Consider the following 72,089-nt stretch of genomic DNA (forward strand, 5'->3'; position numbering starts at 1 on the left):
GGAGAGTGATGAACAAAAGGAGGAAGAATGGATTAGCTACCCATGCCAACCTTCTAATGAGAGTAACTCTTTATCTCTTACACTATTTGATTGTCCTCCATACTTACCAAAGGAGGATGAATGTTATGTTCCTGTGGATTCTCTTGAAATATTCCCTGTGAGTAAAATTTGTGAGAATAATTATGCTACTGTTATCTATGATAATCCATGCTATTTTGATAAACCTTATGATAATGCTTTGTTTGTGCCTGATGTCGAAATGCATGGTACTAAAGAGTTTTTCTTGGCAAATGTTTATGATAAATCTCTAGATGATGGTCCTATGTTACTTGATAATAGTGTTGCGGACAGAAACCCACCGGCGGGCAGCGACTGGCAACACAGTAGAGCCGGGAACAACTAGGGCTGCGGCTGGCCCCAGTCCCTCAGAGCGACGGCCCGCAAAGCCTCCTGGTCACACGTCCGATGCTATCGCAAGGGCGTGCCACCTGACCTATACCTGGCCAGGAAGGTGTTGGATGATGCCTCGCTTAGTTTCCTCGCATGGCATACACGTAAACGTTAAATACGAGCCTCGGTCGGCTCTCGGTTATCTCCGTGAATCGGCTCAAGGAGCCGATCCACCCATGATTCGTACAAGGTGTCCGAATATATGGTGGTCCTGCTTGATCAAGATAAAGTTAATGCGATCTACGACGATTTAGGGTTTTCACCGCATAATCGGATCATCCTACTCACGATTGGGCCTCGCGCTCGTGTACGGTGATCGTAAGCCGATCCTAGACAGGGCCTAAAAACCAACACGAGGTTGATCCCCGGAACATCCTGTCTAGGGCTAGCAAACTACACCCTACACGCCGCTGGATCCTCCAACCCTTTGTAAGGCCTAACTATTGCGGATGTTAAACTAATCCTTGACGAACAAGGAGCAACCGTAACGGATCGGATCTACTAAACTATGATCAAACGGGGGCCGCCCCTACACCTAAGATAGGTGTAAGGGCGGCTAGATGTACAAGGGTTGCACTACGACAAGCATATGATACAAAGAACAATGCTAACCCTAACACATCTAAGATAACTACGTTGCTCGCCATCAAAAAGGCTTCAAGCACGAGCAACGCATGAACAACGTGGGTAGGCTTGTATCGCCTAGATCGCAAGATGCGATCTAGGCAGCATGGTGCTTACCTGGAGAAACCCTCGAGACGAAGGAGTTGGCGATGCGCCGAGATTTGTTTGTGTTGAACGTTGGTTGTTGTTTATTTCATAAACCCTAGATACATATTTATAGTCCAAGGGACTTTCTAATTCAGGCGTGCACCTAACCGTGCACGGGTAAAACTCTATCTCCTAACCGACACGTAATCTAATATGTTACAGATACATGGGAAAACTAGCCCAAATTTTGCATGTAAGGCCGATTCACATATTCCTTCTATATATATATTCTTCAAGCCCATCTTGATCACGGCCCACATCTGACTCGGTCAAATTCTGGTGATAACACATGCCCCCCTGGTTTTGGAAATGACATTTCCAAAATCATTACGCTTTTCTTTCGTTGGGTCATGTCGTGGCAGAAGCGTAAACCGCCGCTGAATCCTCATCATGATGCCTTGCCCCTTCCACTTCTCCACGTGGCCGCAAAATTTTCCTGTTGGGTATCATCTCCTCGGAAACTGTTGTGGCATTGAATCTCCCTCATATCCCTTTTATTTAACCGTTCTAAACAGCTTGCTCCTCCTTCGCCCTCCTCGCGTTAGCACCCAAAAACCCTCCAGTGCCACCATGTCTTCCTCCTCCTCCTCCTCCGAGCTTTCCTACGGGTCCTCCTCCTCCCGCGAGACGCCGCCGGACATCCGTGCCCCAGAAGAATGGGACGAGGAAAGCCACGCCTCCTCCATCTGGTCCGAGGACGACAAGTCCTTGACCAGCGGGGATGAAGATCTTCGGTCCTCGCCGACGGGGAACTGGAGTCGGAGAGCGAGGACGACCGGTTCCCCTGGGACGGCTGCCCCACCTCTGAAGAAGAGGAAGAGGAAGACAACGACGACGACTCCCTCGAGGGCTACCCGCCGGCGAAACGCCTCCGCATGTGGTGGGACGACGACAGCAGCGACGATGAAGACGGGGATGAAGCTCCCGTAGAGGGCTACGGGAGTAGCGACGAGGAGCCCATCGGCAGCAGTGCCGATGAGAGTTCTGAGGATGACGACGAGGGAAGCGATGGCCCATAGATTAGGATCTACTAGTGTAGGCCTAGCAGTAGTAGATTGGTCAATAGACCCTTCTTTTGTTCTTCCTTCTTTGAGCAATCGGCTCTTTCTTTGTAAGAAATCCTATTTATGAATGAAGAAGTTTCCCCAATTTGACTTTGCCGATTTCTTTTAAACCGATTCTCAATGAGCCGATGGCAACGCATCGGTCTCTCATAATCCGCCCTCCCTTTTTTCGACCACAGGGTGACTGCAATCTTGGTCAAAACTCAGAAAACCGATGTCAGCGCATCAAGTCTTCATGAACTATCCTTCATCCTTTCGAACAATGAATTTGAGTTCCGCCAGATCACCACCCTTGACGAAAATCGCGGCGCAGGACTAGCCGATGGCCACCCAATCGGCTTCCAAAAACAGAGCATCCACCAGGCCAGCTGCCCCCCAAGTCTCAGTCAAGGCAAGAATAGCAGTGTGCTAACCAAATGCGTCACCATCGGTTGCCAAGCCATGATGCAGAGTGATGTCTACGGGAGCTTCTATTCTTGTAGACAGTGTTGGGCCTCCAAGAGCAGAGGTTTGTAGAACAGCAGCAAGTTTCCCTTAAGTGGATACCCAAGGTTTATCGAACTCAGGGAGGAAGAGGTCAAAGATATCCCTCTCATGCAACCCCGCAACCACAAAGCAAGAAGTCTCTTGTGTCCCCAACACACCTAATAGGTGCACTAGTTCGGCGAAGAGATAGTGAAATACGGGTGGTATAAATAAGTATGAGCAGTAGCAACGGTGCCGTAAAAGTGCTTGGCGTGTAGTTGATGGTGGTGGTATTGCAAGCAGTAGTAACACAAAAAACAAGTAAGTAACTCAAGCAGTAGTAACGCAAGTAGTAGTAGTAACTCAGACAGCATTTAGGAACAAGGCCTAGGGAATAGACTTTCACTAGTGGACACTCTCAACATTGATCACATAACAGAACGGATAAATGCATACTCTACACTTTTGTTGGATGATGAACACATTGCGTAGGATTACACGAACCCTCAATGCCGGAGTTAACAAGCTCCACAATAATGCTCATGTTTTAGTAACCTTAAGTGTAAGATAGATCAACAGACTAAACCAAGTACTAGCATAGCATGCACACTCGTCACCTTCATGCGTATGTAGGAGGAATAGATCACATCAATATTATCATAGCAATAGTTAACTCCATAATCTACAAGAGATCATGATCATAGCATAAACCAAGTACTAACACGGTGCACGCACTCGTCACCTTTGCACACATGCAGGAGGAATAAACTACTTTAATAACACATTGCTAGAGTAGCACATAGATAGTAGTGATACAAACATGCTGCAATCATAAAGAGATATAAATAATCACCTCACTATGCCATTCAATGAGTAAGTATTCTGTGAAATATGGCCTAAGAGACCCACACGGTGCACACACTCGTCACCTTTACACACGTGGGACGCAGGAGTCTCCGGAGATCACATAAGTAAAACTCACTTGACTAGCATAATGACATCTAGATTACAAGCATCATCATATGAATCTCAATCGTGTAAGGCAGCTCATGAGATTATTGTATTGAACTACATAGGAGAGAGATGAACCACATAGCTACCGGTACAGCCCCGAGCCTCGATGGAGAACTACTCCCTCCTCATGGGAGCAGCAGCGGTGATGAAGATGGCGGTGGAGATGGCAGCGGTGTCGATGGAGAAGCCTTCCGGGGCACTTCCCCGCTCCGGCAGGGTGCCGGAACAGAGATCCTGTCCCCCGCATCTTGGCTTCGCGATGGCGGCGGCTCGGCAGGTTTCGTGGGTTTCGTCAATTGGTATCGGGTTTTCTGATCCAGGGGCTTTTTATAGGCGGAGAGGCGGCGCAGGAAGGTCGAAGGGGGGCCCACACCCTAGGGGGGCGCGCCCCCCCCTTGCCGCGCCGGGGTGTGGTGTGGGGCCCCTGTGGCTCCCTCCGATTCTTCCCGGGTGTTCTGGATGCTTCCGATGAAAATAGGAACTTTGGCGTTGATTTCGTCCGATTCCGAGAATATTTCGTTACTAGGATTTCGAAACCAAAAACAGCAGTAAAACAAGAATCGGCACTTCGGCATCTTGTTAATAGGTTAGTTCCAGAAAATGCACGAATATGACATAAAGTGTGCATAAAACATGTAGATAACATCAATAATGTGGCATGGAACACAAGAAATTATCGATACGTTGGAGACGTATCACAGAGCCAGCAGAGAACCTTCAGGGTGAGCTGCCCCCCGAGCTTCTTCAGTTCACTTCTTTGTCTTTGCTGGTCAGATTGGCTCCTTTCCTTTAGCGGATCTGATGCAATCTATCCTTGACCTGATCTGCACGTCCAGGCTGCTCTTGGCATCCCATTGAATTTCGGCTTTATATCCTTAAGTCGATGTCTGCTGCATCGGCTGTGCCTAAAAAATTTTGAATTTTTCGGCCGATTTATGTATCGGCCCCCATACTTCAATACCCATCATCAAAGGATATCTTAGGCTGCTGGGCATTTGCAGGACGCTTCTATTGAATATCCTCGTGTTTTATCCAACTAGGTGCCCCCCCGAGCCGATTCTGTCAAGAGAATTGATGGTATCGGCTCTTTAGGTATTCCCTATTGGATCAAATGTTGAACCCAAGCAGAATGGAAGGTGAGGATAATTCTGGCCGATAGCTGGAATCGGCCTCCACGTTGCTTGCTCGATGAAGGTTTTGTAATGTTCCTCCATAAACTTTTGGGGCCGATCACAAGGATCAGCCTCGCCACGTCTGCTCATTGATTTGCTTTTGCTACTCGGTCAGGCCGGTGGATAAAACCAGCCCAATCTCTGACCTTATCATGTTGGTGCGCTTGCTGTCGTCCACCCCGAGTGCATCGTGTAATCGTGGAGCACTAAGCTTCGTCGGGAGGACGAGCACCATGTTTGTGCCAGCCGATGTCTCATCATCGGCTTTCCTTTGCTTGGGGCGCCACTCTTTTCTTTGTGGCCGACCTTCTTCGTCCAGGGTTCGCTGAATTTTGGCGGCCAGATCAGGCCGTGCCTTCCTCAACGTGTGCAGGTATAATCTTTCGGCTTCCTCCAACCCACGCGGACGCTGAACCCTTCGTTTCGGGAACGGCTGAGCCCATCGGGGCACCACCTTGGCCGATGATACTTGTCTTCTTCATCATCGTCCTCTAGTTCCTCGAGATCTTCTACCCGAGCGGACTCAGCATGCTCTGTTCCGAGGCGGGAGAGGCCCTAGACGTTTGAACACGGACACGTTAGCCGCATCCTTCTTCTTCCGTTTGCATTCGGCGCGTTGCCGATTGTTGGCAATCGGCTCATTCCTGAATCCCAGCAGTTGTCCGAAGAAGGGGCAGTCCCAGTGCCTATCCACGTCGTCTTGCTCCCTTGACTTTTCCTTGGCGTGGCGCTCGTATCGCTCCTCTTCGTGATCATGCCGACGACGTCTCCTGTCGTCCCTAGCCAGACGATCTTCTTCATCATCGTCGTTGCATCGCCGGTGTTGGTCATACTGACTCACATACTTGTTGAGGAGGTGATCAGAGAGAGGTCGCTGATATCTTATGTTCTTCACTTCTCCCTCTGTGACGTAGCGCTTGCCGTCTTGACGGAGCCGATCGCGTGGAGCGGCTTCCTCTGTGCCTTTGCTATGAGAGCAGCTGCCCTCATCTCCGTCCTTACCAGGGTGGTGCCCAAACCCTACCATGTTGATATTGCACGAGAGATCTGGCTGGCACCCTCCATGGTAAGTATACTCCACCATGTTCACGGCGGGGAAGGGGTGTGTGTCGACCTTCATGGCGTACTGGTTGAAAATTAACCGTCCATTTTCTATCGCCATTTGGATCTGCTGCCGCCACACCCTGCAGTCGTTGGTGGTGTGGGTGAACGTGTTATGCCACTTGCAGTATGGCTTTCCGTTCAGCTCCTGCACCGTGGGGATCTTGTGGCTTCGGGTACCTTTATATGCTTCTCCGTGAGTAAGAGATCAAAATCTGCTCAGCTTTGGTCACGTCGAAGTCGAACCCTTTTGGAGGGCCTTGTGGCTTCACCCATTTGCAGGACACGGGGCCTGCCGCTCGAGTCCATTCAGCCACTGCTACCTCTCGATCTCCCGCAGCACCTTCATCCTCGTCTGCCTCAACCAGGGCTACCGCACGCTTGAATTTGTCCTGGTAAACATCTGGGTGGCGCCGTTCATATGCTGACAGCTTCTGCACCATGTGCGCCAATGAAGGGTAGTCTGCTTGGGAGGCCACGTCCTTAATCGATGATGAGAGACCCACCACCGCCAACTCGATCGCTTCGTTTTCACTTACATGAACCGAAAAGCATCGGTTCCTAATGGTCCCGAAGCGCTGGATGCATCTCGACACCGTCTCCCCGCGCTTCGTCGTACTTGTGCTAGATCGGCAATGCCAACCTCGGAAGCCTCCGAGTGATACTGCTCATGGAACCGCTCTTCCAACTGCTTCCAAGTCCGAGATGGAGTTCGGTGGCAGCGATGTGTACCACCCGAAAGCCGATCCCGTGAGGGACTCGTGCGAAGAACCTCACACGCAACTCGTCCGATGCCGAGATCGTGCCCAGCTGTGCCAAATATCGGCTCACATGCTCGATGGAGCTGGAACCATCCGATCCACTAAACTTTGTGAAGTCCGGGAGCCGATATTTGGGTGGTAGCGGGATCAGTTCGTAATCGTTGGGGTACGGCTTGGTGTAGCCGAACGTCTTCCTTTTCAGCATCATGCCGAACCGATCTTTCGAATTGTACAAATCTGATCCGCGGTGATGGCTGAAGGTGTCGAACCCTGAAGATTCGCCGGGGTGGCATACTTAACCAGCCATGCTTGCTTTTCCAGTTCTGAGCCAACTGCAGGAGCTGGGCTCTGGAGGTTTGTCGGAGCGGCGTACTTAGCTAACCACGTTTGCTTCTCAAGATCGGCTCCCGACGTTCCTCCTGCTGTTCCAGAGGCCCCTGCTGTTGCAACCTGGTTCGAAAGTGCCCAGGTATTGCATTCTGGTACGTATGCGCACGCGTATCCGTGCGGGATCTCCTTGGGTGCCTCAGGTAGGAATTGGTAGTCACTAGGATCACCACCAATCTTGTAGACGACGTATGCCGATGAGTTCGGCACTTCCGGTGCTGCCCATGCGAACGGCAGCGGAGGATGGGACTGGAGTGGCATCTCTCCTTTGTAAGTCCCCAGAGCTGGTCCCGACGGAGAATACCGATGGCTCATGATTCCTGGACCACGCGCAGAGCGACACGCTCCAAAGTGTTTACCAGGCTCTCAGAGTGGCGGTGCAGCGAATGAGCCACCATGTAGTTGATCTCCTGACGCAGCGACCTGGTGCGTTCTTCTGACGGGGCGGACAGGTCCACTCCATCGAGTGCGCCTTCAGGTGAGAACCCCTTCCACCTGACGCCATGGGAGCGGGTTCTGTGGAAAGAGCCGATGAGTTCGGCTTCGAGGACTGCCTTGATTTCGTCATGCTTCTTCTTGAGCTCGTCAGTCAGATCCTCGTACTTGACCGGAGTGCTTTCCGCCATCTAGGATGTAGATGGCGATGCGGTGGATGTCGAAGATTGTCCCACCGGGCGTGCCGCGAATGTGTTGCGGTCAGAAACCCACCGGCGGGCAGCGACCGGCAACACAAGTAGAGCCGGGAACAACTAGGGCTGCGGCTGGCCCCGGTCCCTCGGAGCGACGGCCCGCAAAGCCTCCCTGGTCACACGTCCGATGCTATCGCAAGGGCGTGCCACCTGACCTATACCCGGCCAGGAAGGTGTTGGATGATGCCTCGCTTAGTTTCCTGCATGGCATACACGTAAACGTTAAATACGAGCCTCGATCGGCTCTCGAGGTTATCTCGTGAATCGGCTCAAGGAGCCGATCCACCCATGATTCGTACAAGGTGTCCGAATATATGGTGGTCCTGCTTGATCAAGATAAAGTTAATGCGATCTACGACGATTTAGGGTTTTCACCGCATAATCGGATCATCCTACTCACGATTGGGCCTCGCGCTCGTGTACGGTGATCGTAAGCCGATCCTAGACAGGGCCTAAAAACCAACACGAGGTTGATCCCCGAACATCCTGTCTAGGGCTAGCAAACTACACCCTACACGCCGCTGGATCCTCCAACCCTTTGTAAGGCCTAACTATTGCGGATGTTAAACTAATCCTTGACGAACAAGGAGCAACCGTAACGGATCGGATCTACTAAACTATGATCAAGCGGGGTGCCGCCCCTACACCTAAGATAGGTGTAAGGGCGGCTAGATGTACAAGGGTTGCACTACGACAGACATATGATACAAAGAACAATGCTAACCCTAACACATCTAAGATAACTACGTTGCTCGCCATCAAAAAGGCTTCAGCACGAGCAACGCATGAACAACGTGGGTAGGCTTGTGCTGCCTAGATCGCAAGATGCGATCTAGGCAAGCATGGTGCTTACCGGAGAAACCCTCAAGACGAAGGAGTTGGCGATGCGCCGAGATTTGTTTGTGTTGAACGTTGGTTGTTGTTTATTTCATAAACCCTAGATACATATTTATAGTCCAAGGGACTTTCTAATTCGAGCGTGCACCTAACCGTGCACGGGTAAAACTCTATCTCCTAACCGACACGTAATCTAATATGTTACAGATACATGGGCAAACTAGCCCAAATTTTGCATGTAAGGCCGATTCACATATTCCTTCTATATATATATTCTTCAAGCCCATCTTGATCACGGCCCACCTCTGACTCGGTCAAATTCTGGTGATAACAAATAGTAATTGTACTACTAATGAAAATGGGATTGGAGAGATCTTTACTTTATCTAGGAGTCCCATATCTTTTGAGATTGATCAATCATCTTGTTATATTATTGATAAAAGTGGTTTAGAAAGTTTTGATCCTATTATTTTTGAGCTTGATAAAAATTATGTGTTTGTGGATCATGAAAAACATGCTTTATGTGATAGTTATATTGTTGAGTTTATTCATGAAGCTACTGAAAATTATTATGAGAGAGGAAAATATGGTTGTAGAAATTTGCATGGTACTAAAACACCTCTCTATATGCTGAAACTTTTGAAGTTACTCTTGTTTTATCTTCTTATGTTTGTCACTTTGTTCTTCATGAATTTATTTGTGTACAAGATTCCTATGCATAGGAAGTGGGTTAGACTTAAATCTGTTCCGAATTTGCTTTTTGATGCTCCCTTTTGCTTCATTCTCTATTTTCATGTGAGCATCATTAAAATTACTGAGCTCATCTTAATGGCTATAAAGAAAGCACTTCTTGGGAGATAACCCATGTTTTTATTTTGCTACTGTTTTGTTGTGTCTTGGAAGTTGTTACTACTGTAGCAACCTCTCCTTATCTTTATTTTATTGCATTGTTGTGCCAAGTAAAGTCTCTAATATAAAGTTGATACTAGATTTGGATTTCTGCGCAGAAATAGATTTTTAGCTTTCACGAATTTGAGTAAATCTCTCTGTAGGAGACTCTAAAAATTCTGCCAATTTTCATGCGTGTTCCTCAGATATGTACGCAACTTTCATTAGTTTTGAGTTTTCTGATTTGAGCAACGGAAGTACCTCTAAAAAATTCGTGTTTACTGGCCGTTCTGTTTTGACAGATTCTGTCTCTGTTTTTTGCATTGTCTCTTGTGGACTTTAAGCAAGGCTTTCTAGACATGGAGAGCTGTACTAATGTTTTATTGAGTTCTTGCAATGTGTCACTACAGGACTAAAGTGGATTAAAGTTTGTTGAGTACTAACCCCTCTAATGAAGTTTATGAGAAGTTTGGTGTGAAGGAAGTTTTCAAGGGTCAAAAGAGGAGGATGATATATGATCAAGAAGAGTGAAAAGTCTAAGCTTGGGGATGCCCCCGTGGTTCATCCCTGCATATTTCAAGAAGACTCAAGCGTCTAAGCTTGGGGATGCCCAAGGCATCCCCTTCTTCATCAACAACTTATCAGGTCACCTCTAGTGAAACTATATATTTATTCGGCCACATCTTATGTGCTTTACTTGGAGCGTCTATGTGTTTTTATTTTTGTTTTTGTTTAAATAAATTCGGATCCTAGCAATCCTTGTGTGGGAGAGAGACACGCTCCGCTTTTTCATATGAACACTGGTGTTCTTCGTTTTACTTTTAATTTTCATGACAAAAGTTGGAAGTTATTGCACTTATTGTTATTTGATTGAAAACAGAAAATGCCTCATATTGTTTTGAATAATTTGATACTTGGCAATTGTTTTGAGCTCTCAAGTAGATCATGTTTAAGCTCATGCACCATGTAGTTTAAACCTATTAGTGGAGAACTACCGTAGAGCTTGTTGAAATTTGGTTTGCATGATTGGTCTCTCTAAGGTCTAGATATTTTCTGGTAAAAGTGTTTGAGCAACAAGGAAGACAGTGTAGAGTTTTATAATGCTTGCAATATGTTCTTATGTAAGTTCTGTTGTACCGGTTCATACTTGTGTTTGCTTCAAACAACATTGCTAGCCAAAGCCTTGTACTGAGAGGGAATGCTTCTCGTGCATCCAAAACCTTGAGCCAAACCTATGCCATTTGTGTCCACCATAACTACCTACTATGTGGTATTTTTCTGCCATTCCAAGTAAATACTTCATGTGCTACCTTTAAACAATTCAAAACTTTATTACTCCTTATTTGTGTCAATTTTTTATAGCTCATGAGGAAGTATGTGGTGTTTTATCTTTCAACCTTGTCATTTACTCTTGATAGACTCTCACCAATGGACTAGTGGCTCATCCGCTTATCCAATAATTTTGCAAAAAGAGCTGGCAGCGGGGTTCCCAACCCCAATTAATCAACCTTCACTAATAATTCTCTTCACATGTTTTGCCCTGATTCATCAGTAAGCAACTTAATTTTGCAAATAGACAATCCTTCATGGTATGTGAATGTTGGAAGGCACCCGAGGATTCGGTTAGCCATGGCTTGTGTAAGCAAAAGGTTGGGAGGAGTGTCAACCATAAATAAAACTAAAGTACATGTGTAAACAAAAGAGAAGAGGGATGATCTACCTTGCTGGTAGAGATAACGTCCTTCATGGGAGCCGCTCTTGAAAGTCTGGTTGATGAGGTAGTTAGAGTGCCCACTACCATTCGTTGACAACAACAAACACCTCTCAAAACTTTATTTGCATGCTCTCTATATGATTTCAAAACTTAAAAAGCTCTAGCACATGATTTAATCCCTGCTTCCTCTCGCGAAGGGCCTTTCTTTTACTTTATGTTGAGTCAGTTTACCTACTCCTTTCTATCTTAGAAGCAAACACTTGTGTCAACTGTGCATTGATTCTTACATACTTGCTTATTTGCATTTATCATATTACTTTGTGTTGACAATTATCCATGAGATATGTATGTTGAAAAAGTTGAAAGCAATTGCTGAAACTTAATCATCCTTTGTGTTGCTTCAATGACTTTTACTTTGAATTTATTGCTTTATGAGTTAACTCTTATGCAAGACTTTTTGATGCTTGTCTTGAAAGTACTATTCATGAAAAGTTTTACTATATGTTATCTATTTGTTAGCAAACTATAGATCATTGCCTTGAGTCACTGCATTCATCTCATATGCTTTACAAAAGTATGATCAAGATTATGTAAGTAGCATGTCACTACAGAAATTATTCTTTTTATCGTTTACCTACTCGAGGGCGAGTAGGAACTAAGCTTGGGGATGCTTGATACGTCTCCAACGTATCTATAATTTCTGATGTTCCATGCTAGTTTTATGACAATACCTACATGTTTTGCTCGCACTTTATAATGATTTCATGCATTTTCCGGAACTAACCTATTAACAAGATGCCGAAGTGCCAGTTCCTGTTTTCTGTTGTTTTTGGTTCCAGAAAGGCTGTTCGGGCAATATTCTCGGAATTCGACGAAACGAAGATCAAATATCTTATTTTTCCCGGAAGGTTCCAGAACACTGAAGGAGAGTCGGAGGCGGGCCAGGGGGCCACCACACCACACCTGGGCGCGCCACCAGGTGGGGAGGGCGCCCTGGTGCCCCTCCTGCGCCACCTCTTCGCCTATATAAGCCCTTGCGACCTAAAAACGTGATACCAATTGACGAAACTCCAGAAAGACTCAAGGGGCGCCGCCGCCATCGCGAAACTCCAATTCGGGGGACAAAATCTCTGTTCCGGCACGCCGCCGGGACGGGGAAGTGCCCCCGGAAGCCATCTCCATCGACGCCACCGCCTCCATCATGCTCCGTGAGTAGTTCCCCCATGGACTACGGGTTCTAGCTGTAGCTAGTTGGTACTCTCTCTCCCATGTACTTCAATACAATGATCTCATGAGTTGCCTTACATGATTGAGATTCATCTGATGTAATCGGTGTTGTGTTTGTTGGGATCCGATGGATTGTTACTATAAAGTTTATGAAGTTATTGTTGCTGCAATCTTGTTGTGTTTAATGCTTGTCACTAGGGCCCGAGTGGCATGATCTTAGATTTAAGCTCTATACTTATTGCTTAGATTGTATCTACAAGTTGTTTGCACATGTCTATGTCCGGAACCCGAGGCCCCGTGAGTGACAGAGAATCGGGATAACCGGAGGGGAAGGCTTAGATATGAGGATCACATGTTTTCACGGAGTGTTAATGCTTTGCTCCGGTGCTCTATTAAAAGGAGTACCTTAATTTCCAGTAGATTCCCTAGAGGCCCGGCTGCCACCGGCTGGTAGGACAAAAGATGTTATGCAAGTTTCTCATTGCGAGCATGTATGACTATATATGAAAAACATGCCTACATGATTAATAATCTTGATGATTCTGTCTTAATGCTATTTCAATCCTATCAATTGCCCAACTATAATTTGTTCACCCAACACTTGTCACTTGTTATTGGAGAGTTACCACTAGTGTAGATAGCTGGGAACCCCGGTCCATCTCTCATCATCATATACTCGTTCCTATATGACATTGGAAGTAGTATCAACTATTTTCTGGGTGCCATTGCCTCCGTATTACTTGCTATCGCTGCCGTGTTACTCGTTACTATTGCTCTCATATTACTCGCTGCTTTCACATCACCCTCGTTACTAGTGTTTTTCCAGGTGCAGCTGAATTGACAACTCAGTTGTTAAGGCTTATAAGTATTCTTTACCTCCCCTTGTGTCGAATCAATAAATTTGGGTTTTACTTCCCTCGAAGACTGTTGTGATCCCCTATACTTGTGGGTTACCATAACCCCGGTCCATCTTTCATCATCAAATATTCACTCGGTCCTATATGTCATTGGAAGTAGTATCAACTATTTTCTGGTGCCATTACCTCTGTGTTACTGCTACTGCTGATGTGTTACTGTTACTATTGCTCTCATATTACTGCTACTTTCACATCACCCCTGTTACTAGTGCTTTTCCAGGTGCAGCTGAATTGACAACTCAGTTGTTAAGGCTTATAAGTATTCTTCGTCTCCCCTTGTGTCGAATCAATAAATTTGGTTTTACTTCCCTCGAAGACTGTTGCGATCCCCTATACTTATGGGTTATCAGACCCGATCGTCACAGACTGCCTATAACAGAGAACTTTCTTGATGGCGCACACTAAGAGAGAACACTTTGTTGTATTAAGTTCATGGATCATCTTATTTATTCTACTGTCGTGAACTCAACGCTAGCAACTAACAAGATTTGACTTAGGTGTCTACATCAAATGTATTAGGTGACGTGATATGGGTGATTCATTTACGCAACTAGACCTCCATCGTGTGCTCTGGCATGGTGCCCACTTCGTGGCGGCCCTAGTTGATCGACCATCATGGACTCATGGTGATGGGATATCACTACAACTTAGCAACAACAAGTAGAAAGCTACTTAACACCATGAAGATGGCAAGTTACAAGCCCAGATTGCAACACAAACCTAGATGCTTCTAGCTACTTTTATCTTAGTGCAAATTTTATGTGTCTGTTAGAGCTTTGAGGATAGAACATTTCATACCTAAGAACTTACAACCACAACATCGATTAGATAATTATCTCTATTACACCCCTATCGAGGCCGTCGGTTGCAAATGCCACACCACTAAGGTAAGAGAGACGGACACCTCCAAGCCGCATACATGGTACAAGTCATGCATGTGTAAAGTGCGGAAGTAGTCTCACGTTAGCGTACACGTAAGGTCGGTCGGGGAAGCTTCATCAAACCATGCCGCAATATAAACAAGTGCAAGTGATAGGGTAACAATTACGGAATCGATGCCCACATGCCACTCATGTGTTCTAACCATACAAGTATACGACACATAGAGCGGCTCTGATACCACTATAGGGATTCATAGCATAAAACAAAAGATTCTAACTAAATGAAAACCCTAAATTCCCAAGATCTATCTACTAGTAATGTTGTAGTGGAGAAGGTTTCGGCAACATACCATTGTAGACCGAAAGCGGTTAACGTTCCGCTAGAACGTGGATGATGTAGTCATACCCGGCGCCGACCTCAGGGTCGTGTGGAAGTCCTCTTGTACGATGTCGAGTGCCATAAGTGCAGCACTATGTAGTTTCGCACACGTACGGAGATCAACGAAGCTCCCGTATCTGATCAAGTGAAGTTGCGGAAGTAGATTATTTTGATCCGGATCCCAACAATGCTCCGCATACTAGGTAGTGTTGTCTCCCTCCATGCGCATCTCTACGAGGAACCCCGCGGAGAGAAAAACTAGAGAGAGAATTTTCTATTTAATTGTGTATTTTCCTCCCTCCACTTGGCCACTATATATAGGGGAAGGGGAGACTAAGGGGCTTGGCTTGGCAAGGTGGGACAAAAGGAGAGGGAGATAGGTGCGCCGACCGGCCCCCCATGGGCCCCGCGCAGCCCCTACACACCTTGGCTCGGCTGGCCCCCCTTTGGCCCATGGGGTGGCCGGCCACCCTCCCTTAATGGGCTCCCCTTCCGGGAGGGGCCCATTAATGGTAGAGAGAATTATTAAATTAAATAAATCATATTTTATATATTCATTCATTTCATTAACACATAAAACATATTATTTAATTAATGATGATCTGAGACACCTCTCGAACCACTCGGAAAACCATTCATATACTCCTGGAACCCTTTTCTGGCATTCTGTGTATTGCCGATGAATCCAAAACTATCTTTCGTTTTGATAAACCCTTAAGCGTGTTACCCTATGGTTCGAGAACAACACAGACATTACGGAGACAACTCTCCGGTCAATGATCATCAGTGTGTTCTCGAGAACAACAATGACCCCTGTGTATTCTACGAAGATGTGATCGTTGTTTGAACCATTACGCTATGTCATATTCCTTCTGTTACTTTGATACGGTCACTAGTCTGAGATATGATCGTCGGTATCATCATACCTTGTTCGATCTCGTTATTGACAAGGACATTCAACTCGTTCCGTGTGATTCCATCCCCATGACCTAGTCATATGTTACGCAGCTTCATGGCTGTAATCTCACTGAGTGGGCCCAGAGTATCTATCCCGCTCTCGATACATACGCCTCGCCCTATCCCTTTGGAATGCTTGAGAACACCTTTATGATCACCCTTTCACGTTGTAACGTTTGATGCAATCAAAGCAGCCTCCAGTGATAGCGATTAAATATGATCTCACGGTCTAAAGATTAGGTCACTACACTTTCACAAATATTGCAATAGTGAACTTTATGACTTGATCGTGTTACAATACTTATATGTTGGGTATGTCCATCGTATCATTCACCCAGTGATATGACTCCATTGTCAAGGACGTGTGTGTCCATGATCGAGAAACCTCGATCAACGATTGACCTCAATGAACTAGTTTGCGAATGCTTACTAGGGACCCTGGTAATACCACACGTGTATCAACGTTTCCTATTAATACAGCTATAGCATGATAAGAAACTATTATGAACTAGTGAGATATAATAATAAATACATCTTATTATCCTCTGGGGCATAACTCGGAATCTAATCTACAAGAGCCAAGATCCAATATACAAGATGAAAGTAGCTAGATTGATATTTAGATCTACATACCCTTGTAGATCACTAAGCGCAAGCATTTATAATGTGGTCAATGTAGTCATACTTCCTTCACAATCCAATCTGATAAGGGATGCAAGCCTGCAACGAATGGCGCCTCTGAGTTATTCACACATGCAGCACACACCATCTCCTTCTTGATCCAGCAAGCGTAGATGGAGAAGTAGATGGGATCAGAACCAGCAGGACAACAATATGTTTGTGGTATATGGTGGAGGGAAATTCATGCAGGGCTTCCCCAAGCTGCATCAGAGGAGGAGGAGGAGGAGGGAGGGAGGGTGTTATTTTGTGATCCAAATTCATATACTAAAGGGAGGCTAACTTCTGACGAGCGGAGCGAGGCCCGTCGCCGGAGGCTTGGGCCGAAGCGTAGCGTAGTCAGAAGTTAGCCCATATGTCGTGCCCTACGTGGACGCTCGCGGGGTGCGGGGGCGGCAGCCCCCGCGGTACGGATCGTTGCCACCGCCTATTTATATTCCCCGTAAGCCGCCGCTAGGGTGATCATCGCATCATTGTACACCCACGGCGTTTGTAAACACCACCGAAATAGTGAAGTTTTGTCGGGCCGGCGCCCGTGGTTTTTCCCTTGTGTGTTGCAAGGGTTTTCCACGTTAAAATCTCGTGTCCCCTGCAGTGTTTTACTTTTCGTTCTTCGTTTATTGTGCATCTCAATTATAACAAGTGGTATCGGAGCCCGTGTTCTTTGGATCTAGGGTTTACGAGATGTCGTCACCGAAGTTCGATCTACCGCAGCTCGGACTACACCACGAGATTTGCTTTGTGGCAAGTGAAGATGAGGGCGATTCTCGCCCAATCTTCAGATCCGGATGAAGCGATCGATGCTTTCGGCGAGAAAGCGAAGGATACCTGGACCGATGCGGAGAAGCGGAAAGACCGTAAGGCTTTATCGTTGATTCAACTCCATCTCGTCCAATAATATTCTGCAGGAAGTGCTGCAGGAGAAAACCACCGCCGAGTTATGGGTCAAACTAGAGGAGATCTCGTTTGTCCAAGGATCTCACGGGCAGATTGCACGTGAAGATGAAGCTGTTCTCGCATAAGTTGCAAGAGGGAGGTTCGGTAATGAATCACCTATCTTCCCGGAAAGAGATTGTTTCGATTTGCAGTCTATAGAAGTTAAGTATGAGGATGAGGATTTAGGTCTTCTTCTTTTATGCTCGCTGCCTAATTCTTTCAGTAATTTTCGTGACACCATATTATTGAGCCGCGACAAACTAACTCTCGCGGAAGTTTATGATGCTCTCCAACAAAAGGAGAAAATGAAATCTATGGTGCAGGCTGAAAGTTTGTCCTCCAAGGCGGAGGCGTTAGAGGTCCGTGGCAGGACTGAGCAGCCGAGATAACTACTACCACAACAACAGAGATAAGAGCAAGGGCGATAGAGGTCGCTCAAAGTCCAAAGGACGTGACAAGTTCTGCGGTATTGTAAGAAATCTAGCCACAATATTGATGATTGTTGGAAGCTGCAGAACAAGGAGAAAAGGAACGGAACTTACCAACCGAAAAATAATGATGGTAATGGTAAGGCTGCCGTTGTCACCGGTAAGGGTGAGGCTGCTGTTGTTGCCGGTAGTGATAGTTCGATGGAGATTGCTTAGCTGTTTTGGCTGCATGTGTTTCACGTGATGATGAATGGATTCTTGATACTGCATGTTCGTTTCATATTTGCTGTAACAAAGATTGGTTCAGTTCTTATGAGTCTGTGCAGAGTGGAGATTTTGTGCGTGTGGGGAATGACAACCAGTGCAACATTGTTGGCATTGGTTCTGTTCAGATCAAGACCCATGATGGGATGACACGCACGTTGACAGGAGTGAAACACATACCCTCCATGGCGAGGAATTTGATCTCTTTGAGTACCCTTGATTGTGACGGGTACAAGTACAAAGGTGGGAACAAACTTTTGAAGGTATCATCAGGTTCTCTCATTATTATGATTGGTGATATGAATTCTGCGAAATTATATGTCCTTAGAGGTAGCACTTTGCCCGGTATTGCCGCTGCCGTTAGTTCTCGATGAAACTAGTAAGACTAACCTTTGGCACAAGCGTCTTGGACATATGAGTGAGCTTGGCATGGCAGAATTGGCAAAGAGAGAGCTAATTGATGGCTGCGATTTAGGTAATCTTGAGTTCTCGTGAGCACCGCATCTTTGGTAAGCATAAAAGAGTAAAATTTAATGCTTCCGTTCATACCACCAAAGGCATTTTAGATTATGTACACGCTGATGTTTGGGGTCCGTCCCGTAGAACTTCTAATGGTGGTGCTAATTACATGCTTACAATTATTGATGATTACTCAAGAAAAGTGTGGCCATATTTCCTGAAACATAAATCTGATGTTTTTAATGCTTTTAAGAAGTGGAAAGTTATGGTAGAAACCCAAACTGAAAAGAAGGTTAAGATACTCCGTACCGACAATGGTATGGAATTTTGTTCAAATGAATTTGATGAGTTTTGCAGCAATGATGGGATGGTAAGACATCATACCATTCCGTACACCCCTCAACAGAATGGCGTGGCCGAACGCATGAACAGTGACCATTATTTCGAGGGCTCGCTGCATGTTGTCTAATGCAAAGATGCATAGAGGTTTTTGGGCTGAAGCAGCCTCCACCGCATGTTATCTCATCAACAGGTCACCTTCTGTTCCACTTGATAAGAAAACTCCAATTGAGGTATGGTCCGGTTCGCCTGCCGATTATTCAGATTTGAGAGTTTTCGGTTGCATCGCTTACGCTCATGTTGATAATGGAAAGTTGGAGCCAAGGGCTGTTAAGTGCATCTTCCTTGGTTATGGTTCAGGAGTTAAGGCATATAGATTATGGAATCCTGAAACTAAGAAAATTGTGTTGAGCAGGAATGTCGTTTTTAATGAGGCGGTTATGTTTAATGATAGTCCGTCTACCGATATTTCGATGCTATTGATTCTCCCGATGTTTCGATGATGAGCAGCACAGAATTGGCGTGCAGGTGGAGCACGCAAAGGAGAATGAAAATGTGTTTCCCGAAACCAACAATGATGATAATGATGTTCCACCTTCACCACCTTTTGTTCAGCGACAAGGACGGTCTATTGCTGCTGACCGCCCTAAGAGAAATATTACACCTCCTACCCGATTAATTCAAGAATGTGATATTGTTGTTTATGCTTTGAGTTGTGCTGAACAGGTGGAGCATGATATTGAACCAGCTACATATACCGAAGCCATTGCTTCGGTTGATAAAGAGAAGTGGGTAGGTGCGATGCAAGAAGAGATGCAATCGCTTGAGAAGAATGGCACATGGGATGTTGTGCACTTGCCTAAACAAAAGAAGGCTGTCCGCCGCAAGTGGATATTCAAAAGAAAGGAAGGTTTGTCTCCTAATGAGCCTCCACGGTTTAAGGCAAGGTTAGTAGCAAAAGGTTTCAGCCAAATTCCAGGTGTTGATTATAATGATGTATTCTCCCCGGTTGTGAAGCATAGTTCTATTCGTGCTTTCTTTGGTATTGTTGCTATGCATGATCTTGAGCTTGAGCAGCTAGATGTAAAGACTGCTTTTCCGCATGGTGAGTTGGAGGAGGATATATATATGGACCAACCTCGAAGGTTATGTTGTGCCCGGTAAGGAGGATCTTGTTTGCAAATTAAAGCGGTCCCTTTATGGTCTGAAACAGTCGCCACGACAATGGTATAAAAGGTTTGATTCATTTATGCTTACACATGGTTTTGAGAGATCTCAGTATGATAGTTGTGTGTATATCAAGTTTGTTAATGGATCACCTATTTATTTGCTGCTATATGTTGATGATATGTTGATTGCTGCCAAGAGCATGAAAGAGATCACTACTTTAAAGAATCAATTAAGTAGTGAGTTTGAGATGAAGGATCTTGGTCCTGCTAAGAAAATACTAGGCATGGAAATCAAAAGGGACAGAAAGTCTAGTTTGTTGTTTCTTAGTCGGAAAAGTACATTGAGAAAGTTCTTCATCGTTTTAATATGCATGATGCAAAGTCGAGTTACTACTCCTATTGCTTCTCATTTCAAGTTGTCGACTTTGCAATGTCCTAGCTCTAAAGATGATATTGAGTACATGTCTCGAGTTCCCTATTCTAGTGCCGTTGGTTCCTTGATGTATGCCATGGTTTGTTCACGTCCCGATCTATCATATGCTATGAGTTTGGTCAGTCGATACATGGCTAATCCCGGTAAAGAACATTGGAAAGCTGTTCAGTGGATTTTCGGTACCTTCGCGGCACATCAAAAGCTTGCTTGAGGTTTGGCAGGATTGGTGAGGGGCTCGCCGGATATGTGGATTCAGATTATGCTGGCGATTTGGATCGGAGAAGGTCCCTCACAGGTTATGTGTTTACTCGTTGGTGGATGTGCTCGTTAGCTGGAAGGCTACTTTGCGAGATGCCGTTGCACAATCTACTACCGAGGCTGAGTACATGGCTATTGCTGAGGCAGGTAAAGAGGCTGTTTGGCTGAAAGGGTTATATGCTGAGCTTTGTGGAGATAATTCTTGCATTAAGTTGTTCAGATGACAATCAAAGTGCTATTTATCTTACTAAAGATCAGATGTTCCATGATAGGACAAAGCACATTGATATTAAGTACCACGCAATCAGAGATGTGGTTGCAAAAGGTAAAGTGAAGGTATGCAAGATTAGTACTCATGATAATCCTGCTGATATGATGACTAAGCTCTGTCCTCGTGTCCAAGTTTGAGCTTTGCTCAAGCTTGGTTGGTATAACTGTTTAGCCCAAGTGGCTATTGGCGCCAGCAAGTGTTTTCTTTGTTGATTCAGGTGATTGTTGAAGTTCATGCTACAAGGAATTTGTCTCAAGGTGGAGTTTGTTATTTTGTGATCCAAATTCATATACTAAAGGGAGGCTAACTTCGACGAGCGGAGCGAGGCCCGTCGCCGGAGGCTTGGGCCGAAGCGTAGCGTAGTCGAGTTAGCCCATATGTCGTGCCCTACAGGGACGCCCGCGGGGGTGCGGGGGCGGCAGCCCCCGCGGTACGGATCGTTGCCACCGCCTATTTATATTCCCCGTAAGCCGCCGCTAGGGTTATCATCGCATCATTGTACACCCACGGCGTTTGTAAACACCACCGAAATAGTGAAGTTTTGTCGGGCCGGCGCCCGTGGTTTTTCCCTTGTGTGTTGCAAGGGTTTTCCACGTTAAAATCTCGTGTCCCCTGCAGTGTTTTACTTTTCGTTCTTCGTTTATTGTGCATCTCAATTATAACAGAGGGAGAGTGGGAGGGCGGCTAGGGTTCGATATGTTGCGCCCCAGCCCTCCCCTACCTCTTATATAGGTGTGGGGGCTGCCTTGGCCCCTCTTCCAGGCCCTAGGGTCGGCCAAAAAAAGGGAAAGGGGGAGAGTCCAACCCTAACATGATTGCCCCTTAATTAGGGTTTTCTCTTGGGCTTGTCAGTTGGGCCGTTGAGGGCTTGTGCACCCGGCCCATGCAGGACAGGCAAATCCCTCTTGGTTTCTTGCATGCCTCCCAAGAGTGTGTGTTGTAGGGATTCGTAGCAGAAAATAACTATATATGAATATTCCATAGCTAAAAATTAATAAGATACAATAACAGAAAACTCCAAACTTTTTTCGATATATGAATAAGATACAATACCGGAAAACTCCAAACTTTTTCCGAAACCCTAAAAATGACTTCCCATATATGAATCTCATTCTCTGGACTATTCCGAAGCTACTCAAGATTTTTTAGATCCCATCCGAGACTCCGAACAATCTTCAGAATCACAAATATGTAATATCCTAGAACTACCTAGCGATCTTGAGCATTAAGTGTGTGACCCTACGGGTTCAGGAATATGTGGTCATGATCGAGACCACTTCGATGATCAATAATCAACTGTGGGACCTGGATGGCCATGATTATTCCCACACATTCCATGAAGATCTTTATCGGATGAACCATGATGTCAAGGATTCAAACAATCTCATATTCCATTCCCTTTGTTTCGCGATATTTTACTTGCCCGAGATTCGATCATCGGTATCACGAAACCTAGTTCAATCTTGTGCACAACAAGTACTCTTTACTCATATCGTAACACATCATTCACTTGTGGCTAACTCATTAGTCACGTGCTTGCAAGAGATATAGATTGTGTGTTACCTGAGCGAGCCATGAGTATATCTATATGTTACGTGGATGGACAAATTCTACTCTTCATACATACCACCTAAATTACTTTCTGAGATACCCAAAGACACCTTTATGATCACCCAATTATGAAGTGTCATTTGATGCCCTCAACATATTCTTCCGCCACTAGAGAGTAGCATAATCTCATGGTCTAATAATTGGTACATTTGATATTAGAAAGCTACATCAATTTAAACATTGACATGATCTAATTGCTTTGCCTAGTTAGGTCTTGTCCGTAATGTCATTCTCCTAATGACATGATCCCGTTGTTAATTGACAACACAAATTTATGGTTGGGAAACCTTTACCATCGTTAGAGCATCTCTAACAGAGCCCGTATAAACGCGAACTGAAAACCTGGAGTTCGGTTCACCGAACTCGTGTTTACGGGTCGGTGTTTTACAGTTTTGGTTTACGGGCTCTGTTCTGCGACAGCGGCTTCCGTACCCATAAAGGCAGGGTTTATCACAAAATTGGCATATGATCAAACTATCAAGTGCAAACAACTCATGCATAGTTTATAGTTATACATCAAATGACACAATCATAGCAAATAGTTCATAGTTCATGGCAGAAAGTTGCTCATTCTCCTCACCATCTCCTCTCACTGTCGGCATCAAACGGAGGTAGGACCGCCGTGAACATCATCGCCACCACCTCCATGTGTCACCGATCCACCACCACTTGCCTCTTCACGAGCTATTCTTTGTCTCTCCATGATATCCGCTGAGGCCTCCTTCCACCACTCCATTTGTTGATCATTCATGTCCTTTGTGTTTATCATCATGATCTCCCTCTCTTCGACCAATAGTTGCTTCATTGCTTTGGTCTTCTTCACGTTGATCCTCATCTCCTCCAACTTGGCCTTGTTCCTTGCTTCCTCTCGGCTGGCTTCAACCTTGGCAAGACTCACCTCTTTCTTCTTCTCGATGATGACAAGCTTTGTCTCCAAATTCTTGGCCGCAATCACCTCCTTGGACTTCATCATTTGATCAAACTTGTCCCTCAACAATGTTGCCTCCCCCACGATCTTGAGCCTCTCTTTGGCCTTCTTGTTTCCATCCGGCTTGTCATTGTTCCGGCCCTCCTTCTCATCCTCGGTATCGTCCAGCGCAACCATTGCAGCTTTCTTGGGTGCTGTTTCTTTGTCCCTCGGTTTCCACATGGGAAGGTGTTGAAGCACATCAAAGCAATGTCGCATCGTGAAGCTCTTGCCCTTGTTGCCGGCCATGTCTCTATACCTCGCATCGGCAATACGGTCCTACATTTGCAAAATAAATATGAAATCGTCAAGGTGTGGTCACCAAACCAAACACAAATTATGCAAACATAAAAAGCAAGTAAATTCACTCACATATTCGTCTACAGTTGCGCCGCTAGAAGGATTCGACACCACTTGATTCATTGATGCCGCCCATCGGCTGCATGCCAATTTGATCGCGTCCCAACGTCCTTGGAGGGATCGGTACGTGCGATCGACAAGATGGCGAACGTGCGGCATCATTTTATGGAATTTGTCCTCGATGCGTTACCAGTAGCGCTTCTCGGTTTGATCGGTGCCGGAGAATGCATCCATCCCCACGACGGCCCAAGCTCGACACAACATCGCGTCTTCGATTTCCGTGTAATTGTTTGCCCTTCTTTTATTCTTCTTTTCATCGGCCTCGACCTCAACCACACCTTTGTCGCCTTCATCTTCTTCCCCATCGTCCCCTTCTTCCCCTTCATCTGCGTCGTCCTCCCCATCTCCGCCCATCCCAACATCGAACGGAGCGAGTGGGGTAATGTTAACCTCGTCCAACATCTCCATGTACGAGGCGTTGTCGTTCCTAACAGTACGCGGCCTCAATTTCTGCTCACAAGTAAAAACGAGATGGAGTTGTAATTTTTACCTTGTTGACTCGTCGTCGAGCACGTCATGGGCGTCGTTCACGTTGGCTACCGGCGGCGGCGACAGCGTTGACGGGGATGGGAACGGAGGCGGGGCGCCATGGCTCGTCGTCATCTTTGATTGCATTTCCTTCGGCGTCGAATTCTTTGGTCTAGCGCGGGATACCTTCAGCGTCGTCGGCTTCGCTGTGTCCTCCCCTTTGGTGACAGCCGGGACATCACCGCTGGCTGCCGCGGCACCGGTTTGCGGGACCACATGCATTCCCGCGCGCCACCGCTTGAGGACGCTCGTCGACGAGACCATGGTCGCGGCGTCGGCGGGGGTGGCAGGCGTGGTTGTTGTAGCGGGAGCTCCGGCCACCGCGGGAGAGGGTGGCGGGTCCTGCGAGCTAGCTCCGGCGGCTGGCGGGGTCGATTCGAGACTCATACCGGCGAGATCGGGCGACGGCGCCGCAGAGGACGGTGAGGGCGTGCAGATCGGCGGTGGCGGCAGTTGGGAGGTGAAACTTTCGTCGCGCGCAAACTAGGGGTTCATTCGGGCTGTGTTCGGTTCGCTCGTTCGGCCCCTACAAATACAGGCCGAGTAGGAGTTTTGGTCTCGGCCCAAAAACTTTTTTTTAGTTCTGACTACTTTACGGTCGTTGCTCTGCGCCGATTTGCGAACCGAACCATTAAAATTGCGGTTATTTTTCGGTTTTGCCCAGTTTACCTAGAGATGCTCTTAACCAACGGACTAGTCTTGTAGAGACTTACTAGTGACACAAGTATTAACGTTTCCGAATAATACAATTCTAGCATGGAGTATAAACATTTGTCATGAATAATGAAATATGATAATAACCTTATTATTGTTGCCTTTAGGGCATATTTCCAACACCTTTTATCAGGATTTCGTGTTGTGACAAGATATTCCACTTAATAGCTGCCAGTAATCCTCTAGGCTTGATCCAAAGGATGTTAAAAAGTCTTCAAACAAACTCGGTTTGATGTGATGTCTTATTTGGATACTATGTGCCTTTTGGAATCATATACGGATATACCAAGTGATATATGTCCAATGATTTGGCTTATACATTGCTCCAACTCCTAGTCCTTGTTGTTCTTGATCTTGTTGAGCTTCTGGATGTTGGATAACCACCTTCTTGTGGTATGCCTGCTCCTCATACCTGTTTCTTAAGTAACCATAATTTCCAGAATGGTCTAAGGGTGTATGTGCTCTTCTGGTTGATATTGGTTGTTTCTACGAGATTCTAATGATGAACGAGTGTTCTTGGTGATGAACTACTGTAAACGTGATGGAATGGTGCTCCTGGTCGATGGTTTGGTCTGCTTGTGTTAAGCTGATGTGTACTACAAGAAAACCTCTTTTATTTGTGGTCTTGGGGATGTGCTTGGTCGACAGGTATGCCATGCAATTCCATGAGTGTGTTGGTTGCTTGTTTGGTGAAAGTTTCCACCTTCGTTCACCTCCCCTTGTGGATGTGCTCGGCTGAGAAAATATCTCAAGGGTTTAACCTTTATTTTTTACCACTGCCATTTGGCATTTCCACTAATTGGTATTTTTTATGCAGGTTACAAGATTGAGAAGAAGATGATTATGATCAAGATTTAGATTAGGCTTTTTATTTTATTTTTCTCTTCTTCTAAACTTGTAAGTTTATTTTCATATTATTTTATTATTTCCTTTTTGTAAAGACATTGTATTATTGTCTTAATATAAATAAAGAGTTATTTTCCTTATTGAGTAATGTCTTCAATTTTTATTTATTTGTGTTGTATTCAATTTCACTTTCAAGTTCAGGTTCCAATTCCAATTCAAATGTGTGATGAACTATTAAAATCTAAGTTTGAATTTGAATTCAAATTATTTGCCCAAATTCATGCCATCAACAAAGATCATGTTCAAAATCTATAACAACTAGATGATGACCTAAACCTAGTCATCAATCAAAAGAGATATTGAGCACCGTTAATGACGAAGCACATGAGCATTCCTCGATACTACTACAGGGTAGCCAAAACCGTGACTCCCCTCCGCCACCTTCACAAGCGCCGCACGGCCTTTCCGGTGGCAGCCTGTAGGGGTGACACGAGTAGGAGAGGTTGGCGGTGAGAGCTAGGGTTTCTCTCCCTTAGTCGCCTAGAGGAGGCAACGTGAGGGATAGGAGGTGGACCAGCTATAGATTCATGTACATGTAGCTCAAGTACTCGATCTTTCCTATGCATACTTGCAATTCATTTCCTTCAATTTTAAAGACCAAACCTTGTGTCTCCTTTAAAATAAAAAAAAATCTATTCAACAAATGTTCAATTTCTTATCCTTTGGTGTGATGCATATATTCCTCTTCGACACTATGGAAAGACATAGCGCAACACTCACGTGAGAAAACATCATGGTGCGGACTGGTTCAACACGTTCACATTCACCTACCCCCCCCCCCCCCCTCATAAATGGTAGTTTCCTTTACTGCCATTCTCTCCCTCTCTTCGCTACCTTCGCCGCTCAGCCGCCGACGCCTTTTCTCTCTCCCTCATCTGGCGGCCGCACAAATCAAGATTGTGCGCTCGCACGTTCACACCATTGAGGTAAAAATAGTGTGACTCCCCTTGATTTGTTGTTGTTTCGCGCTGGGATTTGGGGGTCGTGGGGCTAGAATTGAACGAGATCTGGTGGCGGTGGCACTTCCATTAGAGGGGTTGATGCTTGCATGTTAGCAGCTATTTGAGATTGGGGTAAGGATGCATGATCTAGTGTTGTTGCTTGTTTGTAATAGGAGAGGAGGTCCACCCTATATATTATGGCATGATCCGCGGGGAGGGGGTGTTGGCGATGGTCCGAATCCAATAGAGAAGGTGTGAACCATCAAAGGAATTGTTGCACCTCCGAGCAGAGAGGTTGTTGGTAAATTCTAGGGCTAGTCCAATTGGTAATTCATCCTTTGGTAGTCAGTAGCAACACAGACCCATATCTTTCTAAATATTCCAATGGTACCTATTGGGATCCGGGGAGGGGTTAAGTCTCCAATTGTGCTTCCTATACCATATGAGATCGGGAGAGATGGGAAGAAGGAGTAGATGGCTTTCGGGAAAATATGAAGTTGTGAAAAAAAATGTGAAAATTGTGTAGTTATTTTAGCCTTAAGTTGGCTAGATGTTGCGTTTGGATGCGCCTCCACATCACCGCCACGTTTATGTTAGACATGGCGTAGCAACGCTCAAGGCTTGTGACTTGTGAAGGAGAACGCTGGTTGTGTAGCAGTCCAAGTGTTCACCTATGTATCGTCGTAGGGAGGGATAACGTGGAAGGTCAATGAGGATTATGTGTTGTAGTCATGGGTTGCTTTGCTATCGTCGATCCACAAACAGAATCAAGGGGACGGAAGGACACTGGTAGCGCACCTTCCATGCCATTAGTTGCACGAAGTAATGGCGGCAGCATGGTGCCTCCAATCAAGAGAGTGCTTAACCAAGAGGAACTGGGCTTACCTTAGCAGACTTAACCACAAGAAACTAGGCTTACCTTAGCAGAGCAACTATTCGAGGCAGAAGAGCCCACACAGCCAACGAAGTAGTCCAGTCCAATCACAGTCACGGACCTGGTTCACCAGAAGACGCCCAAGTCATTCTCCAGAGTAGCAGCCCTGTTACATTGGGCCAATGGTATCGATGGTCGTAACACGGTGAAAATCGCCTTGACGCAAGCAGCCAGCATGAAGGAAAGATCCATAACATCCATACACATGATCTGATTGCTCACGACCACAAATCGCTGAGGAAGGGCCTAAGTAGCTCAGTTTTACTGTTTCTAATGACATCCTACAACGTTTACATCAATTCAAATGAAACAAGGAGGGTGTTTTCCGGAACTTTTGACAACACATCCGCATTGCTTTCATTTACGTAGATCAAGGAGACAAGAACTTGGACGTTTCACGCCCAAAATTTCGGCGCAAAATTTCCCATGTTCATTTTATAAAGTTGTCCTAGCTATATATTATCAATTCAATCAGAAGAAAGTCCAATTTTAGTCACTCAACTACTGTCGAAGTCTATATTGTCCCTCAATTCTATACCAAATAACCATGGTCGCTCCAGTGTCAACACTGTCTAGGTCTCTTGCTCAATCGAGATGATTTTCATGAATATAATAAAAATAAAATCAGGGAACATAGGCGATTGTGCATGGAACACAAACATTATTTTGGTGAGCACTAACAGTGGCAGCACATGCTAATCGTGAAGCAAAAGATTTGTTGTGCCTTGTTGCCTACTCAAAAATTCCTTCAACATAGCAATTATCTTAGACAAGAAGTAATTATTTGGAATCTTCGTTTCCTTTCCAGGTTTAGTATTATGCTGACGTACTGCTTCTCCATTTTGGACAGGAAACCCTTGAATTTTGATGATTCTGGTTGAGTGAGGTACTACAGTACTACTCGGTGAGCCAGCAACTCGGGAAGAATACAGTGATGCGGCCGACCATGAAAACGAAGCGCCGCTGCCCCACGGTAGCAACCTCTGACGATGCCACGGATCAATACTCCACCTTATGGACGACGTCCCTGCCTGGAGACCTGCTTCTCCTGGTAGCATGGCATGTCCTGGCCGGCGACTTCCTGGACTACGTCCGCTTCCGCGCCGTCTGCAGAATGTGGCGCGACGGCACCATGTGCCCACGCGGCCGCGGTGTCGTTGACCCACGCTTCCACCCGCGACGCTGGATAATGTTTCCAGAGGGTCACGGCCTCCACCCTGGCCACAACAAGCTCCGCAACCACGTTCGCTTCCTCAACCTCGACACAGGAACCTTCGTCCGTGTCAAGCTTCCGCTCTTTAGAGACCACTGCATCCTCGACTCCGTGGATGGCCTCCTCCTCCTCCAGCGCGACCAGGACGCCGTCGTTCGCCTCCTCCACCCTTTCACCGGCGACCTGGCTGACCTTCCCCCGCTCTCCGATCTCCACACGCAGCTGCGGAGGTACAAGTACAACTTCCAGACCGAGGGTGAAAGGTGGTTCTTCCTCACGCTTGGCATGTTTGCCGTCGTCTCTTGTGATGCCAATACTGGAACCATCACCCTCATGATTCTCTTCTATCGTGTGAAGAGGCTGGCCTTTGCTACCACCCAGGACACGCAATGGACCGTGCCGAGTTGGGAAGTCCCACCATATGCTGCACCCCTTGCGTTTCATGGCAAGATTTACATGGTGCAGTATCCGACGTATGATGGTTCACTGGTTTTCCAGATCGACCCGCCCCCACAGGCCGGTTCACCACCACCGCCACCGAAGCTGGTCGCCAAGTGCCCCAAGGATAAACTTTATGATGGTCACAGTCTGGTAGAATGTGACTCGGAGATACTGCTCGTTGGCCATACCGACAATTCCCGGTCGCATATTTTGATCTACAAACTCAAGGACATCATGTTGGACAGGTTTGTCCCTGTAACGAGCATTGGAGATCGTGCCCTCTTCCTCATAGATACAAATCTGAGTGTCTCCACCAAGGCAATGCCTATGGTCATGGCTGAAACCATTGTCTACAAAGATCCAAGAATGCGCAACTATGCGCAATACCACCTCGGTACTGGCACTCGGTCTCCAGCAGTCGATGAATGTGGCATCCGCGGCTATGACCCGGGTCCTCGTAGCCTCATCCAGCATATCATTACCTGCTGCATTCGCAGTGCATGGTATGTAGGTCTATCTATGACCGTATTCTCATGTTATAAGTATTTTTCAATGTATCTCGTTTACTGGCCAAGCTAATATGTTCTCATTGTGCCCTTTAGGAATAAAGGGGTCATGTATTCTTTTAAGGAAGCGGATAGGGACACATGGCTCATTTGGAAGGTCAAGAGGAAGTTTCGCCATTGGGTAATTGCTCACAATCAATCTTCTTGTTTTCATACTCTCAGTTGTGCCTCTGCCCTCTGATAAACTCCCCCAACTGATAGAAAACTCAACAGTCATACGCCTCCCTTTTTTTGGATATATCTAGTACACCAGTTCTGAGCTGGCATTTATCGAAATCCTTTATATCCTCCTACGCAACCAAGCAGCAGTTTATCCACTTCTTTGTAGGGGAATTAATGGCTTGGATTGTAATTTGACTAGTAACATACTTCTAATTAGCAGATGAGAATTACTTGTCACAATGTTAGTTGCAATCATGTGCGAGCATTTTTTTTGGTACGCTTTGGAAGTTGTGGTATTGCCCGGACGTAAATTGTCCAGTAGGCGCTTTCCAGAACTTGGGCAGAGGATAATTTTTTGTAAGCTGTCCTGGTAGGGGCCATGTAGTTTGCTTGTTTTTTTACCGAACAAGCTAAGTGATTAGGCTTGAAGAAACAGGGTAATTGATAGTTCGATACTATGCTAGTAAAAACAGGGTAACATACTCTTTGGAAGTTGTTCTACTGCTGGCACGTTCATTGCTCAGTAGGCGCTTTCCAGAACTTGCAAATTTATTCTAATCTGCCCTTATAGAGATCATGTACGAGTAGTTTCTTTCAGCAGAACAAGCTAAATGATTATGCTAGAAGTAACAGGGTAATTGATACTATGCTTGTAAAAACAGATTCCTACTGGAGTAAAAATGTTGCAGATTTAGCTGCTGAGTAACTTGCACGTCTAGATACCTCTTTGCCCATGTGGTTTCCATTATTGTATTTGTATTTGGCAATACTGGTGTAATTAGTATAAATCATCTGTCTGACATCTCCTTTTGTCCCATTACTGTAGTCATAAACGCCTCTAAGAAGCCGGTGGATGGATCTTCTCAGCCTAACCAGGATGCATGAAGAAGAGTGGAGAGATCACCAAATATCAAAATATATTGCCATATCTTGTTGCTATAAATTATTCTCTTAGATCATGAGGTTGCTACAAATTTATTCCCGTGGCTCTGTTGTTAAGTCGATGAAGCAATGACACAGGATATTTCTGGTTCTCTTGGATCATGACGTTGCTACAAACTTATTCTCGTGGTCTCTATTGTTAAGATATTTTTTACGTCTGTCCTCTTTTCCTTGCTTTACTGATGAATTTCCATACTACTGTATTCGTTAAGTATTTTATATCTTTGGATTTTGAGGATGTGTAGATGTGAAGTTGTTTTCACTCTCGAGGATCAGTCAACATGTGGTGATACTGTCAGTCTTTGGTCCACGTAGAATTGTAGCCTAGCTACAGAGCTTATGCATGACTCGTTAGTGAAGCTTGAGATTTTATTTTTATATTTGTGGGGAATGAAGCTTGAGATTTGAAGTGACATACTGACATCGCCAGCCAAGAGGCGTTTCTGGACAGCAGGAAAAGGTTTCCTGCCCTGCGTTCACACCAGACATGTCTCCATGCATCAAGCTAAACCATTTGCAGTAACCCAGAGTGTTGTTTGTTACCTGAGCACCATCTGGATGACTGGATCACTTCATAGTGTGGCCCATATATAAACGATAACGGTGAAGTCCAATTCCTGGGCTAACAGCAACGTTATATGCCTGAATGCATAGAGCTGGGGATTAACCTGCAGATACCATAGTTTTGTTAATAATACTGCTGGCACCTTTCACTTCTATAAGCATGGAAGTATCAGCATTGTGCACCTCCTGCTGTAATTCTTCAAAATATTATAACAAAGATACAGTTAAGAATGTAGAAGGATATAATGTGATCTATAACAAATCCCACATCAGGTAAAAGACCATTTTAAACACTGCAGGCCATGCAGTTTAGTGCGTAAAGACTTACTTCCGTAGCTATTTCCAGGTGGTGCTAAAGCTCTACATCATACTTCGCTAGGATTGTGATATTTAGAGAGCATCCCTTGAATGCCGACAGCACTGGATTCTAGTTTCAGGCAGAAATTGTCCGTAAACCAACCTAACTCCACGAAGCAAGTGAAAGAATCAGCTTCCGCGAAGTTCTGAGAAGGATTCCAGATAGCAACGTAGTGATATAGATAGTCTGAAAGGCATATCTCATATTTATACAAATTAGGAACTGCTTCAACCGTCTGTTCTATAATCAATGGCACGAAGCATATGGCAAAGCAACTGCTTAATCCATGCAGCATATTTATAGTCTGGGTCACTGCTAAAAACAAAGTACAGTGGTGTCAAATTTCATTCATCCCTTGCACACATCTTATTCTATTATTAATATATTTTCCCGAGATTACTGGTCAGAATCACAAATGATAAGCCATATATTTGAGCAGAGCAGTGTGTAGGCTTCAATGGAGATTTACCTGATCAGAGTTTGCAAAAGATGGGTCTCCACAGAAGAAATGCATGACAGGGAGTGCATTTTACATCATGGTCAGCCTGCTCCATCATCTCTATATACTGTTGAAAAGACATATTCCAATACAGAAAAGTACCAATATTGAAGTGATGCGAAGTGGTGAAATGACTCACACGTAAACTATCTCGACATCATATGCATTTGCAAACATTGTGAGTGCACATGAATACAGTTCAGTAGAAAAGGTTAATGATTCTGAAACTAAAAGATAAATCCACATGTTTGAACTTTCACAATAATTGCTTCAAACAGAGGCTTTCTTGGCAATTCCATTTCTCAAAACATGTAATCCAATGTGCTTCTTGCCACATTAAAATAAAAGACGAGCATAAATTCAACACAGATATAGTGAGATGAGTGTTTTATTAAATTGCTCTAGTTGAAACTGACCCTTGTTCTTGTTAAAACATAAATGAATTCATGACAATGTCAGTCTGATATTCTGAATAAGACATAAGCACGTCACCAACATAGGTTTAGAAAACAATATCCGAGAAATGAAACTAGCTGCAATAAGTAACCAGAACTTCTAAGAACATAAAAAAATAATGTGTGCAATGCAGCCAAAACATATCATCCAAACGCACTGAGCATACCACAACAAACTGATTCCATTCTTCCCAAGGCTCAAAGGATGGTCATCTTGGGCTATCCCCGACCTATCAAGAAACCCATTTTCTACATGCTCTGGGTTTCCATCACTCTGCCCCCCTACTCTAGTCGCCTTATTTCAGCATTAGGATTCAGGGTCTCTATTTCCTAGTGTCTTTGGTCAAATAACTCAACCGTAAACTATCTCGACATCATATGCATTTGCAAACATTGGGAGTGCACATAAATAAAGTCAAATAGAAACTGCTGAAACTAAAAGATAAGTCCACATGTTGAACTCTAACAACAATTGCTTCAAATAGTTCACCAGGCTCTTTTTGCAATTTAATTTTCCAAACTATGTTAACCGATGTGCTTCTTGCCACATTAAAGTGAAAACAATCATAAATTCGGCGCAGATATAGTGAGACGAGTGCTTTAAGGGGGACTTCTTCTAGGATTGTTTCTCCCAGAAGCTACCCTCCCTCAGTTTTTCCCAGAAACCCGTCTTCTGAACTTGTTTAAACTTCTAAATTAGTCTACCCAATACTAAATTTAGAAGTTCAAAAAAATTGGGAGACAGGCTTCTGGGAGAAGCTGGGGAAGGGTAATTTCAGGGAGAAGCCCTTCTAAAAGCTGAAAGAAGTGGGTCTAAATTGCTCTAGTTGAAATTGACGCTGGTTACTGTTAAAACATATATGATCTAATTCATGCTCATGTCAGTCTGATGTTCTTAATAAAATGTAAGCACAGCCATCAGTGTAACCGACAAATTGGTTTAGAACAATATCCAAGTAATGAAACTAGCTGTGATACGTACCAAGATTTGTAAGTACACAAAAACAATGTGTGCAACCCAACCAAAATATAACATCCAAATACACTAGAGCATACCTTGACGAACTGATTCCATTCGCTGGTCTTCCCAAGGCTCAAAAAAATCCTATCAAGAAACCTATCACTGCTGCGGACATAGCGTGATAGTGTGGCCCTTAGTCCTCTAGTCACACTATATTCAGCACTAGGATTCAGGGTCTCTATTTCCTAAGGATCCACAATAGGTACCAAATGTGATATGAGTAACTAAAAATTAGTACAATCAAGAGAGTAACAGTCTAACAAATGTGAAGTGGCATACAGTGTTGCTAAGGAACTCATATTGTGATCTCTTTTTTTTTTGCCAACTCCTGCTCCCAGCACACGATCATCAGGCAAATAAGCTATAGTGAGTCCGTGGCTGAGAAAGGGAAACATCAACATTGGCATCAAAAGGTGACTAAAATGCAGACGACTTAACCCTATCAGATACACAGCTTGGGTTTACATGATTTGGAGTACTCTTATGTTGTTAATGTTTTCTTCTCAGGTTTTATGGTTCCCTCCTTTCCTTTAGATTCTAGAACTTATATCATACAGACCATTGTTTCACATGATGATAGTTGGTGTTGGATCTACAAGACAAGCCAGATATTAATCTACTTTGTACACAAACAGCACTGGATTTGTTTGCTGAACATGCCATCCCAAGTTTCCAGAAGCATACCTCGGCATTTCTCCAAGATCCCAGACTTGGGGCACCTAACAGTTTGAACATAATTGGTGAAAGTACTACTATGATATAATGATTGATGCAGCTTGCATGCCACAAACCCGGAGGGATATATATGCAAGAAATATCTCTCCGCAATACAGAATGCATTTTACAAATTGATAAAACTATCCGTTCAGCTTTGCACAAAGCTGGCCATTAGGCCGTTTTAAAACAAAGCTTTGAAGTACCTAATGAAATAGCAATGCAAGAACACCATAGTTCGGATTTGCACGCTTAATCTAACCATGTAAATTGACAAGGTGAGGTTAAGAGCTGCAGTAGATACCGGCATACCATAACATACAAGAAATTGGCACCATCTTACTGATGGGACCTAATTGAGGATACTGCAAGGTTCAGAGTCAGCAATCATATCTCACTCTGTTCCATGATATATATGCTTCCTCGTGACATTTGACTTAATAACAGGACAAGCAAAATATGGACAAAGACAGCAGAGGTTCATTTATAACATATTGCCTGATGCCACAGCATATCCAAGAAGGAATCGTTAAAGAATGGGAATGCCTATTAAGCTTAAAATGGAAAATTAATTGTCAGAATCTTAGATTTGAATCTCCAAGCAAACCCAGAAGGCATAAGGATATCACATATTCACAACAATCATTGCAGTGAGTCCAAATTTATTTCATAAAAACGTAGTTCCAATTAATGTCTAATTTAATATAAAATTAACACCCGCATAACTTACTTTCTGCCAAACACCACGCCACATAAACTCCATATTTGTTTCTATTTCAAATTTCAGTTTACCAGGACAAAATCTAGAACAAAGATACAGCTTCCCTACCTCCCAAAAAAGTACAGCTACACTTTCTTAGCAAGTGTACGTTGTTTCGAGCCATGCTCCACAACTTTCTCTTCAATATGCAGACCTTTCCTACGCCTCACAGAGTTCATAAGTTTCTTAGCCAAGTTTGGCCCAATGCTTGCTCCATCTCCAAATTCTTCAATCTCCTCCTGTGACTTTGGGATAAAGAAAGGGTCCTCGGGAATAGCATCCCAGTGGCTAAGAACAAGCAGAGCACTGGCTGCACCTGATGTTACGGTCCTGAGCTCGTTAGAAAATCCAATGCTCTCAGCAACAGGCAAGTAAGCATGCACTGTAAATACTGAAGTTCCTTCTTGCATCTCTTCTTTCAAAATCTTCGCTCGCTTCTTACCAAGAACTGCATAGGTTGAACCTAGTTGCTCAGTCGGTGTAGTCAATTCACAGAAATACATGCCTTCAACAAGCCTTGGGTTGTTCTGAAGAACTGCTGCTCGGCATGCTTCCTTAACTGCAGTTATTACTTGGCCACTAAAGATGTTGTACTGATCAGATTGATGGGCAGCATCAGAGTTATCAGCAAATATGTAAGGCTCAATAATAAATGCCAGACCCCACATAGGTTCATCACATAAAGGCCCTGCGTTCGTGGCAAACTGAAATCCTGAAAGAATGCTGTTCATTAATGCCACAGATTCTAGATGTAAAGAGTCAGGAGCATCTGCTGCTGATTTACTGTTGTCAGAAGCATTATTAGCATCAGCATAAGGTCCACTCACAAACCCCAATCTCTCAGAAAAATGTGCTCTACCACGCACAAGAATACCTTGCCTTCCATCTTCCATGTTTATCACACCATCACTGGATTCAGCATCAGGCAAGAGAAGGAAGTTTGGGCCAACCTGCCAAGGACCCAAGGACCAGATCCTTTGGAGGTACCCAAGCCATGTCTTTCTACACTTCTCAAGCTTTTCTTTATCAACTTGCTCGGAAATGGCTTCCAATTCACTGTCTATGGCACTGACCATGCGCTGCCTAAGCATTGCAACAGAATCGCAATCATCTTGAGAAATTTGTGGGTTCAACATCACATTCTTCTTTGCTGTTTTCCCCTCAATTATTTGACCAATCAATTGATCACTTTCTTGGAGGACCTTAGTCAGAGCATTGGGTAGTCTTAGGACCTGAACTCTCACAGTGCATCTCCCGTTTGGAGCAGTCCTCTCAATGAATGCATGCGGAGCCTTCAAGCCTTCCAATAAGCCAACACCTTCTCCTTCGATGGTCTCCTTAAAGGAAACCAGGGGGTCCGAAACGACCAATTTCACCTTTGCGAACCTCTCCTCCAAATCCTTTTTGCACCGCTCCAAATGAATCTCTCCAGCTGCAGCAAGGATATGTTCACCCCTGTGCGAGACAGTGTACTCAACAAATGGATCTGCCCGGTTAAGAAGCTTAATCCCTTTAACAAGAGCTGCCATATCTTTCAGGTTGGACGGCTCAATTGCAACCTTAAGCATCGGAGATACCTGGAACATCATACTTGAGAAGGGCCAGCAATTCTTGGTGGATGACAATGTGGCACTCTTCAATATGTGCTGCCCAAGGCCCTGTATTGCAACCACATTCCCAGCACTGACACTGGCAACTGGCCTCAAGCCCTGTCCCAGCATTTCATACAAGTAGTGGAGCTCAACCTCCTGCACATGGTTCTCCATTGCATCCCCTTTCACTGGATCATACAACGCCGACAGCACAAACACCTTGTGCCCTGCACGAAGAACTCCACTGAACACCCTTGCAAACGCCATAAAGCACTCCTCTGACTCATTTGCACCCTGGTGGGTCAACAACTCCCCGTTCACCCCTTTCGGTGGCAAGGTCTTATATGGCACTGCAAACATCTTGGACACATACACCACAACCGGTGAATCTGCACCCACATCACAGGTCTCCACACACCTCCTCACCCTCTCTGCCTCCAAGACAATCTCAGGGCAATCTTCTGGCACAAACTCCCTCTTTGGCATTAGCCTAGCAACCCTGGCCCCCTGAGCAACAACGGGGTCAGGAGTGCACTCGACCACCATTGCCATGACGGCATCTGCCAGCGGCAGCCAGCGGCTCATGACAGACTGCAAAACAAGCTTGGGGTCCTTGTTTTGCAGCTCCCGCTGCGGGATGTTGAGCTTGAAGTTGCTAATGACCTTGCGCACAATCTCGCTGTCCTGCCCCAGCACCCCCTCGTACAATTTCCACAGGGGCTTGAGAACGAACTCCACAAACATGGGCTCCCGATCAGTACCCTCCATTGCCTTCTTGCCGACGATCATAAAAGTCTTCTTCCCGTTCTTATCCGTCTTCTTTTCCAGGTACCGTGGGCCCCAAAATCCCCTGAGCAAAGCAGAGGCGCTGGCACCGAGCTTGGTGGCGTAGAGGTCGGCAAATTGCTGGATACGGAAGCCCCAGCCATCGAGGGCGCAGGCGAAGACGACGTTGCCCTTCTGGGGCTGGAAGGCGTCCTCGTCGTCCTCGTCGTCGTCGGCATCCTCGGGGAGATCGTGGTTGCTGGACGAGGGCTGGTCCTCGAGGGAGGCGAGGACTGAGAAGTAGGAGTGCGAGCGCAGCGCGGAGTAGATGGAGTTGACGTCGGCGAGGATGCGGTAGAGGCGCAGGTATGCCTCGGCGGGGGTGAGGTGGAGCTCGGTGACGAGGCGGTCGAGCTTGTTGAGGACGAGGCAGGGGCGGAGGCGCTCGAGGAAGGCCTGGCGCAGCGCGGCGTGGGTCTGGATGTGCACGCCCTCGACGGCGTCGACGAGGACGAGAGCCGAGTCGGAGAGGCGCGCGGCGGAGGAGACCTCGGAGCAGAAGTCGATGTGGCCCGGGGAGTCGATGAGGTTGACCCGGTGCGCGGCGGCGGCGGTGCCGTCGCCGCCGCCGTAGCGGAGGAGCACGGCGGCGGACTTCATGGTGATGGCCCGGCGCTGCTCCTCGTCGAGGTAGTCCATGAAGCGGAGGCGGCCGGCGAGGCGCGGGTGGAGGAGGCCGTCGCCGCAGGAGGCGACGAGGTGGTCGGCGAGCGTTGTCTTGCCGTGGTCGACGTGCGCGAGGATGCAGGTGTTGCGGACGTGGCGGGGGTTCTCCGGCGGGGGCGCGTCGGCGGCCGGCTCCGCCGCCGCCATTGGGTGGTTAGGGTTTGGGCTGGACGGGGAAGAAGGGCGGTGGTCGGGCCGGATGTTTGGGCCGTTGTGTGTACTAAAACTAAAACGAGCAGGGAAACTTGGCAGCGACGAAAACTTTTTGGGAAAATTTGCTACAAGACACCGTTATTTTCCAGCGTTTGCCGAAACACACCGCTCGATTGTGTCTTTGCTGCGGTACCATTGCAATTTTGTGACACATTTGCCAGAACACACCACCAGCCTAAAAACGGAAAGTTTTGCACTTTTTCTTGTGATGACTAGTTTTCAAGATAAAGTGCAAAACTTTCCCTTTTTAGCCAGGTGGTGTATTCTGGCAAATGTGCCACATAATTGTAATGGTACCTGGCAAAGACACAATCAAGCGGTGTGTTTCAGCAAATGCCAGAAAATAACGGTGTCCTGTGGCAAATTTTCCCAAACTTTTTCAGTGGCAACTTAACTTACTTGGATCTGTACGGAACTCGCCTCCTTGCCTGCCGAAACTCCGAAAGCGATAAAGAAACGAGAAAGGCCGATTATAGCCGGACTTGAAGGAAGAATTTGATTTGATTTGGATTAGGAGGAGATTTTTTCTTGCAGTATAGCAGCGTTCACAAGCCACATAGAGCATGTGAATGAGATCTCTATTACAATGATGATGGCTATGGCTATAGAGGAGATGGAGGATGGAATGGATAGGATGGATCACCTTCCGTTTCCGTGTGTTGCAGATAGATCTGGTGGATGGCGGTTCTATTTAGCGATGAATGGCTCTTCCTTTGGCATCAATCCCTTCACGACTTTTATAGAGTTTGATCTCAGAAACGCAGCGGACACGGTACAGGCGGGCGTTACGGGCGGGGCTTACCCGTACCGGTGCCCGTTAAAGCCACTGGAACCCCCTTTTTCCAAGTGTAGTTAACTTTGCTATGCTCCTGACGCGATTTTCTTCAGTAATTGCGGGTTTATTTTCCATTATGACGTGATATCCTGCACAACATCCAAAAATAGAAGAGATTTCACATATTTGCATTGATTAGGTATTATTGGCAAGTTGAGAGGCAAACTTAGTCAATTTCTTGACTTAGCTAGGGGTTTAAACGCGAGAAAATATGGTGTATTGCATAGCCATCAACTTCCCCAAGCTTAAACTTTCTCGAGCAAAAAAACAAAGAAACACAAGAAACCTGGCGTTTAAACCAAAGCAACGAGAAAGCAAAATCACTTACAAGTGATAGCCTTATGAGTCTAGCACTTCTTCCATTTGAAAACTTAGCATAGTTAGAGAAGTGTCAATTATATGATACAAGCATTGGTAACTCGAGACAATCACAATAAAGATTATAAGTATGCATAGTTAGTTGTAAAAATAATCACTCTAGCTTAAATAGTTAACTCTCAGTTTGCCAAGGGACACTGAAATTTTATTATCATCAAATTAACTACGAGCATTCATGTCTAAACAGGTATAAGAATGAAGTATCTTAATTACACCCACATCAATCGATCAAGACTATCAAAACATTTACTCTTCATTCATTGCCCTTCAAGAATATAGTCATCTAACAGTAACAAGTCCATGCCAAGACTTGAGATTGATATCTTTCAAATTCCTTTGACAGTTTCCAAGTAAAAAAAATCATGAATGTCTTTATAGTATTGTGACAATCATGGGACCAGTGGTGCTAGTATCTCAAGAGTGTCTGCAACGGTTGTGTTGACACGCATAAAGGAACATCAGACACTAAAGCATATGTTGACACGCGTAAAGCAATATCTCATATTTATATACAACCTTACATCTTGGCTAAACTCAGCTACCACTAGACTTCAATTCCATCAAAAAACTCCTATCAACAGTGCTATCAAGTCTATCACAATATCTATGGAGTTAAGTATCTTCAAAGTTAAACCCTTAAGACAATTGTTCATCATACAAGTCATAATTTTAGGACTTCTTCTTGCTGTACTTGTGGCAATATTATTTTCAAGGAAAAACTCGGTTAACTAGTTGAACTAGAGTAAGAACTTTCGTAATTTACTAAGCATACAAATAAAGCTCTACTCCAATTGTTTGAAATCACTCCCACTTGTACAATATCTTAACAAATCTACTGACTAGCATAAACAATTCAAATTTCAAAAGTGGGATACATAAGACATACCTCTTGTAGATGGCTTCAAATTTCTCTTTCGTATGATGTGTTCCTTCAAAACTCTTAGTAGATCTCTCATAAATATTATCAAGCAAAGATGCATTAGAAAATTATCTTTCAAGAACAAGGAAAAAAGGAAAAAAATTGTATTTTTATGAATTGGGATAGAGATGGAAAAAGAAACGAGAAGGGCAACAAAGTAAGGAACTAAAACGAACAAATCAAAATAAAAGAAAAACAAATTAAAACGAAAAGCAAATAAAAAGCAAAGTGTTGGAACAAACCAACACGAGTGTTTCAAAGCTCTCTCAAAGAGCTGGAGTACAAATTTATTGAACACAAATAAAAATGTTTGAGGAACACATCCCCAAGCTTAGGCTTTTGCAAGCCCTCGCTCATTGTGGTGGAGGATAACTCCCATAGTTCCATTGGGCTGCTCCAATGAGAGAACTGGGAATTGAGTTCGGTGGCGTTGTCTCGAAGGTTGATGGCGAGGTTGCTCAGGTTCTGAATGCTTCCTTAGAGCGCATACATGTCCTAGTAGGTGGTGAAGTCATGGAGTGGTTGCTGCTTCTATTCCGGCCCTTGAGGTTCTTGTTCAACTTCTTCTCCTTCTTTCGGTTCATCTTGTTGTGGGGGTAGATTCGCCTCAACCTGTGCATCATAATGCAAACGCATTTCCTCAAGGGATAAAAGACCATTAGGTAGAGGGGCAGCAATCGGATGATCAGCTCCTGGTATATTGAAGTAAAATCTACCATATATTTTTCTTATCATATCACAAGCATTCAGAGTAGTAGAACCAAGGCGGCGAGGGCCTTCCAATGCTCGTAAAGTACTTACATCGATATTAAGCCTTCTGGCCAAGACGGCTATGACTCCACCACCGCATATGGGGCCACGAGCTTCAAGTGCTTGGTGGTGCAAGTAGAGAACAAGAATGGCAACCAAATTTGGGCGGAGGTTGCATTCTGGGAACACAACTTTTGCGAGGACCATTGATACGTCTCAAACGTATCTATAACTTTTTTATGCTCCATGCTTGTTTTGTTATAATTCTTATATGTTTTATGTGCACTTTTCTACACTTTTTAGCATTTTCTGGGACTAACCTATTAACGCGGTGTCGCAGTGCCAGTTCCTGTTTTCTGTTGTTTTTGTGTTTCAGAAAAGTTGTATATGAAAGTTTCTCGGAATTGGACAAAACAAAAGCCCAGAGTCTTATTTTTTTCCGGGATGAAGACGGAGCCAGAAGGATACACGCAGGAGAGCTGCCACGTGGCAGTACATAGGGCAGGAGCGGCCCAACCCTTGGCTGCGCCTGGCCCATGTACTGGCGCCTCGTCGCCTTGTTTGCTCCGCCCTTCCGCCTATTTATTCCTCGTATCGAAAAACCACAGGGACCCGAGCCTCCATCCACGAAAAGTTCCGACACCACCGTCAACTGAAACCCTAGTACGGGAGGGTTCTGCAGTCCATCCCGGCACCCTGCCGGAGAGGAAAATCACCGCGGGAGGCCTCTACATCGCCATGTCTTCATCCGGGGTGATGCGTGAGTAGTCCTCCACGGAACCATGGGTCCATAGCAGTAGCTAGATGGTTGTCCTCTCCTTGTTGTGCTTCATGTATAAATCTTGTGAGCTGCCTAACATGATCAAGATCATCTATTTTGTAAATGCTACATGTTGGTTTGATGTGGATCCGATTTATAGAGAGATTGCTTTGGTTGAGATTATGTATTATGTTATTATGATCTTGCACGCTCTCCGTTTCTAGTAGATGCTCTGGCCAAGTAGATGCTAGCGACTCCAAGAGGGAGTATTTATGCTCGATAGTGGGTTCATGCCTCTATTTAACCATGGGAAGTGACCTTGTTCTCTACGGTTGTAGATGTACTGTTGCTACTAGGGAGAAAACAGCGGTGTTCTATTCAAGGGTAGTTTCATCGTTTAATTTACACACATTGCTTAAAGCGATAGTCTGTTGCTTGCAACTTAATACTGGAGGGTGTCGCGGATGCAATCCTGAAGGTGGATTATTAATCATAGATATATACAGTTGGATTACGGTCTATGTATATTGTTGTAATGTCCGCATACTTTCATAGCATGTATTCTGCACCAACCATTAGCGTAGAATCTCGGTTTGTCAATTGCCCATCTGTATTTGTTTACCCAGCATATTTATTTTATTGGGGAGGCGCCTCTAGTGAACTGTGGACCCCGATCCTTCTTCTTTTAATTGCAATCTTCTACAACATTTTCCTGTTCTGTTCTCTGCAAACAATTCTTCTTTCACACGGTTCGTTTAATCCTTTGTTTTCATCAAAACCAGTGAGCTTGACAACCTCGCTGAAAGTTGGGGACAAAGTACTTGGTTGTTTGTGTGCATGTCTCCACGTTGTTGTTGACGCCGGCAGTGCGCCCTGCCATGAGTTGGTTCGCAACACCTTGGGAGTGAACATTTTTCTCCTACTGGTCGATAAACCTTGATTTCTTACTGAGGGAAAACTTCCTATTGTGCTCATCATACCTTCCTCTTGGGGCTCCACTCAACGTTGCGCATAAATTCTCCTTCATCAACTCCGCACTCAGCAACCATCATGTCCTCCTCATTAAGTCTTTTGAAAGCACTTCGTGCCTGCAAGGTATTAGCAATAACATGGTACAAATAGCGAATAGCAGGGCACTCAATAGTATTTCCCCGAGGGAGTGTGCTAGGTATTATCATCCTAGAAAAGTACATGGTAGGTGAGGGATTCAAAGAAATGCAGGCATAGCGGTTTACAGTGGCACTGTTCTCAAAGCCTAAGTGGTTGCACCACTCATCCGAAGTTAAATCATACTCACGGTTCATCAAACGAAAGGATATCCGGTCGACTCCGGGTTGATTCTCCTGAGATTTGTAGTAGCGGTTCACCGTGTGCTTTAGGGTGCTGAGGAACTCGAGTATCAAGCGGCGATAGGTGGCAGCCTTCTAAAAACAAAATTCAAGCAAACCAACATTGTTGCAAAGAATAATGAAATCATTGCCCAAGCCTAGTTGGTGCAGAATATGGGGGCATGCCTATTTTGTCGACTTGATCTCGCGGTCCTTGAGAAGGTTAAAACGGTTGAGTTTACGACGGTCTTCAAACTCGATACCGAGTAAAGCGGGTGTGTCTTCAACCTGTGGTGAAGCCTGTGCAACTACAGCGCGCAAGCGGCTCCTTGTGTTCATCTAAAAATTAGCTAGCAGTTTAGTACCTTAAGCACATCTTAACAAAAATTCAACTAAAAATAGAAACTGGTCTGATAGAAGTAAACATATGATCATCCTCTACACATCCTATACAAGAATCTCCTCTAAAATTTCAATCTAGCATGCTCGTTAAGGTGATGAAGTTCATAATATGACCTAAGTCTAGATTGATAATGACAAAATCTAGAGCATGCATTCGCGAATAAAAAGTTGGGGATCGGAGGAGAAACGTACCATGCTTCGATGGAGTGCAAAGAATCGAATAAAAACGAACGAATTTGGAGATCCAATGGTGTAGGGTTGAGTTTGGAGGAGGAAGAGAGAGAAAGATTATGAAAATTTGGGTTGCATACCTGTTCCTGGCCAGTTTAACTCGTCCGACACGCGGTACGGGTGGGCAGTACGGGCGCATTCCGCCGTACCAGGTCCAACCGCCTTGGATTAGGTCGGTCGATGCGGTACAGTCTGTTGGAGATATGCCCAAAAGGCAATAATAAAATAGTTATTATTATATCTTTGTGTTTATGATAAAATCTTTGCATCCCATGCTATAATTGTATTAACTGGAAACATTAATACATGTGTATTTTGTAAACATAAAAGAGTCTCTAGTAAGCCTCTTGTTAAACTAGCTTGTTGATTAATAGATGATCATAGTTTCATGATCATGAACATTGGATGTTATTAATAACAATATCATATCATTGGGTGAATGATGTGTGATACGTCTCAAACATATCTATAATTTTTGATGTTCCATGCTTGTTTTACACCAATTCATATATGTTTTATTTACACTTCGTTGCACGTTTACATGATTTCTGAGACTAACCTATTAACAAGATGATACAGTGCTAGTTCCCTGTTTTCTGCTGTTTTTGTATTTCAGAAAAGTTGTACAGGAAATATTATCGAAATTAGATGAAACAAAAGTCGAAGTCAATATTTTACCGAAACGAAGACGAAGTCCAGAGGGGGGTCGAAGAGGCGCCATAGGGCGGCAAGACCACCCCATGGCGCGGCCTGGGTGTGGCCCGCGCCTAGGGGTGGTGTGGGCCCCCAGGCACCCCACCGACCTAAATCATCCGCCTATTTATACATCTTCTCGGGAAAACCCTGGATACCCGAGCTTCCATCCACGAAAAGTTCCATCGCGGCCGCCATCGCAGAACCCATCTCGGGGTGGGGGGTGTTCTGAAGCTCTTCCCGGCACCCTACCGGAGGAGGAAATTATCGCCGGAGGCATCTACATCGCCATGCCCGCTTCCGAAGTGATGCGTGAGTAATTCATCCCTGGACTATGGGTCCATAGCAGTAGCTAGCTGGTTGTCTTCTCCACTTTGTGCTTCATGTATAGATCTTATGAGCTTCCCTACATGATCAAGATCATCTTTATGTAATCTTATTTGTTGTGTTTGCTGGGATCCGATGAATATTGTATACTATATTGAAATTGATTATATATTCATGTCATATGTTATTTGTGATCTTGCATGCTCTCCGTTGCTAGTAGAAACTCTGGCCAAGTGGACACTTGTGACTCCAAGAGGGGGTATTTATGCTCGATAGTAGGTTCATGTCTATAGTTTTCTGGGAGAGTGACAATAACTTCTAGCATTGATGTAATGAAGGAAACGTATACAAGACTTTACTAGTGTATCTTTTCTTCGGTTTACCGGACCTATACAATTTACTTTTAAAGGGTTGTGTTCAATGATGGAAATAGGCCAGGATTAAGGTTCCACCTGCAACTATGCATACATATATCAAGATTCACTAAGATCAAAATTTTATTAAGGTATCTATGTTGCTCTAGGTGAAGAAAATTCACCTGGAGAATATATTGAGGGTTCAACATATTTTTTAGTTTAGCTTTACACGTTACATTGTGCAGAATTATATGTAAACTGAATGGCAAAAGAGATGGCTTCCCCATGCCCGCTCACTTAGTTGCTCAAAGTGATAGTACTGACCCTACGCGTTCTCTCACGCCCTTCTTTTTTTCCCTAATGCACTTGCATTTTAATTGCTTTTCTTGATGATTGCTGCCACTCTTCTGTATGGCAATGACTCACCCATTTGCTTGCTCCATGTCCGTGTTAGTACATATGCAAACACGGTCTTGTTTGGATGACTGTTTCTGTCTTCTTAACGTTGGAATATGTTATGGTCATGTTTTTCATGATATACTTACAAAAGTATTATATGCACAAACTACTTCTATCCAACTATTAATAAATGTCTCTCCTAAGTTGTGACTGACATGCTCATCACTGTTAGCAAAAAGGTACTCATATGTTTTAATGATGCCAGTTGGTAGTATGTTTGACAACATAGCAAACTGTTGTTCAATATACAGACTAAAACACTAATTTTGTTAGCTAAATCGTTTTATGCACTTCTTAGCTAGAGCAAAAATTGAGAGCACCTCCTGGTTACATTTGTACCTGTACCTCCATGTTTTTAGCACTAGGTAATCTATTCGAATTGATATTGTGGTGTTCTCCAGCTTGATTGCAGGCAGGCATTAGGACAACACTGCTATCAAACTTACACTCGGTTACCATGGAGCAAAAGAGCTACCCATTTTTACCTTAATGTCCCAGCAACATTGACTATTGACGCATCACCAAACAGATGACACCTCCCACAGGTTGATTGCGATGCGGCAATACTTGCCAGAACACTGCCGCCGAAGGTCTGCACCTTCAACCGCTTGTATTCTCCATAGAAAACTTGGGTGTAGGTGGTCTCTCTGCTTAATGGCATTTGCTTACTCTGTCAAATGTTTTTGTTGCTATTGCTACTAATGATTTCTACGATCATATGTTTAGAACGATTGCTCCTTCACAATTTTAACATTCTGTCATATGCAAGATCAATCTTTTTTACTACTTTGGTGTGCTTTACCTGGAATCATCTGTGTGTCAGAATTATTTGTTTTTTAATTTCCTCTAATCAGATCTTACATTTCTCTTCTTTTTTTTATCTGACATACAATCTAGATTTCCATAGCAGATTTATTGTTTATGTACAGGCCAAGCATGAGCGATTCAAGGAGACACTGTCTGCGAATTAAACATTTTTTCATGCGTGTTGCTCAGCAAAATCCACTATCTTGCACAATTCTTTACTGTACCTATGTGGACGAAGCCCTCTCTTTGATTCAGAGATACTTGCAAATACCAATGTCATCTCACGGCCACATCTTCCTAGTTTAGCTCATAACTGATTTTGTTGTAACAACACTTAGTAGTTATTGATACTCCTGGACATACTGCAACAGTTACAAAAATTACATTGTACGTAGAAACCGATAAGTGACAAGAACACTGCTTCTCCGCTTGCAGAAGCCGGAAATTTGTGAAGAAACATCACCGCAGGGGGCTTGATTAATTGGTTCATCGGAGCCTCGCAAGTTCCTCATGGAACCCGTCGGCGTGCTCCTCCCTGACGCAGAACGCTACCACGTTGACACCATCGCCATTGCCGTGGCTACCATCCTTCTTGGAGCACAACGGGCACATCACGGAGGATGGCAGCACCGTCATCTCCATGTTGGCAATCACCCTTGCTGGCCTCCCGCTGCCCAAGTCCATGTCTTCCAGTCCGATGCCGCCCCAGCTAGTCAGCACCAGCATGCTGTACCCGCATATGGCCCCAACGATCTCCTCATCCAGCACCACTGGCCGCTCTCCCCCCTCAAGGGTGGACGTTATCATCTCCTTGCCGCGAGTTAATAGCATAAAACCACCACTTTGATGGTGAAATTTACCATCTACCACCATTTTACGTTCGTGGGACAAAAAACCACCAGATTTTGCGAGGTTTTTTGCGGAATACGCTAACCGCGAACGCGAATTGACAGGGAATTTGACAAGCATGACCCACTAGTCAGGGCTGAGGTGGCAGGACCCACTAGTCAGGACCCACAACTAAAGATGACGTGGCAGCAATCCATATGAAAAGAAATAAAAAAACTGGGAATGCCCTTGCCTCCCCCGTTGACCTCCTCCTGCCGGCCTGCAATCCACCGGACCAGCCCACCGCCGCCGAACTCCGGCGAGGCTCCGGCGACCTCATCGATTGGATCCGGCGACCTAGCAGCGCCGCCCTTATGGCCTTTGGACGGAGCGCGACCTCCCTTCCCGTGGCCTCCCCAAGCGACCTCCCTCCCCGTAGCTTCCCCAAGCGCCGCCATGGCACGCCGCCTCGAGCTCCGCACAAGCAGCACCCTCCGGTGGGGTGAGGACCACCACCGTTCCTTCCTGCTCGCGGATGATTTCGGGAGTGGCCGCGGGCGAAGCCGCTGCTCCGTCGAGTGATGCTGCTCTATGAGGACATGGGCGTGACCTCCCTGCTGCGATGTTCCCGATGAAGGAGGCCACGGCCCCGCGGATCCACGGGAGGCGCCGCATCGAGCGCGAGATCCGTGAGCACTTGGCCATGGCGGCCGGCCGAGTTGCCGCCGCCGTCTCCTCCATCCGCCTCCCTACCCGTGCCGGTCGGAGACGTACTGCCGCGGCGAGCGCTGCGAGATGCGTGCGTGGCGACAGGGGACGGCGAGGCGGGGACGCGGATAACGGCCCGCGACTCCCTCTGGTCGTGTCGCCGGCGGTGGCGGCGGAGGAGGGCCATGGCCGGCGGCGGGAAGGGGCTGGGAGGAGCCCAGGCGCTGCGGCGGGCGCAGCAGCGGTGGCCAGGTGGTGGCGGTGCCCGGGCGCGGCGGTGTGGTGTCCTGAGCTCGGTCATGGCGGAAAGGGGCTCGATGTGCAGCGCCGGGCCGCCGGGACATGGCGTGGACTTGGTCTCCGTCGGGAAGGAGATAACCTCCAATTCTTTTGACTTTTTTTATATCCAGATTTGCATCTCCGGCCACTCTTTGGCATATCTAGATTTTTTTAATTGAACTGACAAGTGAGTCCGGCCCACGTCAGCAAACTGGCTCTGGTCGGTGGGTCCTGCCTGTTAGAAATGGCATCAATTTGCGTTCAGTTCTTGTTTAGCGTATTTCGCAAAAAACCTCTCAAAATCTGGTGGTTTTTTGTCCCGCGAACGTAAAGTGGTGGTAGATGGTAAATTTCACCATCAAAGTGGTGGTTTTATGCTATTAACTCCCTTGCCGCGCTTGACCAGCTTTACCACCTCCACGATGTTGCCATCTTCCACAGCACCGCTCGCCGCCGTAATCACCTGCGACATAATGCAGTTGCCGTAGTACCCGTCCTTGTCCCCCACGCGGTTCCGCACGTTGACCGGGAACATGAGCGGCGCGGGGGAGCCGTGGTTTTCGGCGGCGCCCTTAGTGATCGCGCGTGTCCGGCACTGCCATATCGCGGCGACTACCACCTCGAAGGTCGAGCACGACAGCCGGCTGCCGGCCGCCGGTGTGGCCGCGACCCTGCTGGAAAAACTCGGCCTTGACGCGGTTTATGAAGCTCCAGGGGATGGTCACGTCGGTGTAGGCGAAGTCGATGTGCTTGCAGCCGGCGAGGCGCGGACCTAGGGCGGTGGCCAGCTGAGGGATCTCCTGGAGGGACCCGTCGTGCCTCACAGGGACGATGGACCGCGAGGAATGTCCGCGGGCGAGCTCGCCAACGGCTTGCAGAAACTGCGCCACCCCGAAGCCGTCGGCGATGGCGTGGTTCCACGTGACCGCGAGGATGTACCCGCCGCAGACGAACTCCGTCACCTGCGCCATAAGCAGCGGGTCGGACAACCGGCAGCGCCCACCGTAACGGAGGGCGAGGTCGGCCAGCGGTAGCGCCAGCGGCGTGTGGAGGAACCTGGCATCCTCCAGTGTGCAGTTAGCCGTAGCGGCGACGAACGCCACGCCTTCGCCCGTGCAAGCGATCTGAAAGTCAGAGTCGCCGTCTCCGGTACAGACGGTGAGGCGGCCGGCGATTGGGTGGTAGTGGACTAGCGCACGAGAGAGCGCGCGCCGTACGGTCTCGGCCGACTCGTGGATGGCTCGGTCGAAGACGTGGAGGGATGTAAAGGGCCGGCAGAGGCGGGACTTATCAGTGGAGGTCAGGCGGAGGTAGCCGGCCGGCGTGGGCTCCGACGGGCCGACGAGCACCGGCAGCGAGGACTTGGTTACCAGGAAGCTCATCGCGTACGTTCCTGGGTGTAGCATTGATGCAATCCCAAATAGCTCCACGATCGAACTTATAGCATAGTTGACTACGGACGGTCTTGATCTGGATCTGTAGCCCAGACGTACTTAATTAGCATAATTTTAGAGAGTAGCCCGCACCGCACCTTTAGAGAGAAGTAAAGTCGTCTCCTTACGAGAAGTCTGATAAAAATAAGACGTGACGTCTACAGTTGATCTTAGAGCAGATTTTGGAGCGCACACGACATTTGATCATTTCAGCCGCGCGGCCTAAACCACTTTTCCGTCCGGCACGGCTCATTACGGTGCCCGACGTGCTATAGGGAGGATGCTGCGGGGCTCCAGACACAACGAAAAATCGCGTAGCGAGTGGCTCGTCTCGTATGTTACCTGTTGCCCAACCAATCGTTCGCTAGTTGCTGATTCATGACATGTATCTTTGTGTTCGTCGGAAATCCTGATTCCGGACTCCAGGGCCGGCTCTAAGATTTTGAAGGCCCCGGGGCGAACTCTATCAATGGGCCCAACGAATAAAAAAATTAATTGCATAACACTAATGTTTTTTCAGTAGCATCAAATATCTGATAAATATTCTTTCTCCAAACCAAGTATACCATAGAAGCAACAACACATAGAAAAAGAAAATTAACAAACCTGTATTGAGTAATCATGAGAAAGGAGACTTTGATTTTAGTGTGAGTAGGACTGAGAAATTTTGATTTAGAACATGGAAAATAGAATCGGCTGCCTTGAGTAACCTGCTGATTGATATCTCCGACGCCGAGCAGGTCCGCTCCCTTTCTCCAACTCTCCATCGGGGCAGCTCTTCGTCTCCGCGATAGTGTTGTGCGCCAGAGAAATGAACAAAAACTGAAAAGGGATTAGAGAAGAGAAATGGATTTGGGCGACCAGCCACTAGGCGAGGTGTTCTTCTCGGCTTCCGTGCGCCTATGCGATGAGTGATTCAATCGAGAACGGGAAGATAACGAGCCATCCAGAGGAGGATTGGACGCTGGCTAGCTGGATGTGATTCTTCCGTGATGGACTTGGACGCTGGCCTGGATAGTATAATAGTGGGCTTTTTTTTTCTCTACTCTTGCATGTATACATACTATAGCAAATACTCCTATATTGGGCCCCTATTTAGGCTGGGCCCCGGGCGGTCGCGCTTGTTGCCCTGGTCCAGAGCCGGCCCTGCCGGACTCTCTAGTGCCTCTAGATACTCGTTGTTTAGAAGAGACAGATCATTCAGTACAATATACTCAACACCGAGGAGGTGGACCACCATCCCAAACCACTAGATTATTCAACTCATAAGCTAGTCTAGCTAAATTATGTATCACCTGTTTGTTTCTTTTGGACAATGTTGAAATTGTATATAGCCAATGCGATGTGCAATCTGGAAGCAATCGGCGATGACCGCTGAATATGGGCTGCATAGTTCTGTAACTCCTGGGCAAGCCTTGATAAGCTGTAGACTATCGGATTCCACCACCGCCGGGGAGCAGCCAGTGTCATCCAACAATTGCAGGCCGTACAACTGAATATTTTTATTTTTGCCGGGTATTTTGAGTTTCCACAATATCTCCCAAATCGGACTACTGCTCATTTGTCCTTTCTCATCATATCATCTTATTCTGCCTCTATATTGATCTTCCATTCAACATAATATGCCATACAGACAAGAATGGTGAAACTCTTTGTTTGGTGCCATGCAACAAAATCATCCTCTAGGTTTGCACCGATTGGGATTTCACTATAGCACGAATAGGCGAGTGAAAGGATTGAGAATGGATAACTTAAGTGAAATAATAAGTGAAGATAAATCAAATAAAAAATAACAAGACTGAAAAAGAATAATAAATGAAAAGAAACAAAGTGACAGAAGAAAAGATAACGTAAGAAAATTGAAACAACAGATTAGAAAAAACTGGTTTAGGAAGACTAGACTTAAAGAATAGTAATAAATAATGAGAAAGAAAGAGGAACAAAGAAGAATAAAATAATAATATAATAACCGAGAGAACAATGGAAAACTGCAATAAAGACGTATGAGAAAACTAAATGAATAATGAGTAAATGAGAAACTGAAGAAAATAATAACCGAGAAGGAATTAACTCAGAAAAGAATGATAGGGAAAATGAAAAGATAGTCTAATTAAAAGTAATAGTAAATCGTATACCGAACAAAATGAGACTGATAAGAAAGCTGAGGAAAGACAGAGGAAAGGAGAGACTGAAGAAAAAACTGAGGAGATTATAGAAAAAAAGATACGCTATGTAAGGAGAACTAAATTGAGAAAGAAACTAAAATAAATTAAGAAATAAAATATAAGGATAACTCTTAATTTATTTTTTGGACTGGAGACCAATTTTTTTTGAGGAAATGCAAAGAAAATGAGAGATTAAAGAAAATAGGAACCGAGAATACGAAAGAAAAGAAAATAGGTTGTGTAAGAAGAACTAAGGAGACTGGTGATAAAGATGTTGAGAACAAGAAACAAAAAAGACTTTAACAAAGAACAACGAGATTGATAAGACTGAGAAGAAGAATTGAGATACAAAGAAGATTAATAAGTTTTTGTTCTTGAAAATGCACGATAATTCATGTTCTTGAAAATGCACGACAATATAAACATAAGACACACACTGAACATAATGTGAAGGCTATGATTGAATAACATACAATTTCTTTGACCAACTGACATGTTAATAACAGTACTACATGTGTAGTACTATAAAGAAAGCAGAAGTCAATCAAAACAATTATAAAGAAAATGTTCATACATCATAAGATAAAAGAAGTTATTTGTGTTCAATAAGAGGCGACCATTTTTTTCCCAAATGAGGGATATTTTTGTAACCTTAAGTAAATGGCATGGTCTATCATGATGTACATGACACCGAGAACATGTAACAACATGCTCAATCATATACACTAATATGAAGAGGTAGCCTTGACTGTCAGTACACATGATCTAAATTATTGGAATGTGACATAGATATTGAATAGGTTTCCGAACACATAGATACCACTAAAAAGCAGCTGGCTCGAGCTTAATTCAATCAAGAGCAGGAAACATGTCTACAAGCATACAGTTCTCTCTTTTGGTGTCACTCCAAACAACACACGTGCAATCTGGCAAATATCCATAAGTACCAACATGATAGCTGTTCTCTTCAAGAAGACAATGAGGACTAAGTATGTCTTCACAAGTGAACAATGGTCACTCCAAAGAACACATGTGTAAGTGTAATCTGTCATTTAAATCTTCTTTTGGAGACTAAAGCTTCAGCAACATGGCTCCCTGCCTCCCTGGAAATGCAGTGGAATGAGAAGCTCAGCTTGACGTCTTGACATGAGCCATTGTTCCACGAGCACCGCTTTCGATGTCGTGATTGTGGACTTGAACATCATTCCTGCCACCTGCCAGGCATATAATGTAGTATTGCTACAAGTAATAGCCATTGTAATAGCGAGACATGAATTTTAGAGGGATTATTTGATTTCCTGTAGTGAAATAAAACCTGCAGTTCAAAAGATTGTAGCTTGAGTGAATGATGTTGAAGTGTATAAGTAGATTACCTAGCCTTTTCCATCAGTTCGGACTTTTGGTTCAAGTGGTTAGTGCATGAAGCTTAACATGGTATCAGAGCCCAGGGTCTCAAGTTCGAGTCCTGACTTTCACAATTTATTCTAAATTCCCCGCAGCCTCCTACCTTGCTCGGCCTCCCGCTGCCTCTTTGCCTCTCTACACGTGTTGACTTGTCTTCTCGTCTTCCCGTCACACGTGAGAGGGGATGTTGAAGTGTATAAGTAGATTGCCTAGCTCTTTCCATCAGTTCGGACTTTTGGTTCAAGTGACTAGTGCATGAAGCTTAACAAATGAAAACATAAATTACAACGATGAGAAAATTTATCTCTTTTAAATTCACACTCAACAATATCACTTAAAATTTAAGTTCGGATTTGTTGTTGCTAATCCAAGAACAGTTCCAGTAGAGAATTGCCAACTAAGTAGGTAAACTTCTTTCTACACCATTTCTAATGCATTATCTTAATGGATAAATGGAAGACAAAAACATCCATATTGTCTAGAAGCAATATGTGAGCCACCGGACTTGCACAACGTAGAGCAGAATCCTCACAATAATTCTCAAGACTGAAGGCGACGGCATCTGTTTGAGAGGACCAATCAAGTGTAAAGCACATAACTAAACTGTGCAAATATCATCGCTTTCAAATGTATTCTTAAAATAGCATCAATACACAACATGATTAACTATCACATTCAAAATGCACTGAAATAAACTATAGGCCTTCCACCGAAAAAGGAGCTGGAGTGAATAATTTAGTTAACTTGTCAACAGAAAGTAAAATAAACTACATGGCATTAATTTGAGAGGACCAACCGAGTGTAAAGCACAGAACTAAGCTGCACACATATTATCACTTTCCACATGGGTTTTAAAAGTTTGTCCATCGGGTGAGTGAGGGCTGGCGGACGCCGCCGAGGAAACCTCGCCGTAGGCTGCTCCTTCAGCCGATCGGGCTAGGGAGATCGCCGGCAGATCGGCCGAGGGCCACTTCGTCGAGCCCTGGTTCGCGTTTTGATCTTCTCGGTGAGATCTCGGGAGGCGAGGAGGAGCTTTCTGTGGCGGAGGAGGTGGCATGGCGCGGTCTGGCTGATGAACCACGTGTTCCACCGCCGGATACTGCTGCTGTCCTCATCGGCGACGAGTTGCTCGGAGATTTCTGGTCTCGTATTGGCTATCCTACAGCGGAATCCCGTGTTTGGGAGAAGGCCGAGTCAAGGTCGACCGCAGCGAGGGCAAGATCTTCCTCGCCGCCAAGATCATCTGTTCGGGAGGAGGTTCGTCGACCGGCGTCTTCTTCTCCGTCGGGTCTGCGGCTGTCCAAGGCTCCGGTGCGGCTGAAGGCGTGGAAGGGTCCTTTGCCGCCGAGACGGGTCACGCCGCCGGCGGTTCTAGGAGACTTCTTCGTCGAGTCGCTGCCGGGCGAGAGAGGAGCTTTTTCGTCGGTCGACGAGTGGGTCGAGGATGGGCGGGCGGAGAAGAGGACGCCGGCGGAGGCGGCGACCTCGCTGGTGCAGTCCGCGGACGTAGCGGTGATCGCGCCTCGATTCCTGCCTCCGGACGCGGGATCAGCGGATCGTGCAGGTGGGCCACAGCAGAGGTGGGCCGGGTTTGCACATGCAGTGAAGGGCCTCCAACGTGCGGCAAGATATCGTGGAGGAAGTCACGATCGCGTGATCTCCTCATCTCGTACTTCTGCCGTCGTCGCCGCTGCTTCTCTTCGCCACATCGCCGCCGCCGCCAACGAACATCTCCAACCTTCGGCAGCGCGCGACCGTTCCTCCCCGCCTCCGTCACTCCCAACCCGCTCCTTCGCGCAGGTGGTCGCGGGAGGCCGAGGCTGCGCCGCCATGTCCGGCCCGTCGCGGCCGACGGTGCCGCCCGGGGCATCGACGTCGACTCAAGGGGCTGCAGCGCCCACGCCTGCTGCGGTGCGGCCAGGTGCGCCCCCTGTCGCCGGCGCTGCGACGTACCTTGGCCCGCCAGGTTTCCAAGGATGGCCGGCCGGCGCCCCAATGCCGCCGCAGCCTGCCCCTGCACCGCGGCCAAATTTGGGGTTTCGTCCGCCTACCCGCGCACCCGCTCCTCCGTTGCAGTACGTAACTCCGCAGCAATCTTACCAGCAGTTTTCTGGACAGTACTATCAGTATCCGCAAGTGGGGCAGCAGTATATGCCGCAGGTACCTTTGCCACAGGTCGCCCCTACGCAGCCGCAGACTCAGCTGCCACCACCTCAACAGCAACCGCCTGCTCAGCCTGGTCAAGGGAAGAAAAGGCGGAAGAAGAAGGCGGTGGTCGTTGTGGGTACGGAGACTGCCCCTCCTCTTGGACAGCCCACCCCGGAGGCTATGGGACAGCCAGCTGTAATTGCACCGCAGGGTATGGCTGCTGCACCTCAGCAGATTCTTACAGTTGCTCCAGCTCTCGTTGCACCAGTGAAACAGAAGAAGGTGGGTCGATGTTGGAAATGCGATGTGAACACTCATACTACTAAGAACTGCAAGGTCCTGCATTATTGTTTGGTTTGTGATTCTGGGGACCATCCGACTGTTAGATGCCCTGTTCTGAAGGTTCCGAAGCCCATGAGCTTTTTTGTTGGTTGCGGTAATGATGCTACTCTTGACCTGCAGCTCCCTGACTCGGTGTATAAGCCTCAGTTGATTGCCTCTGGTACACCCACTGCTTTGGTTCAGGTGTCTGGTGAGGGGACAGTCACGGCGGCGGATATTCAGAGCCTCCTTGCTCGTATGTGTCCTGGGAATCCCGCCTGGAGATGGGAGGCGTCTCCACATGGGGAGAAGGCCTTTCTTGTTGGGGTTCCTACACATGATGATTTGGCGAGGATAGACGGCATGCAGATGAGTGTGCCCAAGGTTCGAGCACGAGGTTCTTGTCTCTACTTGGGAACACCAGGATATTGCTCCGGCCTTTGTTATGAAGCCAGTTTGGGTGCATGTTGAGGGTGTGCCGGATTCCGTGAAGCACTTTCTTGGGCTATGGGCTGTTGGGACTCTCATTGGTTCTACTCTTGATGTGGACTTATATACTCTTCGCAGTCAGGGGATTGTTCGCATTTTGGTGGCTATGCGGGATGTTTCGGTGCTCTCGAGAGATAAACGTGGCTATTTGGAGGTGGTTGCTTTGCTTCACCTCAATGGCTACAGATTTTGGTTTCGGAAGGAGGCGGATGGTTTCGAGCCCGACTCACGGTTTCGACCTTTCTTCTGGAAAGATGGAGAGGATACTGATGATTCCATGGTGCGGAGGAGAAGCGACTAGAGGATGGTTCAGCGGAGGCTGCACCAGGGACGGCGAACATGGAGGTGGATACCCGCCCTCCTACGCACATGACTGGTACATCTTCGGCGACGGGTGCTCAGCTGGCTCTGACTCCTTTTAATCACTCACCGGTGACCGATAGAGGACGAGAGATAGTGGCGAGGGCACGGTCCCAGACACCGCATCTAGTTGCTTCTCCACCACGGACATCTCGGACTCCTTCACCTTCTCGTGTTCGGACTTTCATGCAGGGTCGGACTAGGCCGGCTTCTTCTCCGTCGTCGAGCTTCGCGCCTCCAGGGGCATCGCAGCCATCTTCAGCCTCGATGGTGGAGGCGGTGGAGCTAGCCTCGAGGGCTCCGCCGCCGTCACCACCACCTGGCGGCCTACTGCCGCATGGACCGGTCCTGGAGGAGGAGGCGGCGGGCGACGCCGAGCTGCTGCGCCACCAGGAGGAGGCGCGGGGGGGAGCGGCCTCAGCGGAGGCCGCGCCATGCACGCCCACCGTCGTCTCGTCGCCTCGGCCGTCGCGTGGCAGTGACGCCGGGAGGGGGGTCGCTGCGGCTGCCTCTCCTTCGGTGGATGCGCAGCCACACCGTGGCATGGCCTACGTCGACGGACAGCGGGACTCGGACGCACCTCGGGACACCGCTCCATCCCCACAGGTGGTGGGGACGCAGGGGCTGGGGCATGGCCTGGACCCTTTGGGGTCGGCTGATGCCCCATCGTCTACGCCTCCTACTCCAGCAGCCGGTGGGTTGTCGAGGTCGGGGTCGGTGCGGGGGGCTTCATCGCCTCTTACCCCTGCATCACCTACCTCTTCACCCGCTTCGTCATTTGTCCCTGCTTCGACCACTTCTTCGCCACGCCCGAGCTCTACTTCACCGATCCCCGCTCCGCAGCTTCCTCCCCCTACCGCCCCTCCTCCGGTCGTTCAGCCGACTTTGAGGAGGAGTGGGAGGTACGCGCTTTCGGAGGATGGGGCGGGACCTACCGATGAGGACGCCATGCAGAGAGCCATGCGACGTAAGGCGGAGAAGAACTTGGATACGGCAGGTACAACACATTCATCCAAGTCTTTCACTTCTTTTTCAGATTCTCGCATTTCTTCTAATTTGATCAGTTTAGGAGTTTCGTTGGGTAATAGACCTGACGAGGTTTCGGGTTCTGCCAATGTGTTGAGACAGACGGAGCTTGACCGTTTAACGGTTGCTCCTAATGACTCCACTGGGCTGGAGACCCCTGTTGATGACGATGATGGAGCGGATGACATCTTAGATGGTCAGCTCCTCTCGTCTATTATTGGTACTCTTACTGAGGTCGATTTGGAACACTCGGAGCTTAGTTCAATTTATGATCTAAAAGCTTCGCACGTGGTTCCCGATCTTCCGCTGGTAAGAAGTCTCGTAGATATGGCAAAAATACTAAATCTACAAAAGTTTCTCGATGATTGGCATGTTTCGGAATAGCAGAGGTCTTGGAGACTTGGCTAAACATTCTCACATTGCCGATGGTTGTAGAGATTATGATTTAGATTTTATTGCAATATCGGAGACGGGCAGAAGAAATTTCTCACAAAGTTTCCTCGACCGATTGTCAGGCGGGATTAACTTTCAGTGGTTTTCTCGTCCGCCTCGTGGTAGGTCTGGGGGCATTTTACTTGGCATCCGCATAGACACAATGACTGTTCTTGCTAGTTCAGATGGAGAGTACCACATCAAACTCGATATCCAGAATAAAGCAGACGGTTTCATTTGGAGTCTGGTTGCTGTGTATGGTGCTGCCCAAGACGCTTTTAAGGCCGACTTTCTTCGTGAGTTGGTAAATCTCACAAAGGATAATCCGCATCCGATTTTAATCGGCGGGGATTTTAATTTGATGAGATTTCCTCATGAGAAGAGTAAAGGCCCTTTTGATGGACATTGGCCTTTCTTGTTTAATGTCGTCATCGATAGCTTGGACTTAAGAGAGGTTTTTATGTCCGGTCGACAGCTTACTTGGGCCAACAGCTTGCCTGAGCCAACATACGAGAAACTAGATCGTGTGTTGATGGACACCGAATGGGAGAATCAATATCCCATGGTGTCTGTCCGCGCCCTAGAGCGTATTGAAAAACTGTCTGACCACGCTCCCATTCTCTTAACCACTGGGAATCCACGTCAGGTTTGTAAACGGCCGTTCAAATTTGAACTAGGTTGGCTACAACGTGATGGATTTCACGAGATGGTTAAGAAGGTGTGGGAAAGACCAGTTAGGGGCAACAATCCGATGACGAGATGGAATAATAAAATGCGTGCTATGCGTAAACATCTCACGGGTTGGGCTGCCCATACGGCTGGTTTTCTTAAGAAAGAAAAGATTCGCCTTTCACAAGTGATCGATGACCTAGAGGCCCTAGCGGAAGTGAGACCGTTATCCACGCAAGAGATTGATCTTAAGAATCAATCCAATGCGCAGATAGCGAGTCTTCTTCGCGAAGAGGAACTCAAATGGTATCAACGATCAAAGGCCAAATTCATTTTGGAAGGGGATTCGAATACACGATATTTTCATGGCTTAGCCAATGGAAGGCATCGGAAAAAACGTATTCATTCTCTCATCCAAGATGAAGGGGTTATTGAAGGGCACGATCAGCTCAAATCTTACATTACTAATTACTATAAGGATCTGTTTGGGCCTCCGGAGGAAAGTTCTTTCTCCCTTAATGAGGACCGCACGGACGATATACCCCAAGTTTCTCCGGAGGAAAATGGCCTCTTAACCGCGCCTTATTCTGAGGATGAGGTTAAGAAAGCAATTTTCCAAATGGAGTGCAATAAAGCACCGGGTCCGGATGGTTTCCCAGCGGAGTTTTATCAAACGTTCGGGATACTATCAAATTGGATCTTCTAGATTTGTTCGAGTGACCTTCACACAGGACAACTAGAACTATTTCGTCTAAATTTTGGTGAAGTAATTTTGTTACCGAAGGTTAATGAGGCAGAAAGGATTCAACAATATAGACCTATTTGCCTCTTAAACGTCGGTTTCAAAATTTTCACGAAAGTGGCCACCATTAGACCGAATACGGTCGCGGATCATGTTGTACAACCTTCTCGGACTGCTTTCATGCAAGGAAGGAATATCCTTGATGGAGTGGCAGTTCTGCATGAGACGGTACATGAGATGCATTCCAAGAAACTTAATGGGGTCATTTTAAAATTGGATTTCGAAAAGGCTTATGATAAGGTCAAATGGTCTTTCCTACAACAGACACTGAGGATGAAAGGTTTTTCTCCTAAGTGGCGTGCTCTAATTTACGATTTTGTGTATGGAGGTAGCGTGGCAATTAGGGTCAATGACGACACCGGCCACTATTTCCAGACACGAAAGGGGTTACGCCAAGGCGATCCGCTATCACCAATGTTATTCAACATTGTAGCGGATATGCTGGCAATACTCATAGAGCGTGCCAAGTCTGATGGTCAAATTGAAGGTGTGATCCCACATTTGGTTGATGGGGGTTTATCTATCCTTCAATATGCCGACGACACAATTCTTTTTATGGATCATAATCTCGAAAAAGCTCGTAATCTCAAATTAATTTTAGCAGCATTCGAGCAATTGTCGGGATTGAAAATTAACTTCCATAAGAGTGAATTGTTCTGTTTCGGCGATGCCCAAAACGATATGACTCAGTATACAAGTTGTTTGGTTGCGGGCAAGGCCATTTCCCTATTCGGTATTTGGGTATCCCGATTCACTATCGGAGACTTACCCTTGCTGAATGGAAGATTGTGGAAGAAAGATTACAGAAACGCCTTAGTAGTTGGAAAGGCAAATTGCTGTCCATAGGAGGAAGATTGGTACTCATTAACTCGGTACTAACAAATATGGTACTGTATATGTTATCATTCTTCCTTCTGCCCAAAGGAATTCTGCATAAACTCGATTATTATCGATCCAGATTCTTTTGGCAAGGGGACAGCGAGAAAAAGAAGTATCGATTGGTTAAATGGAGTATAGTGTGTAGTCCCAAAGATCAGGGCGGACTTGGAATTCATGACCTGGAGGTTAAGAATTCTGCTCGCTAGGTAAATGGCTTTTTAAGCTTCTTACCGAGAACGGGACTTGGCAAACTATTCTCCGGAGAAAGTATATTGGCTCGAAGACGCTCTCCCAAGTGGTTTGGAAACCCGGGGACTCTCACTTCGGGCTGGTCTCATGGCAACGAAAAACATTTTCTTTCGTCATGGTACTTTTTCTATTAAGAATGGAGCACAGATACGTTTCTGGGAAGATGTTTGGTTGGACAATGCTCCCCTGAGTGAACAATATCCTGCTTTGTATAGTATTGTTCGTCGCAAAGGTGATACCATTGCTACCGTCATGGCTACCTCACCTCCGAATGTGACGTTCAGACGGGTTTTACTTGGACAAAGGCTAACGAGCATGGAATACTCTAGTTCAACGGTTGGGTGATATTCAATTATCCCCCGAACCGGATGAATTTAGATGGAATCTTCATGTAGATGGTTCTTTCTCGGTTAAATCTTTATACAATGCAATCCTCCATTCTGATTTACCGAGTTGATAGCAATAAGAAAATTTGGAAGATGAAGATTCCATTAAAAATCAAGATTTTTGGATGGTACCTTCGTCGAGGAGTTATTCTTACTAAAGATAATCTTGTTAAGCGGAATTGGCACGGAAATACACGGTGTGTTTTCTCGTCATCACGACGAAACCATCAAACACCTTTTCTTCCGAGTGTAGTTTTGCGAAATCTATATGGTCAGTCATCCAAGTAGCGTCTACCCTGTATCCCCCAACTAGTGTGGCAAATGTCTTTGGCAATTGGCTTCATGGTGTTGATGCAAGGTTTAAGTTGCTTCTTAGGGTGGGGGCGCTTGCAGTTATCTGGGCGCTATGGCTATGTAGAAATGACAAGATTTTTAACGATAAAAACTGTTCTTTGTTGCAGGTCATCTACAGATGTACAGGTATTCTCCGTTCATGGTTACCTCTTCAGCGGGCGGAGAACCAAGACCTATTTACGGAGGTCCGTACACGGTTGGAGGCTACGGCGAGGGATACTTTTTCCCGACATGGGTGGCAGCATAGTCTACGGATTGAAGCTCCACACTTGCCTTAGGCGTTATATAGTTTATCGTCTCGATATGTATTTCGCCTTTTTTCTTTTAATGCTCGTTCGGGACTGTTGAAACAGCTGTGTGCATCCTGGTTATGCAGAGGCTGGATGTAATTGCTTATCAAAGTAATAAAACATCCTTTATCGAAAAAAAATCGGGTGGAATTTAACTTTCTACAGAAATGTTCTTTCTCCATTAAGACATAAACAGAAACACTTGCAAGGCACATCTAGCACTCCTTTTAACACACACACACAACATAGTGAGATACTCTGGCACAAGTGGTATTTCTTATCAGTCTCTCTCAAGTCTAACACCAACAAAAAAGATCGAAGTGCAAGTCAAAGCACCAAAGAAATAATAAATAAGTAAGTCATGAACAAATCTCTCTATACTAACCAACCAGATTGAAATAACAAGTAATGAATGTATCATCAGTCTTACCACTGCAGCAAAGAGATGGCAATTGGATATATCAGATATGGAAAGAAAGCACATGAACACAAAATGGTGTCTGAGAAGTGTACCTCCGGTGACCGGTCACCACACCCACTCTATCCAGCAAGTTCTTAGATTCTCAGGGCCTCAATGCATGACCCTAGTAATAGATCCAATTTGGTTAACCTAAAATGTAAACCTGATACACAATGCTTTAGCAGACAAAGGAATTTGCTACAATAAATGCCAAGTATATACAGCGGAATGAAAGGGGAATTACCTCACTAAGGCTGATAGAAGGCTGATGAACTCGGCCTTCCCATTCTAGCAACACTGTAAAATCCAGAGTAAATATGCAAGCAGAAGCACCAGATTTAGAGAAGACTTCACATATGAATCAGGCACATGACGTAGATGTGAAGGGAAAGCGGCACTACAGAACCAGTCAAGGTGCCGACGGCCGCCATGCCGTCGACACAGCTAGAATTGCCGTCAGCACAACCATGTGCCGACGGCACCTCGCCGTCGGCACAATACATTCTCGGCATAGACACAAGTTGTCGTCGACACAGACTGGCCGTCGGCACAACATCTTGTGCCGACGGCCATAGAAATAACGCTGTTTGGCAATTCTGGCTCGAATTTCTTTTAATTTTTTTTTAAAAAAATATTTTACTATTTTTTCCCGATTTTTCTAATCTCTCACATGCTCTTCATGATTTGAAAAAAGTTAATAGAAATGGTTGTAGATGAAGAGGAATGAACTGGCTAGCAGCGCAAATTTGATCAAAACATTCTTTAGCAATTTTGGTTTCAGTATTTGTACAAACATTTTACGATAAACCTTTTTGAGAAATCTAATGACTGGGGAACTTGCTATTGGCATTTATTTCAAACAAGAATACACTTATTTTTTAGCTGCAGGTGCAATTATTTCAAACAAGATTATATGTGCAATGCACTAGTACTCCTCCATCTAGTATTCCATATTTCCATGATTCCATCCATCACGCCAACTGTATGAATCTCAAAGGCTGAAAGCCTGAAACCAAATCCACCGTATGCATAGAAACCCAGTCATGCTCTGAGCTAGAGACGTCGAAGACATAGCACCGTACTTAATTAGATAGATTTAGTGTGGCAGCACCGTCAGAGAGACGGGAGTCATGTGTCTCCATTCTCCAGGAAGTTCGTCGGCGTCCATCCCCTTGCCGGATTTGGTCCTCGATAGGCAGCGGATAAGAAAACCTGCAACAAGGCAAGCCAGCAGCTCAAGATAACAGGCGTCAGGAGGGAGTAGAAATAGAAGTACTTCGCCCAGGCCCCAAGTACTTCCTTCCCAAAGTAACAATCAACTTCTGCATTTTAAACAGCCGCTTACATACATCGTTTTACACAAGCACAATCCAGCGTTCAAACTCGCAGAATCGAAGTGATACTAGACGAGAAACATACTGAAAGCTCAGGTGCCATACTCTACTTCTAAAACAGCAGCCCAAGTCAGTCAGGTACTAAAACAGAACAAAATTTGACAGCACAATTTTGAATATGCATGCGTGCATCCATGAATCCGACGAAATGTCCATCTTAAATTGCCGGTTCCTTGTATGAAGTTCTAAGAGATACTTGCACACAAACCCACAAAACATCATTGTTTGTGCAAGAAGGTGAGGTTTGCACTCAACTCCAACTCGATCTGATGGTCCATATACAAGATTACACCTATCCCCTCCTTTTCTTAACCTAGTTCTTCTCAAAACAAAAATTTGATATTTGCATTAAACGAGGCTCCTCTGGCGGCTCGGGGGAGAAACCCTAGCGCCGCCGCCTAGGCCCTTCCTCTCCCTCCCCCGCATCGCCGCCGCCGGAGGGGGCGCCGGCGAAGCCGCGCGCGCCTCAATGATGGTGGAAGTGGGGCGGTTTTCTTCTCCGCCTCCTCGACTTACCCTCGCGTTCCCCGGCACGGGGGCGCTGTGGGCGGCAGCGATGGCTACGGGAGGGCTTGCGGCGGCCCGGAGGAGCTGCATCGGGCGGCCGCGGCGGCAGCGAGTCTTCGGGAGGCCGCGACGGCGGCGCTGCATCGGGACATGCGGCAGCGGTACTGCATCGGGCGGCGTGGCAGCGGGTCTGCATCGGGAGGCCGCGGCGGCGGCGCTGCATCAGGAGGTCGCGCTGGTGGAGGTGGCGGCGGCGGTGCCTAGAGGAGGCCGCGGCGGAGGCACTGCTTCGGGTGGCCGCGACGCACTGTTGGCGCTGGGCGGTGTCTCCGCCGTGGCGCAGTGTTGGCCATGGTCCTGGGCCGGGATGGCAGTGCGGTGGCGGCTGCGGGTGTGCGGGGTGCTCTTGTCTGCGGGCTTCGGCGTTCGTCCTCGAGCTCCGTGTTGGTGTTGGTCGGCGTCCCCTCTATGTGGCGTTCTGGCGGCGCCCACGGTGCTCTTCGACGGTGCTCCGTTGGCTTCAAGTTGTGCAGCCCGCTGCGCGGCGGCGGCTAGAGGTTCGCCTGGAGGATGCTGCAAGAAGACGAGTGTTTTCTGGCTACGGGGCGAGGTGTGTGCGGCGGATCTTCGGGGGTTGCGTTGCGGCGGTTGTAGATGGTGGTTGTGCCGGTCCTTGTCGGGCGAGCGCGAGGTCTTGGGACTCTTCGTTGGGCGAAAGCTCTGTCTTGGCTGCCGGCCAGGACCGACGACGGTGACGCCCGTGGGCACCGCTTCCTTCTTGAAGGCGTCGTCGAAAGCTGGTGTTTCTTGATCTCCGCCCGGGCTTTCCGGGGGAAATCCTAGATCCCTCGCGGGATCGGGCGTGGGCGGCGCTCTTGTGTCGCTTTGCCTCTTGGGGCCTCGCTTTGGATGTCCACCGGATAGGGGGTCTTGTGGAGTGGTTTTGGTGGTTCGGTGGAGGCGGGTTCATCTTCGGCCAGGCGGGGCGCGGTCTTTCGCCTCCGCCTATTGCGTTGAGGTGTGGTGTCGACCTGGTTGGTCATCGACCCGTGTGGAGTGCAGCCTCAGGACTGGCGTGTGGTGTCGTGTTGTACGGTTTTCCGGCCAGTTTTACTCATAAACGGGCCAACTCTTTTCTCCTATATCAATGAAAGGCAAAGCTTTTGCCTCGTTTGCGCAAGCAGGATCCAACGGTTCAAACGGCAAAGTGACACTCCCTAGACGAAAAACATACACAAGCTGTTATGTATGTTTCTCCTCTTCTATAACAGCAGCTCAAGTCAGGCAAAGCAGATTCTTCAGAGACACTTGTAGTAGGAGGAAGGAAGTGCCCATCAAAGAGGAATACTAGTATACTACAAATTAGCTGCTCAAACAGCAATCGTACAATATAAACTAGCCCTGGAATACGATCAGTGTCCCAAGATTATTCAAACACACGCATTGTGTAGTCTCTTGTAGTAGGCAGCTTCTAAAACAGCAAAAGACATGTTGATAGCCAAGTGCTGACAGTCCCTCCTTGCATAGACAGATAGATAAAAGGATGGAGCTTTCAAAGCAGAGACAGTCAGAGTACCGACTCGAGGGAGTGAGTGTCTCTAAAAAGCCTAGACTTGTGCTTAAGCATGCGGATGCGGAGCCCGTTGCTGCTGTCACTTCCTTTGCCGCTATCACCGTCGTTGCCGTTGCGATTGCCAGCCAACACTTCCAAACCAGAGAAAACAACAATTGGGCTGCCATCTGCAGCTGATGGTCCATCCTTACAAGAGGTGCAGTAGCCTCCGACATCTCTGAAGAAGTTGATGATACAAAACCTACCGGAACCCAAGCTGACAATGTTGGCTGGTTTAAACAGATCGGGGAGCCAGTCTCCTGGGAGCTGAGGATCCCCCCAAACATAGTGGTGCTGCTTCTTTGGAGCATGCCCTCTTAGGATGGGGGAGAGATCAGCCGCGCACGGGAGCTGGTGATTACCATCAGAGACGCCAAACCAGAGCTTGAGCTCAGGGTCGTACTCGGCCTTGCCGGAGAAGGGCATCAGCCAGTCGCCAGCCAGGCTCCACGTCCGGCTCACCGTGTCGAAGCCGTACGTGCCGAGGCTTGTCAGAGAGACGTAGATGGCGTCGCCCACCACGGCATAGCACAGTACCGAGACATCCATGTCACGTTGGCGATCGGCGAAAGGCGGCCGCGGGAGGGCGTCGCAGTGCCATGCCTTGTAGTCAGCAAATTCTTCATCTGTGAAGTTGCGCCAGATGAGAGCCTCGAACGGAGTGGCATTCGCCGGGTCGAGCGCCGTGTCGAGGATGTAGAGGTTGCTGCTGCTACCGCCGTCCTGGTCCTGCTCGCCTTCAGGTCCAGCAGCAGCAGGGCTGGGGACGGAGAGGGCGACGGGGAAGTCCTTGCTCGCATGGAGGCAGGGCGTGCTGATCGAGCATCGGGCCTTGGTGTCGTACAAGGTGGTGCGTCTCGCGCTGTCGAAGAAGAAGATGTTGGTTCCGGAGAGAGGAAAGGAGTGCAGCCGGTTATCATAGTCACCGTCGGACACAGGGCACGTCGTTGGGCGGACACTGAAGATCGGTTGCGGTGGCCGGATAGTAGTCTCCAGCTGCTTATCGGAGACATGTTTCTTCTTCTTTCGGGCAAACCAGGGAGACAGAGCATCTTCCGGCACTCTCCTGAGCCTGGTAAGATCTCGCGCCTTTGCTGCTGCTTCGTTTGCCGGGTAGAAGAAATTGTCGCTGTTGAGGCGGCGCAGCGAATAGATGCCTTGATAGTGGTTCGCCGTCACAATATTCACGTACCGCCGGAGGCTCATGGTTGAGAGATCCGAGCTTGCTTGGGATCCACAACCTGCCTTTGGATCGAGGTCGACGAAGAGGAGCTGCGGGGCGGCACGATGGCAGGGGCGGCGGGGACAGGATAGGAAGGGCGTGTGTTGGGTACTTGGGCCGAGTATAGTCCAGTTGATTCTTCAATCGTAGCTGCTACACGGGCCTACCAAACTAAATTCGGCTCAGGGTTTCATCGGGACCTCCCTATGTACTAGCATTGTAGCAAGCCTTGTTTCAGAACTTATTGACAACACTAGTGGTAGTGGAGGACAGATATGTTAGATGAAAATCTATTACCTATGGACATTGACTGGACCATGCGGGCGGTGCAGTACAGTGGCTACGGTGGTGGTGCCGCAGCCCTCAAGGCGATTTCTGGCGAGGAGAGGCATGTTCCGTAGGCGACACGCAGGCGATTTCTGGCGACGCCCGCCGACCGCCGGCGATTTCTGGCGACGCTCGCTGGCCGCCGGCAATCTCCATCGCGCGCCACCCATCACCGGGCAGCTCATACGCAGGAAGTGGAAAGCCATCTTCATCAGGTATGGTTCTCGCCGTGGAGGTTTCGTCCAGGCCTCGGGGGATGATCATCTCGAGTTACTGGATGATTCCGAGGTAGAGATTGGGAGGATCGCATGCTCGAGATGGATCGGCAATGGAGTTCAGGTGAAATCCGAGGATCTGCTGATCGTAGTTGGTCCCGAGGTGCTTGTTCATCGGGGTACAGCGGTGGCGCAATTCACAGAGGCGCCTCCTCCACCGTCCTGCGTACGTGTGGATGAGACGCTTTCCTCTGTTGACAGCCCAGATCCATGGCGGAAAGGTCCGTCCAACAGTTGGATTTGAGGCCGCAGCCCAGTACTGTTCACAACAGCCCATCGCATCGGTCCATAGAAGTGGGTCGCCAGAGACTCTCCGCCAACAATCCATTCACAAACCCTAGATCGAAGGCGGCTTGTGGAGTCGTCTTCGTGAGAGATCCACAACCTCCCCGATCTTTGTCTCCGCCGATTTCGTCTCCTCAGATCTGGCGTGGGGTGAGATCGGGGGATCACAGATCCTTTGCTCAAGTCCTAGCAGGCGGGATGGATCGTCGTCCCCTCCGAAGATCTCCGCCGCGGGGATACCAGAGAGCTCCTTACAACAACAGATTCAGATCCGCTGAAGAGAGGCATGAAGAGGAGCGAAGGCGCGAAGATGAGACGAGGTGGGAAGAAGATAGACGCAGAGATGAGGAATGGAGGCGTGATGAGGAGCGGCGCAGAGAGGCGGATCTGCGGCGCCGTTCGGAGGATCGTCACCGCAGTGAAGAGCGAAGGCTGGAGGAAGATCGCCGTCGTGCTGAGACCTTGCGCATCACGGAGAAAGCGGCGAGGGAACGGGCTCTGGCTGAGAGACAACGCAAGGAAGATCAGATGACAGTGGATAACTCCAACAGAGATCGTTGGGCTCACAGGCAAGAGATGGCAGGGACCCGGGCTGATTCATCTTCGAACTCCTTCGCCACATCGCCTTCTTCCTCAGTACCGCATCAGACCACCATGGTCCTATTTCTGGCAGATCTGCTCCCAGTTCCTCTGCTGTTCCGAATACAGTTGTTGTCGTACCTATGGGGTCCTCTGTACTTCCATCGGTGGCGACAGGTAACAAAGGCGTTGTTCCTGCTACTCTTCCATTCCAGAATAGTAGGTTTGAGAATCCTTTTGGTTGCTTAAACTGTGGCAAAAATCACCATGTTAGCATCTATCAGGATAGAGACCCTTGGGAATATAAAGCACCTTATTATGGTAGTCCAGATTTTGGTCAATGTTTCTATGTCATTCCTGATGTAGAAGCAGAAGTGCAATCTCTTGAGCTGTTGAATTATGCTCAGATAACAGTGGTTAGGGGGGAAGCTACCTTCAGAGACATGGAGCATGAATTTCAAGTTTGGTCTAATTCCATGGGTTACAAATGGAGATTTTATGTTAAGGTAGCTGCTAAGAATCAATACATCACTAGATTCCCTAATGCCAAGTGTATCGAAGAATTATCCCATTTTGGTAAATTCTTCATGAAAACTGTTCCTGATACCATTATCAAGATTGAGAAATGGGCTGGAGATATTGAACCATTTGCTGTGATGGAAGAAGCTTGGTTTAGAATAAAAGGAATTCCTATGAAATACAGAAACAAGTCCACTGCTTATTATGTTGCAATTATGGCTGGGCTGCCTCTAGCCTTAGATATGAACTGCCTCAGGAACTTTGGTTATATCAGAGCCAAAATTGGTTGTCAGGATCCTGCACTTGTACCAAGCTCCAGAATTGGTGCCATCAAGATGGGATTCTATGAATTCCAGTTTACTAGGGAGGTGATTGATCCCAATACCAATCCTGCAACATATTATGCTTCTGCAGTGGAGAATGCCAATGGTGATTCACAGCAGAACTCCCCCAAGAGACAGAGAACTGGTAATGATGATACTTTGAATGCTGCAGGGGGTGGTAATGAAAACATTACTACAAGGGAGACTAAAAACAGAGGTGGACATACTCAAGGTTCATATCAAAATGCTCCTCAGGGTGGTGCTGAGAAAGGTAAGGAGGTTGTGGTGAGCTCCTCTAGCTTATCTGATACAGTTTCTGATTCCTTTGCTTCAAGAGTCCAGAATGATATGAATCCACAAGTTGCTCCTGTTGATAATTCTGGTTCTTCCTCTGCTGAGGTCAGAATCATGGAAAATTGTGATCAAAACACCAGCCAGATCCCTCTGCTTGAAGTTCATAAAGAAGTTGCTGCTGCTCTGGCTCCAGAAAGATTGGTAGAGGGGACAGGATTCTCATCTATGTCCAGTGATGCCAGTTTCAGAGATTTCATGAGTAAATTGGTGAAGAGTGGGAGTGACAAAGTTTTTACTCACCAGAAAAAATACTAGAAAATGATGGAACCAATTATAGAAGAACAAGTGCAACCTGCTCATGATAATATTGATGATGGATCAATTGACATGGTGGATTATGATGGCAGTGACAATGAGGAAGATCAGCAGGAGGAGGAACAAGAGGTTGAACACATACAGTGGTGATTCTTGCTCTGGGTGCTCCATCTTTGGAACATGAACATACTGCAGTTGTTATCCCAATGGATGGCCCTCAATATGAAGCAGAAAATCTCCAGGAGGATATGCAAGAAGGGTTAACTCAAGAAGAGGTGCAGGTGACTTCTGTTGGAGATGGAAGGAGAATGGTGATCAACATTCTGGATCCTGTGCAGCCAGCAAGGGCAAGTACAAGAATTGCTGGGCATCCTCAGGCCACATCCAGGGTGGTGGATGGCACCAGGACACAGCAACCAAGGAATACTTCAGGTACAAATCTCAATGCTTTTAATTCTTTTGCTATTTTGGATGATGAGGATATTTGTTCTAGAGCTCTTGAAATGGGTGTTGATCCTGATACTTTTACCCTTGAAAAAATCAATCATATTAAAGATCTTGAGATAGCTAGACATAATTTGAATTGTAAATCACAATTGCTGCAAAATGAAAAAAACGATGCACAACCTGCTGAAACCAATCAGGTGCTCTTTTTGGGATTTGGAGAAGAAAATGATGATGAGGAGGATTTCACTCCAGTTGTATCCAGGAGAACCAGAAAAAGACTGAAATCTGCAAAAAAAAATTCAAAGATCTATGGAAAGGAATAGATGCAATGCAAGATCTTTGGGAGCACAGTCTGGTGTTGTTGCTGCCCAGGGAAAAGTCACCGATGACCACCCTGTGTGTGGCATGGTGACTGGACCCAGAGTCAGAAGAAAAAATCCAAAATATCTATGATTGGTGCCAGTATGAACTGCAGAGGAGTGGGAAAGAAAGGGATGAGTGTTTTCTTGGCAGATTTCATTAGAGAGCAGCAGTTAGATTTTATTGGTCTGCAGGAAACTATTAAAAAAGATTATTCGCAGGCTTTTTTCAGGAAAATTGATCATGTGAATCAATTTTCCTGGAGATGGATTCCTTCTATTGGTCGAGCTGGTGGTATCCTTGGTGGATTTAACAAGATCTGATTTGATGTACTGGATACTGTTTTGGGTAGATTCTTTATCAAGGTGACTCTTCAAGACTTGAACATCCAGTTAAAGTGGGATCTAGTGTTTGTTTATGAAGCTGCACAGGAGGAAGATAAAGAAATGTTTCTGGCTGAATTGGCTGCTGTTTGCAGCAATCAGAAAAATCCTTTGCTGATTGGAGGAGATTTTAATATTCTCAGATTTTCCTTTGAGAAGAATAAAGGGATGAGAAGGAATAAATGGTCCAGTTTGTTCAATGCAATAATCAATTCTCATGATCTTAGAGAAATTGAGATGTCTGGGGTCAGTATACCTGGTCAAATAATCAAATTAATCCCACTTTGGAGAAGCTTGATAGATTTCTGATGTCTTCAGACTGGGAGGATTTATTTCCTTTCACAACTGTCCATAAAGTTACTAGGGATGTCTCTGACCACAATCCCATTATTTTGGATA

General features: G+C 46.5%; 2 protein-coding genes and 1 pseudogene across 2 annotated transcripts; all 3 read right to left on the bottom strand.

The window, feature by feature from the left end:
• Positions 1 to 31,793: 31,793 nt before the first annotated feature.
• LOC124696892 lies at positions 31,794 to 34,843 on the bottom strand (annotated as a pseudogene).
• A 775-nt stretch (positions 34,844 to 35,618) lies between these two features.
• LOC124703750 (elongation factor-like GTPase 1) lies at positions 35,619 to 38,885 on the bottom strand. Its single transcript, XM_047235977.1, has one exon. It carries the CDS (start codon positions 38,853 to 38,855, stop codon positions 35,712 to 35,714), a length of 3,144 nt encoding a protein of 1,047 aa, XP_047091933.1. The 5' UTR covers positions 38,856 to 38,885; the 3' UTR covers positions 35,619 to 35,711.
• Positions 38,886 to 47,652: 8,767 nt separating this feature from the next.
• Positions 47,653 to 50,363, bottom strand: LOC124696893 (acyl transferase 15-like). The gene is given in 5 exon segments (XM_047229555.1): positions 47,653 to 48,095; positions 48,769 to 49,081; positions 49,184 to 49,216; positions 49,367 to 49,618; positions 49,620 to 50,363. Coding segments are annotated over 5 exon segments (1,785 nt in total).
• Positions 50,364 to 72,089: the final 21,726 nt, after the last annotated feature.

This window comes from Lolium rigidum, chromosome 3 (genome assembly GCF_022539505.1).
Source record: "Lolium rigidum isolate FL_2022 chromosome 3, APGP_CSIRO_Lrig_0.1, whole genome shotgun sequence".
Lineage (NCBI taxonomy): Eukaryota > Viridiplantae > Streptophyta > Magnoliopsida > Poales > Poaceae > Lolium > Lolium rigidum.

Excerpts from the sequence above, each read along its gene's own strand:
- LOC124703750 (XM_047235977.1), bottom strand. The coding sequence starts at position 38,855 with ATGGCGGCGGCGGAGCCGGCCGCCGACGCGCCCCCGCCGGAGAACCCC.